The following is a 72089-nucleotide window of genomic DNA, read 5'->3' as shown; positions in this document are numbered from 1 at the left end:
TATACGAAGCGCCTAAATATGAGAGAAAAATCCTGTGGTGTGTGTGGGCTTAACATGGAAGAACAGGAAGTGAGCATATCATGGATTAGGGAAGAAACAAAGGTTGAAGATATTGCAGTGACTATTAAAAGTAAGAAATATAAAGTCATCAGTCTCTCTCTCTCTCTCTCTCTCTCTCTCTCTCTCTGGAAGATACATACATACTCGAGAATGATTTTTTTTTTTTCAATTAAGGCATGCTTGATGTGATACTGGGACTTTAATTTTGAGCATAGTGATACACATCTGGGCCGTGGACGTAATGACATGTGAGAGTAGGGTGAGGTGGTAAATGATGACTACCATGATTGATGGTAGAACGATTGCTCGCTTGTATTTGTTTCTCTCTCGTTTGTTTTTTGTTGTTTTCCTTTTTGCTACCTTTCTTCGTCACCTGACTTTGACTCGCGGCACCAGTCGTCAAGTGTACCAGAGAGAAGATAAAATGGCCACTAAGATACAGCACTGTCGCCATGGCTGCAGAAATGCGTTTGTCACGCAATATAAGCCTCATAACCCAGTGTCCCTCATCCACACTCAGTGATTCACTTTTAGTACTACCTCAAACATTTTATACCTTCGCAATTCTTCCCGTTACCATACTTTCAGCTCTTCCCTGACAATAAAATTAATAGCACCACTATAATTTGGCGATAAGAGCACCATTACTTTTATCAGTAGGTACATGCTATACAATAGCCCTACGAAAACGTACACCATAAACCACCAAACCACTACCCTACCAATAGTTACGGAGGTAATTAGGCTATGTAAGTAACACGTTACCCTACTCTCAACTTTATTTAAAGGATGCCTATCAGTATTAGAAAGAGTATATAACGCCACTACAATTAATGCATGCCTTTCATTCATTATAGTTACGAAGCTACATGAGAGAGAGAGAGAGAGAGAGAGAGAGAGAGAGAGAGAGAGAGAGAGAGAGAGAGAGAGAGAGAGAGAGAGAGGGAGGAGGGGCGATGGAGGAAGAGGAACAAGGTGGGCGGAGCCTCTGGTAGTTGTGTTCGTATCTTTGCCTGACACTGATGACCCCTCTTGGTAAAATTAAGGCAGTGTGAAATCTCACCGATACGATTGTTCGTTACGATATTATTCCCAAAAAACGAGGCCGCACAGCCTCTGAAATCCTTAGTAGTCATGTATAAAACTGATAAGACACATGGGCAGCGAAACTAACAGAGTGGTAGCCATGCAACTAGAGGTCAAGACTGATAGAGGAATAGGTCAACATATGAAATTACAGCATACAAAAGTAGTAATAGGAGGATGGCTTACACTAACAGACAGAGAAATGTAGAGGATATTGGAAAAGGCCTGTGTCTTGCAGTATATATTCTAGAGTAATGGCTGTAAAATAGTAGTAGTAGTAGTAGTAGTGCTGGTAATGATAGTAGTAGTAGTAGTAGTAGTAGTAGTAGTAGTAGTAGTAGCAGTAGAAGTAGTACTGGTAGTAATAATAGTAGTAGTAGTAGTAGAAAAGTTTATCCCTATTCCCTCACTTACTAACTCATATTCAGAAGATAAATTGCCATGATAACCTTCACAGAGACATGAGCACACAACAACACTGAAGCAGGAACAACGCTAAGGCCTGTATAGTTAAGCAACGGTTCAGACGCGTTTTCTACCTGCGAGTGTGAGAAAATGTTACCTTCCCGGGGTGGCTCGGCGTAAAGGTGTGTGCGAGCTCCTGTCCAGACCGGGAGGTTTTAGTGCTCACTGCAGTGTGCATTAACTAGTCAGTGGCTTGTGATTCCTTTTTAAAGTGAAGGAAGGAGAGGCTTGTCACGCAGGAATCAAGAGGGTGTCGACTGCCGAGGAAACAGTATATTTGTCTCCACTGGATATTCCTTTGGCATTGCAGTATATTTTATTATTATTATTATTATTATTATTATTATTATTATTATTATTATTATTATTCAGTCATTACTATTATTATTACTATTATTACTTGTATTTTATTATTATCATCTTTATTATTACTATTATTATTATTATTATTATTATTATTATTATTATTATTATTATTATTATTATTATTATTATCATTATTATTATTATTATTAGTGATAATATTTTACTAGTAGTAGTAGTAGTAGTAGCAGCAGCAGCAGCAGTAGTAGTAGTAGTAGTAGTAGTAGTAGTAGTAGTAGTAGTAGTAGTAGTGGTAGTAGTAGTAGCAGTTGTAGTAGTAGTACTGTAGTAGTATTTTAGTAGTAGTGAGTAGTATATCGTTATGTTATAAGCAACCTGTTTGTCGACATTTGTTTTTCGTGTGTGTGTGTGTGTGTGTGTGTGTGTGTGTGTGTGTGTGTGTGTGTGTGTGTGACGCATCTTGCACGAGGCCCTCCCCTCACCTCCCTCCCCGCCCTAACACACACACACACACACACACACACACACACACACACACACACACACACACACACTGACGCACTTTGAACGACACAGCCGCCCTCCGAGTAACATGTGACGATCAGAAATAAACTGAGAAATAAAAGAAAGGTGTTTTTACGACTGTATTCAGGTGCTGTTGCGTCTTAGTGTTGAGTAAGCCATCGGCGCAGCGGGGACAGATGCCGCCGCCCCAGGCCCCGGCAGCAGGGTGGGAAGGGGGATGATTGTGGTAGGAGGGGAGGAGAGATGTTATAGGGGCAAATATTATCCTTGGGTAAGAGGGGTAGTAGGGGCAGGCAGTATATTTAGGTAAGAGGTCATATGGATAGGGCACGTTCTCAGAGAGGTCGTTGGGGCAGGCAGTATATTTAGGTAAGAGGTCATATGGCTAGGGCACGTTCTCAGAGAGGTCGTTGGGGCAGGCAGTATATTTAGGTAAGAGGTCATATGGTTAGGGCACGTTCTCAGAGAGGTCGTTGGGGCAGGCAGTATATTTAGGTAAGAGGTCATATGATTAGGGCAAGTTCTCAGAGAGGTCGTTGGGGCAGGTAGTATATTTAGGTAAGAGGTCATATGATAGGGCACGTTCTCAGAGAGGTCGTTGGGGCAGGTAGTCCCCTGAGGTAAGCAAAGGTCGTGACTGTATTAGCAAACGACATAATAAGACGAAACGTTATAATATATACTTGCGTATCAATTACTATTTAGTGCAGACGAGTTATTTTAGCAGTTAAATGATATCTAATAAGTATAAGATATGTCATTTTCTCTTTTTTTCTTAATTCTTTATCAAAAACTATTTACCTTCTCGTCCCTTTACTTGATTTTACCTCCCTGACTCATCTCCATCAATCACAACACTTCCTCTCTCATATAGACGACCACACTTCGCCTCGCCTCTCCTCCTAATGCATGAAACCAAAATCGATGTTACCAAGTAATACTACACGAAAAACCCTAAACTGGGTAATTATTAAGCTGGAAATCGTCACTTTGTAACACCATAACCAACAGAGCTAAACCCTGCAATTTGGCTTCAGGATTTACTGTGTTTATAATTCGCAGTTTGAGAGGTTTTTTTTTATTAACCTAATGCTTGCAAAGACCCCGCTGCCCTCATGACCTGCCGCAACTACGCCGCTCACACAAACATGAATTCTAGGCCAGAAAGACTGCCAGGGTGTCGTCGTTTATTGCGCAGATGAGTCTCCCTTCGGAACCGTAAATATTCACTGTAAACGTACGTGGAAACACCGCGTCCTTCGTCCTAGGCCTCGGCTTGGGGTACTCTTTCTGCAGTTGTCAACCCCAAGGTCATCCCTGACATCAATTGCTACTGAGGTGCGCGAAAATGACTGGACCGTTTTTACGATGAGATCTCCCCAGCACCTCAGGCGTGGGGCATCGACGGCCGTCCCGATGCATGAATAATGTGTGTAATAGTGTATGCATCTGGGTTAGCATGGTGGTGGTGATGGGGGTGATGAGACGGATGTGGTGAGGCAGGAGGGGGGGCGTGGCGTGGGGGGGGATGGGTTTGGCGCGTCGAGATGTCAGTATGTTGATGCAGACATTCGTAACTGTCGGCTGAGGATGAATAATGTTCCTCTGAAATACGCACAAACACACCAAAAAAATAATTTGCATGTCAAGTAATTCAGCAAACCATTTGGTATTCTTCACATTTAATCATAATGACCAAGTGGGTTTTTTTTTTAATGAGAATATATGAGCCAACTTAATTCAAAACATTATCCATTTCAACCACTTGTAAACGATTTTGAGAAAATGTCAAGTAATATCCAAATTATCTTCAAGTTTAGCAAGTATTGTGCATCAATCATAAGCAAAAGAATAAATATAACATATCTTTTAAAACAATATATTACTGTGAACGTATAAAGAAGTCTAGGATAATTTTGCGAGGCTATTATTGCCTGACAAACAAACAAGGGGAAGTCCCGCCCGGGGTTGGGGTTTGGGTGTGTGGTGGGGTGAACGAGTATGAGTGCGTGTGTTCCGTGCTATCACACTTTTTTTATACTAAACACTGTGACAACTACACTCAGTACCACAACATCCTACTGCATCTGTCAGTGAGTCATGACCCAACACAAAGGCCGTGGCCAAGGTGACGGAGCAGACCACCGAGGCAGCGAGGACCTCAGCGTGCCTCTCGACTTGATTGTTTTGCTCTTAGATTTCGTTATTAAGCATGGCATGCATCATGATGTCTGCCTGTCGCTGTAGTGGCGGCTGTCGCTTGCTCCCAGCGGGGTGTTGGCGGCCATGTGCAGGTGAGGCTGATGAAGCGGTGCCTCACGCCGCCTCAGGCCGCCCCACGCTACTGCTGGTTCCCTGCTACCGTGCTGTTGCTTGGCCAGCGTCACCCATTCACGGTTTGGATGCAAATGTATTTAAAATTCTGATTCTGGCTTTGTGAAACTCCTGTGTAGCTCCCTCGCCTGCTCTTTCACCCTCGTGGCAGCGGGGACGGTGCGGAATAGAAGTGGCAGCTGTGAGGAGCTTGGCACTGTGGCCTTTCGCTGCCAGGAAGAGCCAGGGACAACGGCCAAGGCAAGTTGGCAGCGTCATAAGCCTCCCCCTAGTGACTGCTCGGGCTGCGTCGCGTGGGAATATTACGACGCGGAGGAGAAATAAATTACTTTTGTGACCTCCTGATGCAACACTCGCTGGACCTTGGGGTGTTTTCATGAAGTTTTGGCGTTAGAAAAGTTAGATTGGCCGTGGCTCGGACGCCGCATGTAAACAGGAGGAAAGAATGGCCCTATTTGTAAACAGAGCGCCACGTGTCGTACCACGCCCCGGCCGTCACGTCTGTTGGCTCTGTTATAAAGTAATTGAGGGGGACCGCTTGTTTACGCACCCCCGCCCCCGCTTGTCCCCCTCCCTGCGTGGGCCAGGGGGCAGCACGAGGCTCGGGAACATGATCCGTAATTAACTAAGAACACAGAGGACATTGGCCGCCAGGGAAGGACGGGCAGGAGTGGGAGGGAAGGGATACAAACACACGGGAGAGGGCGGCGGAGAGGGAGATATGGAGGGAGCTATACCCCCTCCCCTCGCCACCACCACCACCACGACCTTGTCAGTCAAAGTTGCACATACTATTTACGTTAGATGGATGGGATGAGACTTATGGCATATTGCAATACACTTAATGTGGCGTCCATGTAGAGGAACCAATATAGTTTGGCACGCGGGCATACGGTACGGCTGATCTATATAGAAACAAAAACGACTTACACACTTAGATACATATAGTATTTATGTGCGGTGTGTTCCCAGACCAATCCCTGGCAGTTGTTATTGTTTTATGTTTATTGAGGTCAACTGCCTTCATTTGAGGCCATTGATGAGGCGAAGACCAGAGGAAATCAGGCCACTTGAATGGTCAAGACTGAAGACGCCATAAAAATTTAGTAATAAGACCTCAAGAAATCGAGGTAAAGTTTGGGGATAAAAAGAACTGCAGTAGAATTAAATGTATACTTATCTTCAAGGCCAAAAACTAAGGAGACCACTTGACCCCAGTGTTGCGGGTTCAAACGAGGGTATACCATGTGAGGCCAATGGTTAAATGGATAAAATATAGATGGTTCAAGGCCCGCTCCTTCTGCCGAGTGTGATGACAAGTGGCATTGTGGTGCTCGAACCCTGCTTCACTGTGGCCAAAGTAGCGTCTCAAGTCTGTCAGCCACATCTTTTAACTGTTCATAGCATATTTTCCTACACCGTTATCTTGCTAGTTTTCTTTCTGTCTTTCGATCTTCTCATTTAGTAATCATTCTCTTATCGTCCCTTTTCTTCCTTCACTCCTTCTCCTCCCCCCTCTTCCTATGGTCGGTATTCTTAGACATACCTGCCTCTCATATCAACTACTTCCAAAGGCCAATAAGGGTATCAATCGGGTTCTCGTGAGTGTTATCGTAGGTTCTTGGTACAGAGGAAGGGTCAAACTACCACCAGGATTATTAAACTACCCCTGGAAATGCCCTATACTCCTACGAAAACCGTGTCTTATATGTGAGCTTTGGGATCGAAATGTTTAAGAATATGACCCTATCTCCTTCTCCACCTCCTCCTCCCCTCCTCCTCCTCTTCCTCCTTCCCCCGGATAGAACAATTCACCATTATTTCGTTTGTTGTTTGAACCCTCCCGCGCACCCATGACCAGCCCACTTACGTTGATAAAGAGAGAATGAGGTGGGTCAGGGCTGCTGAGGACATACCCAGGACACACACACACACACACACACACACACACACACACACACACACACACACACACACACACACACGCAACGGACTTGGCCTTTTTTTAATATATATTGCTCATTTTGAAGAGTAGTCCAATTATTTATGCTACCGTGTGTGTGTGTGTGTGTGTGTGTGTGTGTGTGTGTGTGTGTGCCCAGCTGCCTTGACCCGCCACACTCCCTTTGTCCCAGCCACCCTCTAGCGGTCTAGCCACTCGGTGCCTCCAGTGAGTCACACGTACACAACATGTTTTATTGGCTCATACTTTCACAGTACGAACACCGGGACCTCTTAACCTCTTAACACATGTTTGAAGAGGTGGTGTTGCATATCAGTGCAATCTTGTATTTCTTTTCATTCGGCAAACAAAGGCAAAACAGTAATGAAAGAAAACCCAAACAATGCTGCTTCCATAAAGATAAAGACCTCCAAAAGCTAACAGTAACCACTTCTGCTCCGAAAGAGGTCGTCTAATACTCCACCTTTGAATGATTCCATTCTTTGCTGCCACGTTACTTAAGTTAAAGAAAAAAGCTGGAGCTGGAGAAAACATTAAAACGGAAGCAGAGTTTTGTTCCGCGAATTTGCGTTAGAAATACTAAATGTGTTCAGTGGTCGATTGTGTAATAGACAAAAAGCTATAAGGGGCGACGATTTTGTATAAAGTAGGCAAAGAAATCAAAACAAAACTAACATAATGCGCATCAAATGAGACTTGCTTGAAGGACTTATTAGAGAATGTGAAATAGTTCCTCACGTTTTCTTCTGATGTTTTGAATAAAGGACGACACCCCGCCGTCAGCCTCGTCCATTACTCTGTCTACATCTGGCAGCTGCATTTAGCTACGTATATTCATGTCTGTGTGTGTGTGTGTGTGTGTGTGTGTGTGTGTGTGTGTGTGTGTGTGTGTGTGTGTGTTTAACAAAGTTTATGCAAGAGGAAGTACGACTGAAACTTTCTAAAGGGTATAAAGAGTACTGATGTGATGCGATGATGACTGAAAAGGTTACATGAACTGACACTCTACAGACTTCTTATATATGTGTTTGTTTCCTTCCAGTATACAGAGGCACCATGGAGGCCGGACAACCCAAGAGACGGGCAGGGGTCATGGCCGCGTGAATGGACCACTATCAGGCACAGGACAGCGGTGCCAACCCTCTCAGGAAGACCAGTGGCGGGGCACGTGGGCGACTGCAAGGCGGGAGGCGGGGGGCGGCAGGCGGGGGGCGGCAGGCGGGCGAGACGGGAAGGCGGACGGTGATACTGAAGAGGCGTTGTCACCACGAGCGTTGTCAAGCAGAGTCAGCAGGAAAGAAGGTAAGAGTCAGGAGAAAGAGAAGCGTAGAAGGGGTGGTATATGAGTTTAGGCTGAGGAGAAAGAGAAGAACCATCGTCTGGGAAAAGAAGTAAGGATTAGGAGAAAGGGAAGAAGTATAGGATGGAAAAAGAGGTTAGGCCAAGGAGCATGGGAAGAAGCAGAGTCAGTAGGAAGGAAGATAAGGGTCAGGAGAAAGGGAAGACGCAGAGGGTGGGAAAAGAGGTAAGGTTAAGGATAGAGAGAAGAAGCATAGTAGGAAAAGAAGATAGGCTAAGGAGAATGGGAAGAAGCATAGCGTGGGAAAAGAAGGCTAAGGAGAGAGGGAAGAGGTATAATCAGTTTTTAGAGAGGTAAGGCTCAGGATAAAGGGAAGGAGCATAGAAGGGGTAGTATAGAAGAGTATGAAAACACCTCTGGAACTAGATTTATCATTTTTATCATTTGTTATTTTTTGTCACCACGAGCGTTGTCAAGCACTATAGGAAATCAGTATATAGGAAGCGAAGTAAGGATCAGGATAAAAAGAAGAAGCATAGAAAAAGTGGTACAGAGGAGCAGTAAGGCATCTCTGGAACAATACTTTTTTATTAATTTTCGTCTTTTTTTGAGAGAGAGAGAGAGAGAGAGAGAGAGAGAGAGAGAGAGAGAGAGAGAGAGAGAGAGAATATTCTATCTTCCTTACTGAACCAGAATATTGCGAGGATTTTCTTTATTTCCTTGTTTTGTGGCTCGACGTTTCTTGTCCCGTAAAAAACAAGTAACTATCGGAAGACAAACATTAAGATTCTGAGAGACTAGAGGGGGGACGGGAGGGCTGGGTGGCGAGGCGGTGGTGGGAGGACGAAGATGGCAAAAATAGAAGTTGTCAGTAAAACGAAGTAAAGTTACGAATGACACGAGCCGAAAACAGGAAGGGGTGATATCATGAACGAGGATGACCATTTGATATATCCATGATGCAGTGCGATGAGGAAGGAACTGAGTAGAAAGAAAAAACTAACAAGGAAGGTAGGATAAAAAAAAAGGCTGAGGTGAATAAGTAAATACGGATAATAGGAGAATAATTAGCGAAACAAAGCGAAGCAGAAGAACCTGGCAAAACTAGTCAGGAGATTTAGGAAGCCACGTGGAACTAAAAAGAAAGAAAGAAAGAAAGAAAGAAAGGAGGAAGGTATAGCAAGGAAAACTAAGTAAATAAATACGAAAAACAGAAGAATAATCAACATGACAAACACGAGTAAAAGAAAGAGCTTGGCAGAACTAGTTAGGAGGTTTGGGGAGTCACGTGGTGTGTGTGTGTGTGTGTGTGTGTGTGTGTGTGTGTGTGTGTGTGTGTGTGTGTGTGTGTGCAAGAGAAAGAGGAAAATCAGTCGAAAAAGGTGCCAGAAAATGCATGTAGAGGAGTTCAAATATAAGTCGATAGATAAAATTATAATACGCAAACGGGAACGAATATTTACTAGAGCGGAACACCCTGCAAAGAAATGGCACAGGAAATCAAGCAAATGAAGCAGCTGAGGGAAGGGAGAAATCATGAAGTTGGAAAGGAGAAGAAGTTATAATCATGAGAAGTGAGACAGGTGGAGAGGAATGAACAGGATAGTGAATGAGTTGTGATGTGAAGGAAGAACAAGTGTGCGGTGTGTGAATATTAAAAAAGATAGAGCAAAGAAAGCGGAGAAAAGTGAGGAGAGGGCAAAGCAATGTCGAGAGAACGAGAAAGAGAAAAAAAAAGAAGGAAGGAAGGAAGAAAGAAAGGAAAAAAGGAGAAAGAAAGAAAGAAAGAGACAGACAGACAAAGAGACGGGCAGAAAGAAAGACAGACAGACAGGCAGAAAGAAAGAAAGAAAGAAAGGAAAAAAGAAAACAAAAGAAAGAAAGAGAGGGGGAAAAGAAAGAAAGAAAAAATCGAAAAAAGAAAGAATAAAGGAAAGGAAAAGAAAGAAAAAATAAAAGAGAAAAAAAGAAGGAAAACGATGAAAAAGAAACTGAAAAAAAAAAAAACTATAGAAACAAAACCGATCAAGAGAATCACAACCTGCAAACATTACCATCTCGCGTTCGTTAATCGTAAAAAGGACAAAAAAAAACTATTACACGAGAGGAGAACCAGTACAGTCATATGTCTCCTTGCCTCACCTGTCCGTCTGTCCGTCCGTCCAACACCTCGTGGCCGCGCACCTGACCACCGGGCGAGGGGAGGTGACCTGCATATATCTTGACACACACAATAACAACGCCTTCCTTTCTCTTTCTTACACTCCAATCCTATACAGTTGTCCTACATTTCATTGTATCATGTATAACCTTCGCCTCACCTCCATCTTCCTTTCTCTGTCCTCTGTTAAACTCTTCGTCTCATGTAATTCTTTTTTCTTTTCTTTTTTCCTTAACTCTCAAGTCCCTTTCTTTTTTCGCTCGCTCACCTCACTTGTTTACACCTTCACCTAACCTCCATATCCCTCTCTGTCTTCTGTTAAACTCTACGTCCTGTATAATTTCTTTTTTTTTTCTTTTACTGTCATTCTTTCATTATCCTGCATCCCTATCGTGTTCCTTATCATCCACTCACTGCACTTTTTTTATATCGAAGATGAGAGTAAAAGTTGTTTGTTTCGAAAGGCATACATCACTTGAATAGGAAGTTAGTGATTGTGTGCGCGGAAAAGTGCGATGTAGCCTTAATTTGCCTACCTATTAACTATCCTCTAAGAAATCCCTCATTGCTCCTTTCCTCTCTTCCTCTCTGTCTCTCTCTCAATCGCCTTGTTTATAATCTCAAACTTTTCACTCTTGATTCATTTGCTACTTATTAACGATCCTCTAAGAAATCCCTCATTGTTCCTTTCTCTCCCTCTCCTCTCTCTCTCTCAGTCCCCTTTTTTATAATCTCAAACATTCCACTCTTGATTCATATACCTTCCCCTTGAATGCATGATTAGTCCTTTCTCTGCAGTCCATTCATGATCTTACTCTTCATTCTTCAAAATAAATCATCCACTAGCTACTATTCTTCCTTATTCTCCACTTCCTCTTCCTCTTCCTCCTACTCCTCTTCCACCTCCACCTCCTCGTCCACGTCAGTCATTCACCTCCAATCCTCTTGTCCTTCCCTCTAATTTATCATCTCCTACGTAGCTCCTCATCCACTTTTTCCTGATCCACCTTCATCCTCCATTCTTCTTCATCCACATGCACCTCTATCTCCACCTCCACCTCCACGTCAGTCATTGAACTCCAACCCTCTCGCCCTTCCCTCTAATCTATCATCACCTCATCCACTTTTCCTGATCCACCTTCATCATCCACCTCCTCCTCCTCTATCTCCACCTACACCTCTACCTCCTCATCTACATTAATCACAACTCCAGCCGTCTCACCCTTCCCTTTAATATACTATCATCTCTTCATCCACTTCTCCTGATCCACCTTCATCATCCACCACCTCCTCCTCTATCTCCACCTACACCTCTACCTCCTCCTCCATTAATCACTCAACTCCAACCGTCTCACTCTTCCCTCTAATATACTATCATCTCTTCATCCACTTTTTTCATGATCCACCTTCATCTTCCACCTTTCCTCATCCACCTCCCCTCGTGCCCGTGCCAAGTCTTCCCACCCACGTGAGTTGGCTTCCTTGAGGGGCAGGTGAGTCACTAGCCAGGTGAGAGTGACTCCACCTCCCGACCTCCACTCTTATCAGCTCTCCACCCACCCTCGCTCCTCCACTCCCTCCCTCTCATCCCACGCACCTCAGTCTTCCTCCCCTCTTCCTCCCTCCTCCTCTCCCCTTGTGTCCCTCCATCCTCTCCTCGGCCCCCTCAGCACACTCAATGATCCATCTCTCAGCTCTGTTTATTTCGCTTTTACCTTAATTCCAACTCTTTTCTCTCTCTCTCTCTCTCTCTCTCTCTCTCTCTCTCTCTCTCTCTCTCTCTCTCTCTCTCTCTCTCTCTCTCTCTCTCTCTCTCTCTCTCTCTCTCTCTCTCTCTCTCTCTCTCTCTCTCTCTCTCTCTCTCTCTCTCTCTCTCTCTCTCTCTCTCTCTCTCTCTCTCTCTCTCTCTCTCTCTCTCTCTCTCTCTCTCTCTCTCTCTCTCTCTCCCCCCACCACCATCCATCTCCCTCCTCCTCCTCCTCCCCTCCTCCTCCTCCTCCTCCTCCCACATCTCCCATCCCTCCTTCCCTCATCTGCCCCCTGCCACCCTCCACATCACAACAGCCACGTTACGACTCCTCATCGCACTAATAAACCCTTCCACCTTGCCATGACTGCTAGGTATACCTTTGCCTAACCCAGCATCGTTATTATTAATCATCTAACCTAACCTTTATATATGACCCTTTAAGCTAACCATAACATTATAATCTTTGCCGCAAAAGGAAACAGCTCAAAGGCAAAAAATTAAGAATAAACAAAAAGGACCGTTAATCCCTGCTTCTTCAAAGGCATACTGGAGGGGCCAAAAGAGAGGTCAGTTTCGGATGGAGAGGCGCCTTGATATTCTATAATTAACTATAACCTGCAAGAACCTGGCAAGACTAGTTGGGATAGGGAAGGATAGGAAGAAAGAGAGGAAGGGGAAGAAGGAAGTTAAAAGTAAATAAAGAAGGGAATTGGAAGGAAGGAGGGTATGTAAGAAGGAAGTAGAAAAGGATGGAAGGAAATGAGGTGATTATTTAGAGAATAGTTAAGTTAAATAGGTGAATTTCAGAGCTGTTATCTGACTTTCTTTTAACACTACTTCAAATTCCACTCTTTCCCTATCCCTAGAAGCCTACGTATATGGCTTCAGACAGACATAGTAGCTACCCGTAAGTTGTGGGGGGTGGGGGGGGGGAAGGTAGAAGTGGGTATAGAGAGAGAGAGGTCGGGAAAGAAAGACAACAGAAGTATCAACACCGTGCCACGTGGAAGGTTTTTTTTTACAACAAAGGAAACCGCTCAAGGGCACAAAAAAAGGAAACAATAATAAAAAAAAGCCCGCTACTCGCTGCTCCTACAAAAAAGAATCAAAAGAGGTGGCCGAAAGAGAGGTCAGTTTCGGAAGACCGCTCGTACACTCTTATATCTGTAAAACTCCTTCCCCTACACTCACCATTGCTGTTTCATGTACACCCACCTCACACTCCTCGACACACCTTTCCGCGTAGCCATCCTCACATTCTGGTCTTTGTACACATCTCTCCTCTGTCGTCCATCGTTGCTCACACCCTGCACGACCCTTAGTTTCACCTTCCCGGCCACTCTGTCACCCCTGGCCCTTTGTACAGCTCTCTCCTTTCCCCTACTGTCTTCCTTCACCGCTCAAACCCTGCCGGCACCCCATCAACACCATCCCTACCACTTAACACCCTGTCCATGTATTCACCCCTCTCCCTTTTATCTTTAAGAACTGCCCCTACCACTTAACATCCTGCCAATCTATCCACCCCTCTCCATTACACCACTGAGCACCACCCTTGCCACCTAACGCCTGCATGCCCGTCTATCCACCCGTCCTCTGTTTTCCCTCTGTGTTCACCTCGCCGGCACCTTAGTAACACCTCCCCTGCCACGCCCTGAGGAGCACCCAACCCTGCCAACACGACGCGCTCTGCCAAGTGCCGCGCGATTGTATGCGAGGCACACGTGAGGCTGAAAGGAGGCTGCATCTGATTAGCCTATCGTCCGTTAATTCGTCAGAGTTTGGAGCACCAGTCTCACCTAATGGCGCTCTCTCTCTCTCTCTCTCTCTCTCTCTCTCTCTCTCTCTCTCTCTCTCTCTCTCTCGCCTGCAGGGGTGATAGTTCATTAGCCGGAGAGAGAGAGAGAGAGAGAGAGAGAGGGGAGGGGGAGCAGACAGAGATAGCAGAAGCAGGGACAGAATCATGGTGTGCACGTGTGTATGTGTGTGTGTGTGTGTGTGTGTGTAGGGAAGACGAGTAGGAAGAGTGTAGTGGTCGGGAGAGAGAGAGAGAGAGAGAGAGAGAGAGAGAGAGAGAGAGAGAGAGAGAGAGAGAGAGAGAGAGAGAGAGAGTAAAAGAAAGCGTATTAAGGGTACGGATATTTTTAAATCTTCTACAGGTGGTTCTTTTTTATTTACCTTCAGCATTTTCTCCCTAACCTTCACCTTATCAATATGCTACCTCGCCTTCATTCCCTTTTCTCCTCTCTTCCTCTCCTTCTTCGTATATCCCAACCATTATCATCCTTCTATATTTTGAACACTCTTTTGGCTATTCTTTACTTTTATCTTTTATGGGAGCGGCGAGTAGCGGGCTTTTTTTTTTTTTTGTACTCCTTTTGTTGCCCTTGAGCCGTGTCCTTTGATGTATAAAAATTATCACCTTTATTCCAACGTACTAAAAAAATTGAGTCTTGTAGCATCATTTACGTTTTATTTCTTGTCTTTGCGTTGAACTTCCACTATTTCTCGTCTTCTCAGCATCCTTTGTGTCAGGTGTTTTCCTCTGCCTTTGTCTCTCTCTACGCCAGAAACACCAAGAGGAAAATAAATGAGTGCCCCCCTTAACAGAGTCTCTCCCCAACATCTGCTTTGCCTGCCTCTGTGTCTTGGTGGTGACCTTTTTCTTCCTGGCAATAATACAAAGACCGAGAAAGAAAGAGACATACATATATACATACATACATACATACAGATAGAGAGACAGACAGACAGACAGATAGACAGACAGACAGACAGACAGACAGACAGAAGGCGTATGTAGTGAGATAAGTGGAGATAGTAAATAATATAAAAAACACGGCAAAAGTATACATTAACAAAGACTGACAGAGACACACAGACAAACAGACAGGCTAAATTTAAGACACTCCGTTGCGTAGTAAGCATCAAACGAGGATGGAACCGGACGGATAGAAACACACACACACACACACACACACACACACACACACACACACACAAGGAGACAGAAAAACAGAGCCATATGTAAATAGATCGATGGAGGAAAAGAGGAAGTCTGGGAGGGGTGAGCTTCTGACCCTGAACATATGAACACAGCTGGAGGTGACGAAGAAGGGCAGAAGGAGAGGAAGAGAGGACTGAGGATTGCAAAGAAAAGGAGGAGGGATTTAACATTAGTGGGATAGGTAAGGATGGAAAGAAAATAGAGAAGGGAGAAAAGAAAGGAAAGAATAACATTTGGAGGAAGATAAGGGATGTAAGAAAGAGGTAGGGATGAGAGGAATGGAAAGAAAGGAGAGAATGGTTAATGAAAAGAAGAAGAAGAAGAAGAAAGGAGAACAATGGACAGAAGGGGAGAAGGGAAGAAGAACAGATAAAATAGAAAAGGAAGCAGGAGGGGAGAAGAAGGGAAAATAGCCAGGAAAAGAAGTTAGATGGAAAATGAAGGACTATACGCAAGAAAGGAAAGGAAAAAATAAAGACATATGATGGGAAGGAAAAATAACAGATTAAACAGAAAGGAAAAAAAGGGAAATATAAAGATGTGAGAAAATATGGCGAAAGGAGGAGAAGGGGGCACTCACCTGGCGGCTGGCGGGCAGGTAATTTTGGCGAGGCAGGTGGTACAGAGAGAGAGAGAGAGAGAGAGAGAGGTCGCCCCCCCCTCCCCCCCTTTCCCCCCACGCACACACATAGACTTCTCCCCACCAATTACTTATCCCTTTTTATATATTTCTGTTGCTCCATCTAAATTTGAAACATAACAAGACCACGAACCCCTTAAAGCACTGCACGCCTCAGAGCTTACTTGGCACCTTTTGTGATTCGTTATCTTACTTATGGTCGTCCTTATTTGTTGCTTCATGGGATTAGTTTGTGTGAGGAGGAATGAACGAAAAGCGCTGTAGGGTGACCAAATCATGTTGTTCACTCTGAAATCGACGGAGTATTTTTTTTTTTTTTTTTGGAGACCTTCAAATTTACGTGAGACAATGAATGGAAAGCAATGGCGAGGGTTTTGTGTGTGAATCCTGCTGAAAAGAATCATCAGGGTCCCTTCTATAAAACACTTCCTGGTATGTGAAAAAAATCCTTATATTATCATGATTTCTTGAAACATGCAATTACTAGAACTACTGCCAACGCCTTTACATTGCTTTGACAATAGAAGGACAGGTGGAACACGAGAAGTTAGAGGAGGAAGAGGAAGAGGAAGAGGAGGAGGAGGAGGAGGACCAAGAGGAACCAAAAGAAACAGTGATATAGATGAAGGTTTCCCTGTAGTGACTTCATTCAACGGGACAACACTCTCTCCCTCACTCGTTCTGTCTCCTTCAGTAATGGCTTAGTTTTCTTTTTAACATTGAAGATTATTTCCCCTCATTTTCGGTAATGTATCAGCTTTAGTTCAGTTTTCTTTCCTTTTCTTCTTCCCTCTCGGTCGCTTTCATCTTTCTTTTCTTCGGTATCAAATTCACTGTAGTTTTCTTTCCTCTTTTTCTTCCCTCTTGGTCGTTTTCATCTTCCCTTTTTTTCCGGTTTCAGATTTACTTTAGTTTTTTTCTCTTTTTCTTGTTTCCTCTCAGCCTTTTTTATCTTCCTTTTCACAACTCTCTCTCTCTCTCATGGCATCTGCTTTTTCGTGGGATCCTGATACACTTTCATCTCTGCCTCTGTGCTTAATTAGTTCTACTCGCTTCGTATCTAATTTCTCTCTCTTTCCTATCCTCTATTCCTTCTCCCATCCTTTTCATCCTCTCTCTTTCCTTCCCTCCCCGGCTTCCCTCCCGTTCCTTCCCCTATCCTCTCTTCCTTCTTCCATCCCTTTCATTCTCCCTCTTTCCTTCCCTCCCCGCCCTCCCTCCCGTTCCTTCCCTCCCCGCCATCCCTCCCCTTTCCCCCGTCACGATTTTTTCTTTATTTCCTCCCTCCCCCAACCACGTGCTCGCAGGCTTTTGTGGCCAAACAACAACACGAGAGACCTACGCATTTCCTACTTCTTGGGACACTTCTAGAAAACAAATTTATACTCTCTCTCTCTCTCTCTCTCTCTCTCTCTCTCTCTCTCTCTCTCTCTCTCTCTCTCTCTCTCTCTCTCTCTCTCTCTCTCTCTCTCTCTCTCTCTCTCTCTCTCTCTCTCTCTCTCTCTCTCTCTCTCTCTCTCTTTGTTTTTTTGTGTTTACTTTATATAAATGCGCATGTATTTACGCATAAGCTTCTGCCAAATTGGGGCCACTGAAAAGAATTATTGATGTATATTATGTAATCAGGTTGTATCTTGTTTACAATTTTCGTTTTCGTTTGTTGTTTATCGTCTGTTGGGCATCATTTATGTAGATGAAACTGCTTTGATATTCGTAACTTTTTGAAAAGCTTTAAAACACACGAGAGATTTTCCGCGAAGTTGGCGTTTCTCAGGAGATAACACGTTCAGGTTTGCCAGCCTTTCCGCGAAGCCCCTGCAGGTTGCGCAAGGAAGGACTCGTCTTCGTGGCCCTTCGCTGAACGTCCTTGCATTTATTTATTTTTTTACAACAAAGGGGACAACTCAAGGGCACAAAAAAAGGAAACAGTAATAAAAGAAAAAGCCCGCTACTCGCTGCTCCTAAAAAGAATCCAAAGAGGTGGCCAAAAGAGGGGTCAATTTCGGGAGGAGATGTATTTTGCCAAGGAGGAGGAGGAGGAACCAATAGAAACAGTGATATAGATGATGGTTTCCCTGTAGTAACTTCATTCAACGGGACAACGCTCTCCCTCACTCGTTCTGTCTCCTTCAGTAATGGCTTCGTTATCTTTTTAACATAGGAGATTATTTCCCCTCATTTTCGGTACTGTATCAGCTTTAGTTCAGTTTTCTTTCCTTTTCTTCCTCCTTCTCGGTCGTTTGTATCTTTCTTTTTTTCGGTATCAAATTCACTGTAGTTTTCTTTCATCTTTTTCTTCGGAGATATCGAAACAGTAATACATATTCCCGGATATATGTAAGTTATGTTCTGGAGTAATAGTTTCGTTGTTTTTAAATCTTAACATGTTTAATATAATCTAAATAATAAGTGAAGTCCCATTAGTTTCGCTTCCAAGTTTTCTCCGTTGCTTGGCTGAAGGAAGCAAAGCGAACCCCTGAACGCACTGCACGCCTCAGAGCTTACTTGGCACCTTTTGTGATTCGTTATCTTATTTATGGTCCACGTTTTAATAATCTGGCTGACATCTCTTTGTTATCCTCCTTTCCTTCCTGACATTGTACACTAATTCCATTTGAAGCTTCAGAGTGGTCTTTGTTTCACTAGGAGATATTTAAAATCAATCAGACTTGACATGGATATCGTCAGCGTCCCTCTTTCTTTATAAACCAAGAGTCCTTCTGGAAGTGACCAAGTGTGTGTGTGTGTGTGTGTGTGTGTGTGTGTGTGTGTGTGTGTGTGTGTGGGTTTATTTACCTAGTTGTAGTTTTACAGGGCCTGGGCTTTACGCTCGTGTGGTCCCGTCTCCGTATCTCCGTGTGTGTGTGTGTGTGTGTGTGTGTGTGTGTGTGTGTGTGTGTGTGTGTGTGTGTGTGTAAGGAGATCTGGAGCGCGGGTATACCTGTGGGTACGACAGTAGATGGGGCAGGGGCAGGGCAAGGTCGGATCAGAGCAAGGAATCTTAAAATCTAGACTCCGCAGGTATGAGAGAGTCTTGGGGCGGGGCGGGGCGTGGTGGTGTGGGGTGGGGTGAGAGGGAGGTGAGAGATACTAGTAATAATTATAATACATGCTCGGTCAGATCATATATCCTCTTTGCCATGATTTTTTTTTCAACAGAGGAGGCAACCAAGGACGGAAAACGAGAACCGCCTGCAAAAAACACCGCTCATAAATAACCGTAGTTTTACCTCTTTTTTTATTATCTTAACGATCTTTATTTTTCCCTGTAGTTCTCTCTTTGACCATTTATCTTTTCACAGCGGGGGTTTTTTTCCTTCTTTTTTTTACTTTTCTTTGTTGTCAGTGAAATGCAATGAAGACTGGAAGTTTGATTGGATATATTTTGGTTTGGTTTGTGTGTCGAGTGCGCCCCTGAGTTCCCGAAGAGCGAGCCATGCTACGTTATCTAGAAGGACTTTTTTCCAGGAAGACGGAAGATTGATATGCCAAGAAGCTTATGTTTTTAGTTCCATTGAATTTCGTGAACCTTTATAATTTTCGTTTCTTTCTCTGAATTATTTTGGGGGGGACTAAACACACACACACACACACACACACACACACACACACACACACACACACACACACACACCTTGTGACTAGCCATTAAATTCGTGCCCCGCCCTAACGCCGCTTAGCGCTGAGTAAATATAGGCAACAAAAAGTTCTTCCTGCCTCCGTCTTCTCCCCTGGCAGGAAAAGGTCTTAAGGTCAGTCTTGTGAAAGGTGGAAATAACCGCAGGAAAGTGTTAAAATTAGAAGAGAGAGAGAAAGAGAAAGAGAGAGAGAGAGAGAGAGAGAGAGAGAGAGAGAGAGAGAGAGAGAGAGAGAGACAGACGGACGGACAGATGCTAATAGATGAAAGTTAAGGTACTTGTTGTAAACATTCTTCCTCGCCTCCTCTCTGCTGCACATTCATTCTCTACTTTTTCACCCCATCGATTCATCCGCTGAAACAATGATTTAGCCATATCCTCTCCTTTCCTTCTCTTCTAATCTGCTCAATTTTCTCATTTGTTCTTCCTCCTTTATTTGTCTCTTCTCAACTTTATTTTACATGTACCTTTCTACCCCTTGTTGCCTTCCTGGTCCTCAGTCCCATTCGTACCCCATCTCTGAGGAGAAAGGAAATCGAGGGCAGGGAGGGGCCATATTTTTGCTGCCCTCCTGCTGGGCCACGTCCGTCTAGTGTTGCTATGCGTCACTTCGGCGGCGTTACCTGAGGTGCCGCCTGCCGGGTCTGGAGGGTCACTGGGTTTGCATGGCGACGCTGTAGCTTAGCCTCGCTGGCAGGGCTCTAACGTGTGATAGGCACTAAGGTGGAGGGACCTCGGCATTGTGTGGGAGACCGTGTCAGGTTGTTTTTATTATGAAGCAGTTCACCAGTGTCTTGGTTGTGTCACTCTCTGACGCGTAACTACTCAACGCCGAAGGACGGCAAGTGACCTCTACAATGTGACTCACCCTCGATGCTGAATGTTTGCCGTTGCTGTGTTTGTTGTTGGTGGTGGAGGTGGCGGTGGTGCTGAGGTGCGTGCCGTCCTTGGCGAGGCATGAGTGATGTGCCTCAGTGTAATGAAGCAAGGCTGTGCCTCACATCCTTGGCAACTTGGAAAAAGACTCATAGCGAGATGTGGTGCATTCCTTGAATTAGCGAATGCTGTCAATGGGAGGGGCGAAGAAAGTGAGTACGAACAGGTGAGAAATGGGTCACCTGGACATCACCGGAGGGAGACAGCCACGCAGGTGTCCTAACAGAGGCGTGCGATGATTTTTCTTCAAAATGTCATTGTCTTGTCACCGTGCCCTCACCTGACCCCTGGCAGGGGAGGTCCGCCACGCACCAACTACGACACCTTCCGTGTTGCGTAGCTCTTTTGTACGCTGCCATCCGGCCTGGCACCTCCACCCCTCCCAACTACGTCTCCACTTCCTCCCTTTCCCCACCTGATCTTCCCTACCTTGCTCTGTCCTTTCCCCCACCTTCCCTACCCCCGGCCTTCCCTGCCTGGCCGGGCTTCCCGTCCCCCCTCTTCATCCGCACTACGGAGTGGGGCGACGCAGGGATGCTGTATAAAAGTGGCGGGGCGGCGTGGCCAACCTCAGACAAGAACAAGTCGCGAGCGTGTAAGTGACCCGCGGCTGCCTGATACATTAAAGTCGCCATGATACGCTAAGACATCACCAGAATTATTTTAAGTGTAAGTTAGACAGACAGAAAAACAGTTGAACGCCACTGAGTGATTCTCCACCTGAGGCCCAGGATAGCCCGCCGCCAGCAGCCACAGCCCAGCGTCCACGCTCGCCAGGTGAGTACCGGCGGCGCCGCCTCCGTCAGGTGGGCCGGCAGGCAGTGGTGCCCTGTGCACACGGACAAAATGCGAGAGAACAATAATTATCCCTATTTTGGATTAAAATACGTCTATTTCTAACTTCATGGATTTCAATGGCGGCTTTTCTTATTCGTGGTGACAAATATTCCGGGTTTGTGGTATAACAAGCAGCTCGCACAAGGAACTCCTCTCTCGGAGCAGTGGCAGTCAGTGCTTTGTGGGAAACACAGCCAGCACGCGAGTTCACAGTGATTCAATCTCTTAATTTTTTATCAAAATCTTTATAAAATATTGGAAGTAATTATAGTTCCCACTGAAAGGAGAATTTGTGTGTGTGTGTGTGTGTGTGTGTGTGTGTGTGTGTGTGTGTGTGTGTGTGTGTGTGTGTGTATATATATATATATATATATATATATATATATATATATATATATATATATATAGAGTATATAAATTATATATATATATATAGAGAGAGAGAGAGAGAGAGAGAGAGAGAGAATGAAGGGTAAAACCAACTTTCCCACAAACTTAGCTTGCGTCATCGCCTCCCTGTCAGCTGATGGCGTAAACAGAGCCACGTGGCGCTGGGCGAGGCGTTGTGACGGCCAGGAATACCCTGCCGGCCAGCCAGGCCTCGCTGCCTCTTCTGAGAGATGTCCCTGAACATGTACACGCATTGACCTTTATATTACTATAAAGATTCATCCGTTAGCGAAAAATTCTAAGTATTAGTTCCATCCCACGGCGGGTCTCTTCAAGCTGGAGGAAGCTACTTTATTATGTAACTATTATAGTGGTTTGCCGGGGGTTCCCCAGGCGACGTCACTTAGTTCCTGGCAACAGAAGCCGCTTTGTTGGTGTGGTTTGTCTCTTGTGTGTGTGTGTGTGTGTGTGTGTGTGTGTGCGTGTGTGTGTGTGTGTGTGTGTGTGTGTTCGTGCGCTTATTGCAAAATAAGGTTTGCGATCCCCTCTGTTATTTAAGGTATACTTATCTCGTGTTCACAAAGTGCATTACAATACTACGCCATTGTCTCCAGTAGAATGTAATGAAACCAGACGGGGAAGTTAAACTATCGAGTCCAGGGAATAAAAAATAAAAAATAAAATTAATGTTTCCCAACAAAGGACATAGTGAAGGCAAGCGCGTGTCCCCGTAGACTGATATTATATTATAAATAGCATTATCGTTTCTACATTATGAAATATGATTGAGGAAGACGCATCCATAATTTCACATTTTGAAACGGAGCTTGACAGAATGTAAACTTTAGTACAAAAATTCATAATCCGAAAACTAGAAAAACGAAGTCACTGGCCACAGCTCGCTCATTTCCGCAGAGTGAACTGAATAGGTAACAAAGGAAACTGAAGGGGAGAGAGGCGGCTAAACTGGGCACCCATCTTAGGAAGGCACGAGTTATTTGTGGCACTGGGACACCCGCCCCTCCCTCCCCTCCACCCCCCCCCCCCCCCCCCAACACTCACGTGGTTCTGGCACCCGCAGCCCCGCCCGTCTCTCATAACAGCGCAGTTATCCCTCGTTGTGCCTCGTGGCCTCGGGGAAGTAAACATTTAGGCGAGACTCAGGCCAGAGAAAACCAAAAGTTTGTGAACATGAGAGGAAGAAGAATGCACAAGGTTGAGGGGATTTGTAAACTTGCAAAACGGAAACAAAGACTGTTAGAGCAACGAAAATATCAATACAGCGTTTTAAAGGAGCTAAATGTAAGACATCAAAACATGGTAAAGTTACAAGTTGGTGCTTCAGTCAGCTAAGTCTGACCCTCACCGTCAGAGGCATTTTTTTCCTCAATATGTATTTTCAAGGTAGACTCAAGGCCAAAACGAGATGAATGAGACTTCCAAATAACTATATTATTATTTTTTTGTGTGTGTGTGTGTGTGTGTTTAGCTTACTCTTGAATGGCTTGCTGCGTGTGGTGAGGAAACTCGCGAGACAGTGCGGCGTCTTTTGTCTGTGTGTGACGCAATCCTCGAGATCGCTGGCCGCCTCCCCGCCACCACGATGCGCTCACTCCACGCGAGCTAAAACAGAGCATGATACTATTTCGGGTGTAAACATTATTTCCTCAGTCGTGAGGCAAATGCACTATAGCTTGTTCGAATTCAGGAAGAGGTAGTTTTTTTTTCCCCCTCTTTTTGATGTGTGTGTCGGCAATGCGTATTGGCAATTGGAATACAGCTTCGAAACACTGACACTCTTTATCGCAAAACATCCCTTGCCCCGTGTTCCCAGTGATGTTGGACAACTTAGACAATCCTGGAACCTCAAAGTCTCAAAGCTTGGCGAGACTATTTGCTGGGATTTGTGACGGAACCAGAAGGTAGTTGACTTTTTTTCATTTGCTTTGTTTACATAACGTTTCATCTGAATCATGACTACACATTGAATGATAAAATGATGCTTTAAGTGATGCAACAAACAAAAGTATACAATATCCGCGTGCAGTAACGGCGACATTTGCTGCCATGACGAGGGGAAAACCCTGCGGGGAAGTTTGGCCCTTCACCAGTTTTCGAGAGGGAAGGAAGGGGAGGGACTGGCACCTCATCCTCCCATCCCCCCGCCCCCCCTGGGTATTTGTGGAGGTTGTTTCCGACGAGTAAAGATACGAGAAGACATCCCGTGTGGGGGGGGAGGGGGGAGAGAGAGAGAGAGAGAGAGAGAGAGAGAGAGAGAGAGAGAGAGAGAGAGAGAGAGAGAGAGAGAGAGAGAGAGAGAGAGAGAGAGAGATTGATTGACTGATTGATAGTTTATTGTTGCATGTGAACAACAAAGAAGAGAGAGAGAGAGAGAGAGAGAGAGAGAGAGAGAGAGAGAGAGAGAGAGAGAGAGAATAATAAGTTCATTACTGATTAATTAGTTAATTAGATTTATCTTGGCTGAAATTTTGAATTCTTCCAGTGATCATTCTTTTTCTTATGTTTTATTTTTTTATTTTTTTTTCCATTCCACCATTCGCCACACAGGATGCCCACGGAAACAATATCCCCCGACATGAGGGAGGAAGCGGACTTGGAGGAGGAGGAGGAGGAGAGAGCAGCGGACGCCTCAGGGACGGAGTCTGAGGGGGAGAGCAGCCGAGACGCGACCAGCGGGAGGAAAGAGCCGCGCGACACATCCATCCAGAGAGAGCTCGCGGACGCCATAGTTCGCTTGGCGCCCATCGAGGAGCTCCGCTTCCTACTGCAGTGTGGCGCCAACGTGAGTCCTGAGTTGTGAGCACAGGCGGGGCAGGGGCGGGGCGGGGGCTGAACAGTAGAGCAGGGCGGGGGCTGAAAAGTGCGCTGCCTAACTCACCCACACACTTAAAAACTTACCTCTAGTGAACAAACTGTGAGGGTGGCTGAGACTCTACACCGCGATCCATGTCAACTTAAAGTAATATGTATGATAATAGAGTTAACATACAGTATACGTGACGCTACCAAGACCCACTGACGACTTTATTTTCAAGTGCCACACCGAAACAGAAGAGGCATGAGCAGTATCCTACACTGGATGACTTGCAAATAAATAAATAAATGTCGACATAATGTACATAAATAAATATAAAGCTCTTGCCTTTCACATGTTAACATTAGTAGCTATTACATGTCAAGTGAACAGCCTGCTCCAGAGCCAGTGCCTGATGTGTGCCTGTGTTCCTGCAGGTGAAGGACCCCGTGACGCAGGGCCTGTCGCCCCTCCACTACGCCGTGTGGCAGCGCTACCCCGAGGCGGCGGAGTTCCTCATCGGCGAAGGTAAGCCGTGGCGAGAAGCTTTGTGTTTTTTTCCTTTATTTGTCAATTTGTGTATTTATGGACTTACTCTGTGTAGTGCTAGAGGGAGTGGGTGCATACTTCTCAGGGGAAATATTACTTAACCTGCTTCTTTTGAGGGAATTTTCTTTAGGTAAGTAAAAAAAAAGCATAGCAATAGCGAATTTTTTTAATCCCATGACCTAATGAAATTAACATACGAAGATGAAGTGCAGGTACACGACGACCTGGATTCGTGAGGGTAGTTCAAAATGGAACGTTAAAGAAGGATTGTTTTTTTTTATGTCGGTAACATTCGTTTGCATAAGTTGGCCGTTGAATCATTAAAGCGTGAAGCAATTAAGAAGTCATATTACATGGTTCTCTCTTGGAGCCTGTATTTCAGTCTTATTCAAGCTCTCATGACTTGTTGCGCAAGAACCCTACTGCTGCTTTGCCTTGCTTAGTTATTTCAAGTTCCGAGTTATAAAATGCCGAGTTGTAAGGGTTTCATTGTATGTTTATTGTCCAAGATGTACTGGTAAAGGTAGTTAATGTACTTAAATCAACAGTTACTATTAAAAAGATATATATGTGTATGATCTACTGGAACCATATTCTCAAACGCTTAGCCGCTTACACACTCACATTTGACAAGGATATCGTAGGGGTTTGGGGCATTTCCAGAGGTACTTTATGATCCTGGTGGTAGTTTGACCCTTCTTCTGTGCTATGAACGTAAAAAAACACTCATGAAAACCCGAATAATCACCTATTCGGCCTCTGGAAATAGTTTAAGTGAGAGGTGGAAGTGTCTGAGAATACCGACCCAGCTCAGTCACACAGCCTGTCTTCTGTCTTGGCAGGGTGTGACATAAACGCTCGGGATGAGATCGGCTACACGGCCTTGCATCTCTCCGCGGAACATGGCTACACGGAGATGATGAAGACGCTCATCAAGCACGGGGCGCAGGTCAACTTCAACATCCCTCCTGAGTTCGAGGATGACTTCCCTACCGATGCCTTCGACGAACCTTTGCGTCTCGCCATCAAGGTAAGCAGCGCATTTCACGTCTCCTTCCACGAGAATGTTTTCCAGTAAGTTCTTATTGGAAAACATCATTGTGGCCTGCTTAGCCTTCCCGTTTCTTCTTTTTTTCTCGTAAAAGGATGAAGGAAATAGGCATAAGTGCTCTACGTGTTTTTTTGTCGTGTCCCCAACAGCACGATCATCACGATGCTGCCAAATTGCTTCTGGAGAACGGAGCAAACCCCAACACTCGGTATTTCTTTGGTTCAGAGATCAACCTCGTCAACCCCCTCAACACGACCCTCCTCAACCTCCTCCTGTCGTACGGCGCCAACGCTAACGCCAGGGACCGCCAGGGCTTCACGCCGCTCATGAAGTGCTGTCGCCTTCAGCAGGTAACTCCCCCATCCTTTCAGTATTTTGCTTTGCAGTCCTTATGTTACTGATAACACTTTCTGCATGTTATGTTCAGATCTTATCAAAGGATATCGAGGGAAGTTATGCACATACCTGAAGCAAGGTTTTTTTTTTTTTTTTTTTTTTTTTTTTCTCATTCTCCTGTTTGCCTTCACAGCATAGTACAAGGGAGTCTCTTATGTAAATTTTGGGCCTGGGAAGCTTATCACTGCCAGGGATTAATGTTCATTTCACATGACAGATTTGTGTCCTCGAATTTGTTATATTTGTCATAGTGAAGTACACCACACTGTTTACATAAACTTTACTGATAATTTGATTGATTGATTCATAGTTTATTGTTGCAAGTAAACAACAAAGGAGAAGGGAGGAACATGCCATCCCAACCCCCAGGCAGTACATTATATTTTTTTACTTGCTGTGTAAGATAACGTGCGCATGAAAAAAAAATCATCAAATGCCGTATGTAACATGTGTAGGCTACTACACACTGAGTTCAGGCTCCTCTAGCTCAGGGAAACAGAATAAACAAATACAGGGGTGGTTTCAGATCATGTACAGTGTCCTACATGTGATCAGGAACTGTTTGTTATGAATGAGAACAGCGTCGTTTATTAATAAGTGCAATACCCTCTGTTTAATCTGATAACCTTGTTGATTACTGATGCAAAATCCTGGATCAGAAACAACCAGGGAATCATCTTATTACCATAATGTGTTTGGTATACACCAATATAACATTTGCACTCAGCACATGCATGTCTGTTTCTGATTATTATATGCTAACTTAAAGCTCACTAAACTTCCCTCACATTTTTATCAAAGACTTAGAACACCATATTCAAAACCGCTCTGCTTTCTTATGAAACCTTTGACCATAATCACTGCACATGGTGCTGCACCCACTCCTGCTAGGAGTATGTCCTCTCAGTACTTCAGTTATGATAAAGGCTACAGAACCACTTATATATGTAGCAATTTTTTCCACTCTTTTCCTAAGGATGCATCAGATGAGATGGAAAACCGTGATATGATCTCAGGTGCTGAGATTCTGCGCCACTTCACTCAGACCCTCAAGGTGAGTGATGCTGCTGGGGACAGACCTGGTTCTTTGGCCTGGCCAAGTTTCATTTATGTCACCTTCATTCTCATCCTTGATCCTTCATGTATCCCTCAAGATGTAACAATGCCTCCAAACTACACATGTTTACACTGTACCATAGCTTAAAAATGTTGCTAAAATAATATATATATATATATATATATATATATATATATATATATATATATATATATATATATATATATATATATATATATATATATATATATATATATATATATATATATATATATATATTAATTAGCTATTTTAGATCTGATTAAGGGTTTCTTATTTTTAAGAAGGGAAGTATTAGTTATTTGTGGGAAATTTGACATGAAAGTGCATCACATGAAGTGAGAGGTGCACTTTAAACTGTGGTTGTGCCATCTTGATTGTTATCATTTTCTCTATTCAGCAATATAATTTTAACTAGATTGTTTATGTTAATGCCATGGCTGTTAAAGTGAGCCTACAGAGAGCATGCCATGATGGCATCATAGTTCCCAGCAGTCACCTTCACCAGTGTCAGTTCTTCCCTGTCAGCTGAACATGTCACCAACCACTCAACACTGTACACTTCATGCTTTCATGATGTTGCTGATGTGTTATTTCTCTCTACCTCTGTTTATTTGTTTCTTTACTTATTTATTCGTTTATTCATTATTTGTGTTGCTCACCCTAGCATGGATACTAACAATATGCTCTGTCTCAGAAGGTTTCATTTTATCATTTTATCATTTTATCATTTTATCATTTTATTTTCAGCATACTACTTGGTTTATCCAAATTATTAACTACATGCTATTATTATTTCTTCCCTTTTTTCTTTATTTAATAAGTTCTTAATAACATTAATAAACTTTTTATTTATTTATTTATCTAAACGGAGATCAACATAACCTATATGCACACATTTTTTGTTTATCATGGCCCAGTGCTGGACTAATGCTGAAAAGATACATTTTCACTCATTGGTGTGAAGGCAAGGAACCAGGTCTTGAAATATGAGCCTCCAGGTCACTTGACACACCCAAGCTTATGGTCAGCCCACCAGTAGCCATATAGTTTTTGTAAGACATTAAATCCCTTTTAGGTGAAATATTTTGCCATTTGCCTTACATTGTGATACACTGATTAAGTAATTTTTCAGTAGAACTACTTTTTGTGATGTAGCAGTCACAATTGTTGGCTTTATAGAATGGGAGGTGGGAGATATTGCGTTTATGTAAGGTGGCTTTAAAGTGTATCATCATTAAAGTGTAAACACAGGATATAGATTGCTATGTGTCCTGGGCAGAGACTGGGTGTGTTGGTGCTGGTAGGGGCTTCTGTCCTTTGGTCCCCTAGTGCCGGCAGTGACTTTTATTTCCTTGGAACCAGATTAATCATTAGAAACTTTCTGATGTTTACATGCATGAAACTTGTCCTTGTATTGCTTCATGGTTCCTTGTAGTATATGCTATGTTAGACAAACTATTCATTGCCGGCAAGCAGCTTCACTCATAGGTCCAATACATTAAGTTGCCCTTGGAAAAGTTACTTAGTAATTTCATTGCTTTCAAGTAATATTCTCTTTCATGATTTAAAAGAATGTTGGAAATTGTAGGATTCTTACGGCAACTTCAATGTAGTTTCTTAATGCCTATTGATTCTTTATTTTCAGTACTACAAACGGGTACAGCAAATTCTTCTGAAATAGCCATGAAAATTATCAACCTGCATAGAAATATCAAATATACCAAATAACAAGAGAGAGAGAGAGTTACATAGATAACCAGACCACACAGGCCCTAAGAGACAGCGAGAGAGAGAGAGAGAGAGAGTCTTCATTTATTCATATCTTTATCTGCCACTGTACCTACATTTGATATTGCAGTAAAACATGAAAATTGTAGCATAAACATATTTTTTAGGGTGCTTTACAATAACTATATGTTTCTGCATTCCCACTGGTCTAGTACATACAGTGTAAAAGTTCTTTTTGATTTAGGAGAACATCAAGTAACTCATTGATATATGTGCACTCTCTCGCAGTGTGTTGAAGTAGGAATGTGATGTGTTTCATGTAGCATGCACTGGAGTTCAAAGGCATTGCAGTGTTGAGCTTGTCTGGTCTTATTGATCATATTTACTTGTTAATTTTGTGCTTTACTTTTCAAGTGAGTCTTAATGCACAATTATTACACATACTTACTATATAGGTACAGTGTGATTCTTGCAATAAAAATAGTGTTGGTTTTTGTTCTGCCTCTTCAGCCCTGATACTCATTCTTTCTTTATGATACTCTCTGATTAGCCAGTTTTCTAAATGAGGACTGATTGTTCAGCAGTGGTAGCTACACTTAATACTATAAGAAAAAAAATAGTGCATGCATGAATAGTGCAGCTAACAAGTGCAATTCAAACCATTTCTTTTTTCATTCATATTTACCTCACCTAGTGTTTTATGGCATACCTCCAAATCATGAGACATTGTTGTGTGAGGGACTGAGGTGCTTCACTGAGTGGTCATGGAAGGTGGTTTGTCCCACAGGGCCTTGAGGCAGTGCTGCTCCTCATCTCCTTTGGGGCCAACGTCAATGCTACTTTTGAGGCTAAATCATGACTACAGGTTTGAATTTTTTCCACTTGCTGCTTGCAATAACTAAGTTTCATTCAGTGGTTTTCCTTTGTACTTGATTACACTTAAATCAAATTACTATAACAACTTCCACTGCATTGATGAGGATATATTTTCATTATGAGCTTTATATCAGAAGTAATCCTGCTTTATAGTATGAATGTAAGTAGCTCTTTTTTTTGCTAGTTTTATGCATTCTTAGTTTCATAGTAACACACATGATATTTATAATATTCATACCGTATTCATCCCCACATGTAATCAACAACATTCCATATAAGATTACAAAGCATGAATGCAAAATTAATTTGCATTGCGTATCACCGAGACTACCTTGCTACATAAATGTACATGAAAAGCCATCTTCATGTGCCCAATTCATTGTGCATTTATCTCCTAATATTAATGGTAATAGTGTATGAAATGAGTTCAAATGCAAGAGCAAATTCAGCATCAGTTTTGTGAAGATAGATGCACTTGAATGCTTTTCTTGTAATTGAGCATCGCAAGAAAGATTCATAATTTTGCTACAAACTGAAGTTCAAAATTTCACAGTTACTTTCTTTCATCTCATTTCACATGATGGATTTATGTGTCTTCCACTCTCCCTCAACAGGACAGTCCTACACTACGCTGTGCTCTCAGGTTCTGTGCCCATCGTCAACTTGCTCCTGAAGCAGGGCGCACGCGTCGTCTTTGAGTCAACGTACAACAAGCCCACACCACTGGATTTGGCCATCCTCAAAGGTGACGTGGAGATGGTGCGCCTCATGCTGGACCACAGTAAGTACCCTTGTTTTATGTATTTGTTTGTTCATCCCTCTCAGCCATTCTAATTTTTCAACCATAATTCTGGGCAAACCAATCAGTTACTCTTTTGTACTTTTTTCTTTAGGAGTCAGTCTTGCTAATTATCAAAAGCATTAATATTGTGAATAATTAAGCAAGTCTGGTAGGGGTGAGAGAATTAATCACATGCTGGCAAGGCAATGAAATAAAACATATTGCAGAGGCTTGGTCGTTTTAATAAAATGTAGAAAAGTACAATAAAAGAAATATCTAAGCAGGAAAAAGGTAGACATAGTAAATCTTAATGAACCTCTTTAAAATGTGAGGAAAGTGTTTTAGAATAGAAATAATGCAACCAGGCCCCTCAGGAAAGCCTACCAGCACCATAAGCTGGCACGTAAAAAAGATGACCGATGTAAATGATAGAACAAATATTTTTCTCTGCTGTGGCTGTCCCTTTACACGAACTCCCAGGATCAGTTATAAGAATGCATAGATACCTCAGGAGTCTGGTCCATTTTATATTTAGTCTAAATTTGACCTTTGCATCGGATACCTAATTTAAGTTTTGCTTTATCCTCGCTCAGATGCCAATCTGGATGCTAGTTCCCCCATCATTGGCTCTCCACTGCACATGGCTTGTAGTGAGGGGATTCCCAACCGCCTGGAGATTCTCAAACTTCTGTTAGAGCGAGGTGCCAACCCAAACCTTGTGATTGTGGGTGAGGATAACTCTCCAATCAAGCCAGCCCTTGGGGAGTACCTGGCCTCCAATGAAAACCCAGAAGTGGAAGTGGTGAACCTTTTCCTGAAGCATGGTGCTGAGGTGAGGAATGTCTGAACTGACATATGAACTTATACTGACTGTCAGTGTTCTGTGACTCAGACAGTTTGCTCTGCTTTTATACACAGAGTGAACAAACTTAAATATGAGGATTCTTCTCTAGGCAATCCATCCTTCAGGTGCCAATTAAGTTACTGTCTTTGTCAGATTATTATATTACCAAGCTGCTGATTCACAATGTTGTCTTATCCTTTACTGTTTCATTATTTTTTGTGTGTTTAAACATATTTAGGGCTTCCTTAATATTTTCCCAAGTGTAAAAATAATGTTTATATGTATTGTAATTTGTGATGAAAATATTTGTCATAACATTATGATATTTAGAGATAAAATTCAATGTTGAAGATAATAATTATGAGTATGTTTGTGAGTCATTTGATTATAATTACTGAAGGACATAATCCCCTTCCCACTTCAGGTGGTCATGCAGAGCCAGAGCAGAGACCCTCGTGGCCTCCTCAACTGCTTGCCCAACCTCACGAAGAGACCCGACGTCCTCATCCCCCTCCTGGAGGCAGCTCAGCGCTTCGACCTGACCATCATAAAGCACTCCTCTCTGATAGACAATGACCAGAGAAAATTATATCTAAAGGTAAAGAATACATTTTGGGTTGTGATGCACAAGAGTGGGTAGTAATTTCAAATACGTATAAGTTCTACACCTATCCAAAGAAAATATGCACTTTCATCATGACAATACCAAATTATTTTTTAATACTTTAAATGCTTGTATTTATATTTCAAAGGCAGTGTAATGTACAAGTTCTGTATATACCTAGTAAAAAAATATTATTGATCCTCTTGTCCTGCTTATATTTTTTTTACTCAGTCATATTCTTTTCTTTATTTCTTCCATGTGTTATCCCAAGACATTACCCATTATTGGTAAAAAATGCTTTCCAGACATTACTTGATGTCATATCCTTTCACTGAACAGGTGGGCCAGTCTCCGCTCCCCTTGAAGCACCTCACCCGGGTGTTCTTGCGCCAGGAGCTTGGCGACAAGCTTCCCTGCAGGATTGACGAGCTGGACCTTCCTATGATCATGAAGAAATACCTGCTGTATGAAATTAGCTAACTGGCCAGCCCTTGCTAGGTTAAGGTAGGCTTAAGCAGCTCAGCATGTACAGATCCAGCTTTTGATACTCATGTGTATATAATTTGTGTATATAAACATAGTTTTTCTCAACACAGCCATGAGGCTTCCTGGGTTGAGAGATTTATCATGAACTTTATAATACATATTTTTCTTAAAAATATATATAAGGTACGGAGAAGCTCAGCATAGACACACCTTGCATGTGTCTGCTGGAGAACTCTTCCGGGTAAACTAGTTGCTTTGCATCTCATTATTGTGATATTTTTATTCAAAACCTCAGTGGTGGTAGTGTTGTAGTGCCCTTGAGCTACATGTCTCTCTTTGCACATCCACATCCATAATATGTACCAAAAAGATTTCCCTCAATAAGTGAAATAATATTAATAGAAATATCTTCAGGTCATAGAATATGAAATAGAACAAATACTAATGAGTGAGACACTCGATGCTGAAAAAACATTTTTGAAAGTATTTTTCTTTATCATGTGATATTATGAGGCCACTTATCAGTATTTTTTTTACTTTTAACTAACAAAAGAAAGACTTTGATACAATGATGTTCATATGCATAAAGAAATAATTATAGTGCAAGATAAAAACAAAATATCTCCAGGAACCTTTAGTTCTCTGAGCAGCAAATGTTTCTCTTGATTTTTACAAAAATAAATTTGATGAAAAGGCTGCCCTTTATGCAGCAAACACTGAATGGTCTTTCTTAGTAAGGTCATTATGCATATTATAACACCGGACTGCATTACTTGCAGCCTTTCCGTATAAGCACTGTGCTGGTAAAGGCCAGTACTCTATTGGTACATGGAAATGGTGGTAGTTTTCTTTGGTAGTAATGTTCAGTGTTCACTAAGTATATATATATTTTATGTTCACTTTTTATTTGATACATTTTATTCACCATTTGCCCTCGTATGACATTTTGCATACACTTTGTTTGCAGGTATTACTCTGCATTTTATTCATCATTATCATTACCATCTTCTTTACCCATTTCTAGTCAAGTGCAGGACAAAGCTAGGCCTTACCCTTCCTCTACCTCTTTCTGTCTGATGCAATCCAGCGTGCTCTGGAAAAGGCTTTGATTTCATCTCTGCTTAATCCTCTGTTTGCCTCGACTTCTACAATACCTGGGTTGCTACTCTGTTGTTTGGGTTGTCCATCACTTATCAGTTTTATGTATGATATAACCTTCTCAAGTCCTTATCTTATTCCTAATCGTCATTGAAATATCTTCAACCTTTGTCTGTTCCCTAATCAGAAATTCTTGCTCACTGTCTCTCCATGTTATGCTCACCTTTTATCTTTCCATTCCTCTTTGTGGAATTTTTTACTTTCTCTCTAAAACTTTTGTGATACACCAAGTTTCTGAACTGTTTGTTAGGGCTGGCATAATACAATAATTGTGCACTTTTGTCTTCAGTGAGTGCCAAGCTGCTATTCATGATATTACTGTTTCCTAAAATTAATCCATCTCATCCTATTTCATCTCTGATTTTTTTTTCTTTTCCTGAGCTGGGTTTACACTAATTGTTTTGTTTTTGGTCATTATTAGCTGTCCTGCTGACTGATTGTTAAACATAGCTTCATTTTCTTTATATTCATCTTCAAACCTACTTTCAGACTCTTTCTATGGAGTTGATTAAGTAAGAATGTCATCTTTGAATTTAAGGTTGTTTAGATAATCACCGTCTATCTTGATTCCTTTATATTATCCTGCTCTAATTTCATGGATATGTTAACTAGACCTGAATCATTACTCCATGAATAAAGAAATCAGAGTCATACATTAGACGCACATGAGCTCTTTTGCTCTGTTTGTGATTTCTGTGGAGCCGAGGTGAATTTTTTTAGATTTGTTGTTTTTTGTGCATTTTTAGTGGCCACATTTGTATGCCACCAAACCCTTTTGTGGAATTAAGATTTTGTGAGGTAAACTTGAACCATGCATTATTTGTTTAAAAGGAGAAGCTATATAGTGATGCTGTTAGACTGATCTTTATTTTAGCAAGCTCTACAGCAGACAGGCTTTTCTATACACCTGTACAGACTGTCCAAGGAGAATACAGGCACACTGACCAGACATGCATGCTTCTGGGTTTAGTTAAAAAAATCTTGTACAGTTGCATAAAATCATCTTTACATATCATCATTAGCTATATGTATATAGTTGTGGATTTTGTAACAACATTTATGCAGTATTTTTGTAATACATATGTACTTTATTAATTTTTCTACTGTTTTATATTTATCTATGTAGATTAATTAGTCTTGTTTTAAGATTTTAAGATACTTAACTTTTAGCCAAAGTGCATTGAGAGATTTCACAAGGAAAATTTTAAATTTGTGGTCAAAAATTTTAACTGTTTTTGCAGTAAAATAAGTTTACTTCCCAGGAAGAGAAGAAGTTTTGGCTTTGTACAAAATGAAAAGGTTAACAATAATGGAATACTTTATGGATACAAGAAAACTTGTTTCATGGGGAAAAGTTTTCATAGAGAAAGGCAGTATATCAGTATGCATAATTTGCTTGATGCGCACTCCCATTGTTAGCAAAGTTCAATAAACAAATGGCAAGGATGTCCCTTGTGCTGATTTCCTTGAGTATGTTAAGGTTTACCATAATTTACAGATTTTATTTGACACTTTGCATTTTCCAATTTCATATATAATATCAAACCTATTACTGTAGCCTATTGCTACAAAAACAGTCTATGGATACAGACTACAAAGCTAAGTGTACTACCTAAGCAGTGCATGTGCCAGCTACTCTGGCATAGACATTGAAATTTGGAATATATTTGAACAAATATTGGACAGGAAAAAACATCCATGAGGTGAAATATTAATTGGATGGCAGTGAATGGAGACTGGGCGACTCAAGGCTGACATCAGACCCAGTATGATGCACCCTGCTAAACCCAGTCAAGTGAATGGACCAGCACTGAATGGATATGAAGATCGTGAAATATAAAAGTCAAGGTTACTATTCCAAGCATCACAGTGGTCAATGGACTGCTGCTAATATGCCTGTTCAGTGTTTCCTAGACTCAAAATCTGTAGTACATGGCAAGAGGATGATAGAATAAAGCAGGTCCTCTGTATATTGCTTAGCATATGAATGATTTAAAATTAGCCTGTATAGTAAAATTAAATGGAATCATGTTGCAACCTTGACAATATTGCTGCTCCTTGCTGCATGACTCAAGGAGACAATGCCTGGTATTCCACTGTGGAGCTGAGACTGTCCCAGGTTTGCTTTGTATGAGCTGAGGAGGAGCATGTATAGGATATTTAGAACATAGAATGATGAGACATGAAAGTCTCTGACATTTAGGTGTGTAAACAAATTAAAGAAATAAATTACTATACCCAATTACTCTTCCAGTAGCCTCTTTTATGAACCAGGTAGAATCTTACTAACCACTTTTTTACTTTATTTCTTGCTCAAAGTCTGTATCGTTAGACTGGACAAGATTGAGTGGTTAGGCAACCTGCTATTTACTGTCTGGTAAATGAGTTAGACATTTGGAAGGAATCCAGTGCTTTTCTATCACTTAAAGAATCAAACCCATTATAATGCTTTCATATGAAGGAAAAAAAAAAGACAAAGGATTATTAATTTTGCATCTTCGGAATTAACTCAAATGGTCACAGCCTTTCTACCAATAGCTTGATTCAAGGTGATATTGAATGCTGTTATGGCCATTAGAGAGATGAGTCCATATTATTATACTACAAATTAAGCCATACCACAAGATCCTTGGTAAGGTAAATGTGTTAATCATTTCTTTTGAACTCTACTTAATAAGGAAAGGCTGTGGTGGATAACTCACTGTAGTTAAAAGCCAAGGAGTGAAATAACTTAAATACAAAAATATATTCTATATGGTTCATGCCTTTGATTCTTCATTTCTCGTTCAACCACATGCTGCTTAGAGACAGAAGAAATGAAACTATAGTAAAGTGGGAAACATTAATGTTGGGCCACTCAACTGTGTCCATGAGACTCGACCACTATTGAACTTGGATACCTCCAAGCTGTAAAGGAGTGCATTGGAAAACACTCAAGGTCAAGCAGCAATTTTGCCCTACTGGAGATGCTGGATAACACAGAAATGTTCTGCCAGACTTGCTCGAAACTTGAACCAATATAGGCCTCTGCCATGTAGCTCAGTTCTCTTGAGAAAGGAGAGCTTTGTCAATGAGTCTCACTGATGATGTCAAGGAACATCTAACTGCCTACTACTGAGCCCTGAAAAAGCTCTACTTCATTGCTGCCTCTTGGATAAATGCTTTCTGAACATCAGCTTCTTGCCTTGTCTCAGACATTGATAGGCAGAGGGTTTGTTGGGCTGTAGACTGTAGCCCCAAACTGCTGGGCTATATACAGTGAATACTGATCTACCCACTGATACCCTTCCCCTGCCCCCATCTCTTGAGGAAGTCAGAGAGGCTGTAACATATCAGAGGTGTTTAAGTCTGGAGGTGTGGCCATGATTTATGGGTTGCATGCATTCTTGACTGCTGCATGACAATGTGGTGCCATATACTAGTGATGTTTGAGGATGTACAGTGTGCTCTGAAGAAATAGAAATAAGAAAAGAATTGCTTGAATAACTGTAGCCATGAAGAAAAAGTAAGATAAATTGAAAAAAAGCAGTTCTTTTTTTATTTTATTAGGTGCTGTCTATAGCAATGGTAGCCTTTCTTGTGGGGTCGACTCCAGTCCATTAGCAGCTGCCAAGATATATGACTCTTGCTTGGGCCGTGCTACCCCCCAGTGCTCCACTTGACCGAAGTCACTGAGATTAGGGTTGATTGAAGATCTGGGCAGCATGTGGGTAATCTTCTGCCACTCGGCAATGGTTGAAAATTGTCAGCATGCATCAGTGGCACTCAAACCTAGATTCAAGGGCTCACCACTCCCGCATGCTGACCACTCGGCCACCACCCAACTGTGCATAACTTATTACGAGGTATGAATGCTGAAATAATGTTGAACAGAATCAATACTGTCATGAGACTCGATCCCACCACACACCCACATTGACCACAGTTACTACAAGGCTCTGGGCTGGCTACCAGTTGCCAAAAGAGTATCACAGCTAAAGCTCAACCAGGTTCACCAAATTGTAAATGGTATCTCCTCAGCATACTTATTCAACCATTTTACTAAAATAAGCTGATGTCACAATGTAGGCACCAGATCTAGCCAGGCATCACTCCAGATTCCAAGGTTCAACACCACACTAGGAGAGTCCAGTTTTAAATACACGGGTTATCGAAAGGAACAGGCTGTCCACCTTGATCTCTGCAAAATACTACTGCTTGATAGTTTTAAGTCAACAAAGTCACAGCTCGTGTATACGGTCTTCCAAGAAAGTAATCAAGTTTATGTAAAACTCTAGAATATAAGCTTTGCACATGCATGTAATTTTCACAATGAATTATATCCTCTGTAATTATTTTGTAAGCAAATATATTCTTATACATTGTAACATCACCTTTAGGGTTAAATTTACCCCTTAGATTGTATTAGCAGGACCGCAATGAAATGAGTCATGTATAACTTCCAAACAATCGATCAATTAAGTGGTAGCCTAAAACGAATTTCCCGCCGCCGTGTTCCCCCGACGTAAACAAATGACGCAACCACCAGCCAGCTGAGTCACGGCGGCGATCAGCTGGCGGCCGCGGGCAGGAGAGGCGCCGCTCCGAGATGAGGCCGCTACACCAACTGCTGCTCTGCGCCAAGCTCCTCTTCGTGACGTGCTTAGCCTACAGGCCGGTGTTCATCATCCATGGCGTCTGGGACCTGAGATTCAGCCTCGACTTTCTGGCCGAGCATATAAGACAGGTGGACAAACGTGCCTTGAAGAGTTGCAGCCTCACGAGTGTCTCAGGAGGCAGGTGGTGTGGCAGGTTATCTCAGGAGGCAGGTGGTGTGGCAGGTTATCTCAGGAGGCAGGTGGTGTGGCAGGTTATCTCAGGGGGCAGGTGGTGTGGCAGGTTATCTCAGGAGGCAGGTGGTGTGGCAGGTTATCTCAGGGGGCAGGTGGTGTGGCAGGTTATCTCAGGAGGCAGGTGGTGTGGTAGGTTATCTCAGGAGGCAGGTGGTGTGGCAGGTTATCTCAGGGGGCAGGTGGTGTGGCAGGTTATCTCAGGAGGCAGGTGGTGTGGCAGGTTATCTCAGGAAGCAGGTGGTGTGGCAGGTTATCTCAGGAGGCAGGTGGTGTGGCAGGTTATCTCAGGAGGCAGGTGGTGTGGCAGGTTATCTCAGGAAGCAGGTGGTGTGGTAGGTTATCTCAGGAAGCAGGTGGTGTGGCAGGTTATCTCAGGAGGCAGGTGGTGTGGCAGGTTATCTCAGGAGGCAGGTGGTGTGGCAGGTTATCTCACGGGGCAGGTGGTGTGGTAGGTTATCTCAGGAGGCAGGTGGTGTGGCAGGTTATCTCAGGAGGCAGGTGGTGTGGTAGGTTATCTCAGGGGGCAGGTGGTGTGGCAGGTTATCGTTTTTTGGCACTTAACTATTGCAAAAAGTCACCAATAATTAACCATTTCAACGATAACTGTAAGGCATAGGCATAGGTGAAACATTGCCATAGGTGAAGTATAGGCATAAGCATAAGTGAAACATAGGCATAGGTGAAGCATAGCCATAGGTGAAGTAGGTATAGGTTAAGGTGAAGCATAGGCAGGATTGCAATATCTACCGGGGTAATACGCTGCTCTGCTCTCTTCAACATTTGTATGGACTGTGCATTAGGCAGAGTTATGGACCAAAGTCATTGTTGGGTTAATGTTCGCTGCTGTTGGGCTGCTGTTTGTTTGGGTCACTGACTTTTTAATTCAGGACATGATAAATTTACTTTTTCTATCATTGTTACTATATCAAAACTTGCCGCACTTATTTATACTTTTGTGATCACGGGTGCTCTCTGTCTCTTGACTTTTTCATCTTTAAGTCATAAGTTTGCTTGTCTTTACATATCATACTTTTAACATTTTCTGTTAATTTTGTGATTTTCTCCGTAATGTAGGGCAGGAAAAAGGAGCATACAGCATAATTCCTATGCCCAACAGTTAGGTGTTGGCAATGTGTATAGTAGCCTTAGAGGTGCAGCTAGTTCCCAACAATGGTCAGCTCCACTCAGTGTCAATCCTTAACCAAAATAAAACTCGGCCTCATTGGTTTTGCTATTATCACTTTATAAAGGTATACATAAGCATACAACATAAAAATGTTTTGCATTAATTTTATCTGCATATCTTCTATTCTGCTGTGATAAGAGAATGTCCCTAAACTCAGGTTTTTATTTCCAGTATCACATTGGGACTGAGGTTCATGTAATCGACATACTGCATGGATGGCGTTCCCTTGCCCCTCTGTGGTACCAGGTGAAGACCTACCATGCCCACATGCTGCCCATCATGCGGGAGGCTACCGATGGCGTCATACTCATAGGTAAGCAACACAGGCATAGAAAGCCATGACATTACTGATTATATTTTGTTAAGTAGTCAGGTTGATGTCACAACTATTTCATTTTTCTTTCATGCCTTAAACTATTTTTATATGAGCAGAGGGTAAAGGTAATGTTACGGGCATAGACTTTAGCTGCACGTGGCCTCTGTTCTCATGACAGCAGAGGGCAACATCATATATCTCTTCTAGCTACTTCCATCACACTGTCTGTTAAGTTTTGATTGATTCTTTGCTATGCTCAGACATATGATGTAGAATGTATAAAATCTTAGATTGTCATTAGAAAGTTATATAAGATTGGTTTTTAGTCTAAAGTTTATCAAAAACAAAACTAAAACAGACATTTTATATTATCATTTTTGGAGCACTGTTTATCAAAGCTTCTATTGCAGGTTACTCACAAGGTGGCATCATAAGCAGAGGTATTGTGGAAACTACAGACCACAACATCACTACCTTCATCTCCCTCTCGTCTCCTCAAGCTGGACAGTATGGAGGTTAGCTGAAAATGATTTAACTTTTTATCATTTTCTGTGATCTCATTTTCTTGTAGAACATAACTTGCAACAGTAGAGCCTCATAAATACCTTTTCTTTTTCAGATGGATTTCTTCGTCTGATATTTCCACAGTATATAAAAGAAACTGTATATGAGGTGTTTTACTCCCGAGTTGGCCAGAGGATATCTGTCGCAAACTACTGGAATGATCCCCACCACCAAAAGTTATATTACAAGTTTGTATATTTTCCCTTGTTCTGTACTTGATGGTGATATGTGTCCTTATTGGTTATAATTGGAGTTTCATATTATTTATTAATCACAGGGAATTCTTCTTTAACAGGTGAAATATGTATCAGGAGGTTGAAGCTAGAATAAAGACATGCAGCCAGGGCCCAAACATTAAGGATATATGGAACATGTTTTGCAGGGCGCAGCAGGCTTGGGGGTCATTGGGTGAGACTTAGTAACAAAAGAATATGTTTTGGAGTGTACATTTAAGAATAAAATACTTTGGGATTAGGGACTGAAAGAGAATTTGGCAGATATGGAAGTTTGGGTTCATACTCAGATTCCAAGTATCCAACAGATCCCTGGGGCCTGTCTGCAGTAAAAGAGAAGCATCTGATGTTTGTTTGTTTGTTTGTTTTTAATTGTGGAAAAAAGGAAGGAAAAAACCCTAGCATTAGAGGTAGTCTCTCTGCCAACTGGCAATTTACTACCACAAAATCACTGGACTGAATCGTGTATCGTTTTGCTATATTATACAGTAGTATCTGCGACATAAGATTTTTCCATGTACTGATAATTCATTTAGTATTTACATTCTTGGCTAAGTGTCTTCCATTGAAATATATTTTCCACTGTCAATCTTTGTGACAGGTTCAACAACTACCTCCCATACATAAACAACGAAATCAACAGTTCCTACCAAGAGGATTACCGACAAAATTATTTAAAGCTGAAGAACCTTGTTTTGATTGGAGGCCCAGATGATGGTGTCATTACTCCCTGGCAGTCCAGGTAAGGAAAGCAGGGTGTTCAGTTTGAAGCACTTCAGTTATCTTGTTTACATGTATCTTGCTTGTCCGTTTAGGTGTATCTTGCTTTGTCTTTGCTTGTCTTTCTTTACATTTAGAATATTTTCAATGTTCCAGCTATTTTAAACACACTAAGGATGTGCAATAGGGGCAAGTACCTTCGTCTTTCAGTTGGCAGTTTTGGAACAATTTTCCTCGTTTTCCTTGCCATGAAAACACTAGTTATATGTAGAAACTATGAGCAACTATGAACCATCTATCATATGTTTACCATTTTTTTCAGCCACTATAGCTTTTATGACAGTCAAGAAAATATAGTTGAAATGAAGGACCAGACTTTCTACAAACAAGATTTGTTTGGACTTCATACTCTGGACAAAGCTGGGAAGGTCAAGATCTATGAGGTGCCAGGAGTGTATCACACAGAGTGGCATCACAATGTTTCAGTCATCAAGAACTGTATCCTGCCATGGTTGGACTAGACTTCATATTCCCATTTTCAAGTTTTTGCGTATCTGTGTACAAATGTTTCATATTCAGTGTAAATAATCAGCAACTTCAGGGAAAAATGCACTTGACTGAGTGCAGAGAATTCAAGTTGTAGCCGTACTCATATTTCCTGAGTTAAAAAGTTTGTTTCCTACTTACGAAAGTTTACTAATAGGGTAATGAATCTGCATTGCGATCTTGAATAATTTCAAGTATACAAACATCACTGTACGTGTCATCACCTGAAGACATGCAGTGCTAAACTGTGGATATAGTTTTAAGCGCTAACACTTTGGATCTGAGTATCGGTGATCACATTCAAATACGGGTGTCTTGGAATGCTTCAGCTGTGATTTAGACCAAACTTTCATTTATAAGTCACTACATGAAGTCTTTATAGCCAGGCTAAAACTTGTAAAAATTCCTGATGCTTAATTCATATTCCAGCCTGGCTCACCTCACACTACTAATATTATTTTGTATTAATAACTCTGGGTGGTTTAGGTGTTTTTATTAGTAAACAGGAGCTGCTGAAGCATACATTTTTAAAAACAAGTTTTGATGCTTTATTCCTCATGCTTTGAGCATAAGCAAAAAAATAATGATGCAGATTTTTCTTGGATTTAAAAACTGAAAACACACAGGCAGAGAGAAAACTAGAGTCTGCTGCTGTGGCCACCCACTCAAGGGACGGTCCCTGAGGAAACATGGTATCAGAAAAAACTTCCCAGGTTTTACTTATTCCAGGCAATTAACAATCCTAGAATCATAGACACAAACAAAGTTTGAAAGCCTATGAACGCTTACCAGTCTTTTAATTCAGAGGAATCATTTGCGATTATCACTGTTAGAGAAGAAACAAAATTTGGCTGAACATGAATAAAGTATTGATAATATGATATATACATTATAAACAAGCAAAATTTGAAAAGTACACAATGAAATGGAAGAATATGTAAGAAGAAAATATTAGACAGTGCCTTTTTTATTTGTTGCAGAGGGAAATATCAAAGCTTGAGGTAACAGTGGAAAATCCCTCCCCCATTTGTGGCAATCAGGACAATGTGTGTGTGGGTGTATATGGGGTTGAAAGTAGTCAGTTTAGTTTTACTAGTGTCTGTATGTCTGATGGCTGTGATTCCTCTATTGTATGATTTGCAAAATTATCTGACAATATATAGTCATGCCAGATAAACTTTAATATGAGCTTAGAAACAGTATCTACAAGGAGATTCATATTTATACTAGTTTTAAAATTGAGAGATTAATACTTTCCACTTTCATGGTACTCATTTTGCAGCCTATTTTTATCTATATCTGATGCCCTGTACCCTGATGTTAACTTCCTTCAGATGGGTGGCCACAGCAGAAACCTCTCCAACTCTCCTTGTTACAGTACTCATTCTCAGCACATCCTGTCCTTTGCTTGCCAACTCCCTCTCTCCAATTCTACTGATCCATTTCACTTGTGGTCTGCCCCTGACACACTCCCTCAACCCTATCCTCATTCATGCTTCACAAAGTTATGATCATTCACTCTCACTCCCTTTGCTGTTATATCTATACCAAAACTCTAACATATTTTCATTACTATCTTCATCCTTTCTCAAAATACCGCATGCATGTTTTATGTAACGCATTTACATTGAAGAGCAGAATTAACAGAAAGCTAAAACACCTCACGAAAGAGTATGAACTGTCCTCATGTAAAAGGTTAATAAAAGCTGTTTGTAAGACAGGTGCTTGTGGTGGCTACAGAGTTAAGCAAGAATATGACACAGTGATATACAGAGACTACATGAAGCTAGTCAGGTTAGATGTGAAAGTTTCTGTGAACTAGTTATCATGAAAGAAACAATTTACGTATTCTGATTAGTGGTACAGCAGTTGGTTTGTGCTGAGTAAGACTTGCTGTTTTAACCACTTGTTTGTTCTTTCAGTAGGAAATATATAATTTTAATTGTAACCTAAGGATCCTGCTAATTTGTGTCTAGTGTTTTGGGCTGTGCTCAAAGATGGCCAGTTACTATTTGTTCCTTTGAATCAGTCATGTGTTGTGTCAAAAAACTATCAGTCTGTTCCCCTCAAGATTCCCCATCATGGTCAGTACTTCATATTTGTTTGGTTTGGGTTGTATCCACCTGACTCAAGTCATCTTTATTGGTGGTGGAATTATCCCTGATATGGATCTGAGGTGGGTATATGGATACTTAGCTAGTCAATAGTTTAAGTTCTTGACACACCATAGCCTCCATATAGTTTTATGATAACCCTTCATATTTTTCAGCCGAATAAAAAAAAAACATTAAGAGGGTATGTGCAGTCTTACAAGGATAACTAATGGATTCTTATGTCAGCTTTTTTATATAAGAAATCTTTGGTGGAGCTCCCTTTATAAAAGGAAAGCAATGGTATTCATAACAAATACATTATCTAGCTATTATCATTAAGATTTTATTCCACATTTGTGGCAAAATGTTTATTTTATAATTCCCATGCCTACGTTTCTTCCATTCCCAAGGAAACACAGCAACAAGTACACTTTAACACGGGAAGGGTGTGAAGGCTTGCTAGTTCAAATTCTAGTCTCAGTGTTTGTTCCACATCAACAAAAGACACTCAACAAGTATTCTGGCTTTAGGACTTGAAATATAAGCAGTAAAGCAGAAAAAATGAGTGAGCAATAATATGAAGGAAGAAAGAATTCTTGTGAAAGGTTAAGTATTGCCACAATATCTGAAGTGCGCCTTTGAATACAGCTGTTTTTTTCCTTGTCACTTCATGAAAACCAAGTTGGCTGAGAATCACTTGTTAAGAAAAAAAGTTCCATGAATATTGAATTTTTATTGGATTGTGCTTTTGTATAAGTCGTTAGTGACCAAATATTGTGATACACACCTCTTTGTACAATTTAGTAATTTCATACAGTTCAATAGGGTAAGATAGAAACTAAGTAGGTAAATAGGCAATTATAATATATAGGTTTTGTGCAATATATACATAATACTCAGTTAGCATACATTTTTTCACTTTCATACCTTTTAATATCAATGTTATCTGAACTGTCATGCTGCTGATCAGGAATTCTCTCTTATTTAGGGTATTGCTAATTCACAAAAAGATTAGTACTCCTTTGTCTAGTCAGCTTTTTAAGAACTGAAGATGCAGAACAGTATTAACATAAGTAGTATTACCTGTGCCCTGACAACCTTAGGAGGGGTGAGTGAGGATGCGTATTAGTGCAGCAGCAACTGACAGCATAAGATTAGAGTGGTTAGTTGACTTAGAGTGCAGGGTAACAATTTTATCAATCAGTTCATGTTTTTTCCCTTTTTTTAACAATGCTGCAGTATTTTAATTCCTTATGTCCATTAATCGTAATATGATGCTCCAGATGTGGTCTGTCTGTTCCCCAGTTCTAAAGTGTTTTCTTCACTATAATGTTTATGTATTCTGAGTTTTCATGAAAAAATAAATTTAAAGGTAGAAATCAAACAATCCCAAACCATCTTTTGAGTGTATAGAAGTCAAACAATCCCAAACCAACTTTTGAGTGTATTGTGTTAAATATATGCATCATTAGGGTGAATGTGCTAATGTCTGTAGTGAACTGAGTTATGCTGCAAGTTGACTATTGGTATTGTTGGGCTCATGACTACAAACAAATTTATTTTGCTACCTTTTTGCATTGCTTAGTTTTGTAAATGATAGTAAGTACGGTATTCTCTTATGTACAATTGAAATTCATCATTTAAAGCTTTTGGAAAATTTGAACTTTGGGAGAATTAATCTGCAAAACTGGGAAAAAAATAACATTGTAGCCTTCCAAGATTGATACACTTGTTTTTAATAGTTTCTCAGCTTGTTCCAAATGTAACGAATGTAAGCATGGAAAGACAGTACGATGTAATGGTCACATGACATCTTTCAAGCTTCTGAAATTCTAGAAAAAATCAAAATATACTCTCACCTCTAAGCAAAGATACTAGAAATGAATAGGTGGGTGTGACGTACCAGTAATGGTGACTAAGTAGGTTAGGAAAGGTTTAGTTAGAAATTGATCCATCCATTCAGATATTGAAGACATTATAGACTGCCATATTAAGTGTGAATATGTGAGAGACTGCTGTATGCCAAGTTTTAATCCAGTTTGTCAGTGCTCATTTATACTTCCAGTAACTACTATTACTTTTTTTTTTAAGTAAGCTCAATTTTAATACAATAAAATACATGTATCACTTATAATTCTAATGATATCTGATAATAAAAGTTATATACTATTTCATCTTTTAATTATAAAGTTATGCAGGGCCGTTAGTGTACTACAGATGTTTGGACACTGGTAGTGGAATTGTTTGATAAGCTTCCAGTCTTGCAGGTCATCAAAACTGGCATCTTTAGTCTGTGAGGGTCTGTTACTTAAGCAATACTTGCCTCAGATAACTCCTATGTCATACCCCACTAATTTTGTACCACTCTCTTCCTATCCTTCTCATTTCATGTTCTCTCTCTCTCTCTCAAGGAGGTGAAAGATGCAAAGTCAGAAATGAGAGAGAGAGAGAGAGAGAGAGAGAGAGAGAGAGAGAGAGAGAGAGAGAGAGAGAGAGAGAGAGAGAGAGAGAGAGAGAGAGAGAGAGAGAGAGAGAGAGAGAGAGAGAGAGAGAAGCACACAGTTCTTCGGTTAAATTTCAAGGTAATAACTAAATGAACAGTCGCAGCTTGACTGAAATATGGGACTCCAAAATTTCTCGACCACAGAGTTATATACAACTTATATATAACTCTGTGCTTTCGACCCTCCCTTTGCTAAGGAGACAAGGGAATTTTCCCTATATTTGGGATTTTTTTAGGGATATTTTGAAGGCCCATTGTTCAATTTGATTCCCCCCAGAACCCCGATTCCCCACAGGTCCCCAATTAAGCTTGTCTTGGGGGGTAGGGGGTCTGGAGTGGCGGAAGGGGAGGCGGACCTCTTGTAAAGAATTACCGTCATCTTCAACAAATTATATCAACACACCCATCATCGCCATCAACACACCCATCATCGTCATCAATACACCCATCATTGTCATCAACACACCCAACATCGTCATCAACACACCCAACATCGTCATCAACACACCCATCATCGTCAACACACCCATCATCGTCATCAGCACACCCAACATCGTCATCAACACACCCATCATCGTCATCAACACACCCATCATCGTCAACACACCCATCATCGTCATCAGCACACCCATCATCGTCATCAATACACCCATCATTGTCATCAACACACCCAACATCGTCATCAACACACCCAACATCGTCATCAACACACCCATCATCGTCAACACACCCATCATCGTCATCAGCACACCCAACATCGTCATCAACACACCCAACATCGTCATCAACACACCCATCATCGTCAACACACCCAGCATCGTCATCAGCACACCCAACATCGTCATTAACACACCCATCATCGTCATCAACACACCCAACATCGTCATCAACACACCCAACATCGTCATCAACACACCCATCATCGTTATCAACACACCCAACATCGTCATCAACACACCCATCATCGTCATCAGCACACCCAACATCATCATCAACACGCCCATCGTCATCATATCAACACACCCATCATCGTCATCAACACTCCCAACATCGTCATCAACACACCCATCATCGTCATCAACACACCCAACATCGTCATCAACACACCCATCATCGTCATCAACACACCCAACATCGTCATCAACACACCCATCATCGTCATCAACACACCCAACATCGTCATCAACACACCCATCATCGTCATCAACACACCCAACATCGTCATCAACACACCCATCATCGTCATCAACACACCCAACATCGTCATCAACACACCCAACATCGTCATCAACACACCCATCATCGTCATCAACACACCCAACATCGTCATCAACACACCCATCATCGTCATCAACACACCCAACATCGTCATCAACACACCCAACATCATCATCAACACACCCATCATCGTCATCAACACACCCAACATCGTCATCAACACACCCATCACCGTCATCAACACACCCAACATCGTCATCAACACACCCAACATCGTCATCAACACACCCAACATCATCATCAACACACCCATCATCGTCATCAACACACCCATCATCGTCATCACCTCCCGTGCCGTTGCCAAGGAGGAGTGTCCGCCGCCGCAGCACAGCCATCATCGTCATCATCAGAGCAAGATGGCCGAGGAGCGGGGCTTGACAGATCTGGAAAACCGAGTAAAACTGCTCGAGGAGAAGATATTCGGCCCCCTGCCCAAGGAGGACGAGTACCCCGAGGTGAGGAGGACCCCCCCGGCCCCTGCACGCCCGGGGGGGATGGTGGGGTCAAGCTCCAGGGGTCTTTTAATTTTCTGGACGGTCTTTTTTTTTTTTTTTTGGTCTCCTGGTCCTCTTTGTAGTCATCTCGGTAGTTTTTAGTCTCCCGGGTGTGACCAGGGGGGGAGGGGGGGATCTATGGTCGTATTTTTATTCATTTAATTTCATTTAATTTCTTGGGGACCCGCAGAGGGATATGCGGGGGATTCAAGGGTCCAGGACAGGATTAGGATAAGGGTTAGGATGAGGAAAGGTATTGGGATATGGTAAAGGGCCGGGATTAGGGAGATAATGATTGGTGATCCGATTCCTAAATGTGTCAAGAGTGGGACTATTAACTACATGAGATGGGAGATGATTCCACTCTTGGATGCTGCGGGGAAAGATTGAATATTTGAATTGTTAGTCTGGTAAGTGTGGTATTTGAGGTTGTGGCTGCCTCTAGTGGATTGTGTAGTTGTCGGGTGTAAATAAGTGTCTTTGTTTATGTCTACTTGATTGTTTGTGATTTTATATAGCATTTGAAGTCGAAGGCACCCCCGGCAGTGTCCAGTCTTCATTCAGCTTGTAGCACACTGTCTGAGTCAGTAACTTGGGACTGTGCCACATATCATGAGTCCTGACAGTGTAGTAATGCCTTCGAACTCCTTGTTGTGCTCTGATTTCTTCCAGTTTCAGGTTATGGCCCCTGCTGGTTGCTTGATTGTTTTGCGTTAAGTGTACAGTGACTGCTGGATCATAGATCTTGAACGTCTTGAAAGTCCCAATCATGTCTCCTCGGGCATGGCGACAGGTTAAAGTTGGCAAATCCAGTTTCCTCAAGCTTCCTTTATAACTGAGATTTTATCGAAGGAACAATTTTTGTAGCTCTTTTATTAACGTTTTCAAGTGCTGTCATGTTCCGTAACTTATACCTATGGATTCCATACTGGGTGTCCATAGCTATCCAGTCACTCCGGTCTCTAGTAACTCCGGCCCTGGCGTCACTCCAGCCTCCAACCTTGGTCACTCCGGCCTCCCACCCTGGTCACTCCAGCCTCCCAGTATTCACATAGTACTGTAAAACGAATCCTTGGTGTTTCAATCTTGATTATAGTTCATTATACCTGTACCACAGACATGTTCAAAACCTTAAAATGAAAAACGACATGGTAAAATTTACAGTTTTTTTTTCCTGTGTTATAAAGCGTCTTAACTCAGTGAACAATGTGGTGAAACTTGGTTAGAATGCAAACACCTGTTCCATAATTATTAAACAGCCTTGGTGTTGTCTGCCACCGAGAAAATTAGCAGGATTTATATTAACAAAACAGACGTTTGGGACATTACTAATGATTTTTAACTCAAAATCAACTATAATTGATGGTATTTGTTATTGTTGCCTGCATATTATTGACTCTGACAACTGTTTCCTATGTGTAGGCTATGATATATTATCCACGTGGGACAACAGGTTGCCAGTGCACATTAATGCACTCCTCAGACTTAGGTGAACCAACTATAAAACTCCCTTGGCCTCTCATTCTATTTTCTTATTTTTTTTTAGCAGTTTTAATTTTTTTTTTTTTTTTTTTGAGCTGCCTTCTTTGCTGTAAAAAAAATGCATTACCTAACATTATTTTTGGCCATTTCTGTTTACCATTATACTAAATATTTTTAAGTATGATTGCCCTTTGTTGTAGCAGTTTTACAAATGGTATCAGTGAGGTGAATGCCATGGTCTGCCAGTATGAGAGATGCTTAGAGAGCCAACCTGTACCTCTTGCTAACTGAGATGTTTTCACAGGTTGTGTCAACACTGGCCTCTCTTGGGGGGCGCCTGGGGAGTGCTCTGGGCACCAGGGACCGCATGATGATGGTGATGAAGAGACGTGAGTGTTTCTCTTGATCTTTTGGGGTGCCTTCAATACGAGGGAGCTCCGGTAAGCATATTAAACTCAATCTAAAACTTTCATTCATATTTACATTAACAACATCCTCCAGAGTCAATTCACTCTATCCACAAGTCCATTATTTTTATTCAGCCCCTGTCTGTATTAAAAATCTATATATCTCACTTCAAACCTATATTCTTTCTGTTTGTAGTTTGCAATTAAATCCAGAGACCTTGAATTCAGAGGCCATGTTATATTATTTTTAGGGAATAACCGTTTAACACAGCATTGGATGAAGATGGTCATTTGGTTGAGCATATTTCAGACCTTGCCCCATTTTCATCAATATGCTTTATTAACTTGGCTTTTTTTTTTTTTTTTTATACAACAAAGGAAGCAGCTCAAGGGCAACAAAAAGAAAATGTAGAAAAAAACCCCCCCTGCTTATCACTGCTCCTGTAACTGATGAAGTAAAGAGTGGTGGCCAAGGAGGTCAATTTCAGGTGGAGAGGTGTCTTGATGCAGTCCTCTTGAATTTATAAGACACGTAATGATAAAATCCAGCAGATGAAGAGCTTCCTGATGCAAGCCTAGCAGGTGTTGGTGTGGAGATGGCATTGTGTGCATGAGATATGGCGTAGTTGTCAGCGAGATGTCGGGCCCATGACATATTAACTTGTGGTAAAAGTGAGTTCAATGCCCTGCCTCAAATTTTTTTTTACTCATTTAATTTTTTCATTACCATTATCAGAAAAGTTAAAATAACCTTGATTTAGCTCTCCAGTCACTGAATCAGCCTTTCAGCCGAGAGACTCAGCCGAAACACTGTGTTCACACCTGGAGAGCTCGGAATCTAATGCTGAAACCAGTATAAAATATTGGCCTCCTTGTATATGTACGCTACACCATCTCCACAACAACATTTGCCAGCCACACATCAAAAAAACTTCATGACATTTTTTTTTTTTCATTATGTATATGTATTATGAATGCTTCATTGATCCACATCTGGTTAATTAATCATATTGATGAAAATAGGGCAGGGTCTGTAACACGCTCTGCCAAATTATCCTCCTTATTCACTGCATTAAGTTATTCCCAATAAAAGATAAAACACAACCTATGAAACCCATAGTAGGCTGCCTTGGTGGATTGGGAAGGTGACTTGAGGCAGCTATCTTCCATTCATTTTAAATAACTGTCGTTTTCCCATTGTAGCTTAGCCTTATCAGTTCTCTTCCCTCTCAAATCTGATTGGCATAGGCTTTTCTGAGCCTATAAATTTCTTTTCCTCAACTACCTCCTTACCAGTCTTACTGACTTTGAGCACCTCAGTCACTTCTCTTTTCATTTCTTGGCTGGGTTACATCCTTTCCTATTCTCTAATTTAGGTTTTCCTTACTTCTGATTTTTTCATATCCTGGTTTTCCTCTTGTTTCTTCGCCAGAATATCATTCTCTTGGAGTAGCCTCTTCATTTTATTTCATTCCTCATCCAGCATGTTAATTTCTTGATCTACACTCTAATTTTTCTATGACGCATTAGTACTTCTCAGGTCTGTAACATTGCGTGTACAAATGTATGTGTGTGTGCATATAACATGTTCTATTCAAGGGAGTGATATTTTTTCCCATGTTGAAATGATTTTGTTTTAATGCAAAACACCCCACCATCAAAGTAAGGTAAAGGTGGGTGCATACGCAATAGATGAGCATGGCTGCGGTGCTCATCTCCGATCCGCTGGCCCTCTGAGCCCATGGTAGGTAACAACCAGTTACCCCGGGACACAGGCCAATGTGAAATCCGGGATTGCCACATTTACCTTCCCAGGTTCTCATTTATCAACCAGCCTGAAAGGGAGAATGAATAGCTGGGTGAGCTGCACGCCGGCTGCCCAGGCCAGGATTCAAACCAGGGCCCGTGGAATGGTAGCAAGGCAACCTGACCATTAGACCATGGAGGTTAGTAGTTGTGGGGAATTTATCTTACTGCTCATTGTACTGTGGAGATGTAATAATAATGTGTACTCCACAGTGGATGAACTGGAGCGCTACCTCGATCCTGGGTATGGCGAGGGGCTGGAGGTGTGTGACAGTGTGAAGCTGGACTTGGTGCTTGGCCGTGAGGAACAGCTGCATTCCTACCACAGCCACCTGACTACCCTCAACTCACTCAAGCATGTCCTCGACTCACAGCACATCAAAGGTCAGCATGGTCTTCTTCAGCTTCATTTCTTACTAAACAAAACAAGTTATATAATCAGAGATGATGCATAGCAATAGTAAAATATCCAAATATCATACCTCATTGGTAGAGGAGGATACTTATAACACATTCTTGACTTAGTGGTATTTAGTGAAAGACTTCACACCAAGTTACAGGTTGAAATAATTGAAGGTTATAATTCACTGTCATTTTTAAGTTTTATTATGCTAGATAGGTAGCTATATAATCTTGATAAAGTAAAACTCGGGTTTAATCAACTCCACTATGGTCAACTCTGCCCATAGCATGCATTCAATTTGAGCCTCTCTGAGAATCTAATACTTAGTCTGTTAGGGAAACTCAGGAGGCTGGATATAGTCATGCTTTTTCAAGCTTTAGAGGCCCTTCAGTGCCAATAATATCAATAGTGGATATGTCTGAAATTATAGCTGTCTCAGGAGTAGGTATATGCCAATCTAACAAACTGTACCAGGGATTGCACCACATGACAAGAAAAGGAAATATGTCAAACTCCATTTATTTTTTCTATGCATTTATATTACAATAATTCAAAGTAGCACATTATCCATTACATATATTTATCATCATTTACATGAATAACATGACCCTACTTAGGTGTACACTACTTTTTTCACCGAGATGTATGGCACCATGACTGTTGTTTGTGTCCTCTGTCTCATGTTTGCTGTGGGACATTGCCATAATGTTTCCAGTGCCTGCTCCAATATCATGTTTATTGTGCTATTGTACTATTCTTTGAGAAAGCAAGCAAGCCAACAATAATGTGAACCTTCCTGCCCCTAAGCTTAAGTCAATACACTTTGAGTAAAAAAATTGGTTTGGCCACATTACAATTGAGGCAAAATCATGGCCTCCATAAAATACTCAATGCAGCTGTTTGGCAGATGATGTCCTTTCAATTCACAATTATCACAGTTCTCTCTTTTCTGCTACCTACTTTACCAGGATCCTATTTTTTAGTACCTTGAGCACAACCTTTTTTCATCTCTTGCTGGGTTTCTTTCTGCTGGTATTCTATAATCTCTTACGTTTACTTGAAATTCCACATGAATATTTACTTTCAATTCTTCTGGTCTTTTTTTTATCAAGGTAATTGTTTCCCTCATGCCTTCATGCTCTCATATCATTTTCTTCAAGTTGCTGTTTCATCTTGCCTGGGTTCTCCTCCAGCCCTTTACTCTTGATCTGCCTGATTTAATTATTGTCAGTCTATGTGAGAGCCATGTGTTGTTCACCATGGTCTGTCTGATTGCACATTGGACTTGTGATTGCCAGCCAGTACCCTCCCCAAATGAGCTTGGAGCTTGTGTGACAAATATTTGGGTACAGCTAAAACCTCACATCGCACCCACACACAGACAGTAACCAGGACACAACTCCTGACAGACCCCTAGTACCCTTTCACTGCTGGGTGGACATGGGGCATGGATTAAAGGAAGCTACCTGTCTGTCTCCACTCAGCATGAGAATTGAACCTGGGACCTCTTGGTTGTGAAACGAGCATGCTAACCACTCCACTATGGAGCTCTGTAGTGTAGAGGTATGCAGGCTCACCTCCACCAATAAGTCCTGAGTTTGATTCCTGGGCAGAGTGAAGAAAGATAGGCTGTTTCCTTTAATCCATGCCCCATGTCTGCCCAGCAGTGAATGGGTACCAGGGGTTAGTCAGCCATTGTGTCCAACCTCCGGCATGTGGGTGCCATTTAAAGCTTTAGCTCAACCGAAGCTTGAAGCTAAGAAGCATGAATTATTGTCTTGTTTCTTTCAGATTGTGCAAACCTAGAGGAAGAGTTAATGGCTGTAGCCGGTCATCAGAGGGAAACAGAAGAACAAACTACACAGCAGAGTACACAAATCAAGAACATGCTGAATCAGTACAATGATATTGTATCCTTTTAACTGACCATGCATAAAGTAGATGGAGTAAGGCACATAATCTGATGCACAAAAGATTAGCATTAGTATAGTTTCTTGCAAATTTTGCTTTACCCTCTGCCTCTCTCTGGCAGGGAGACAGTCAGTAAAGTTGCTTGCATTGTATGGAATTAATACATGGAGAGGTAGGAGGGGGCCCAATCTGTGTCTAGATTATAGAGGTAAATGATAAGACTAGCAGATACCCCATCTCTTAATCCTCCCTTTACCCCTCATGATTTTCACAAGTGACCCTAAATTTTCCCTCTGTACCTCTCACTTTTAGCCTTAGACCCCACTCCCCCACTCTGGCTTTCATTTCTCTCATACAACCATCCATGTACACATTAAAAAGACATAGTGACATAGCACACCCCTGTCTCACACCCACACCAACACCAAAACTCACCATTTACGTGTACAGAGACACTCGCATCCTTATAGAGGGATCTGATTCCCTCCAGCAGATGCCCTCCCACACCATATATCCTTTGAGCATCCCATAAACCCTTCCTGTCAACCCTGTCATATACCATCTCTAGGTCCATGAAAGCAACAAACAGCTTCCTATCCTTCTCTAGGTATTTTTCAACTAACATTTTTGCTGCAAATATTTGGTCTACACAACCCCTCCCTTTCCTAAAACCCCTTTGTTCATTGCCTACACTTTTCTCAGTTATTTTCTTCATCCTCTCATTTAAAACCCTTCCATACACTTTTCTTGCCACACTGAGTAAACTTGTTCCCCTGTAACTGGCCGCAGCAGAAGTGTCTCCATCTCTCCCTGTTCTGGCACTCCCTCTCAGCACATTCAATCCTGCTACTTCCAACTCTCACACTCAAATACTCACTCACCCTATTGATCCACTTCACAGGTGGTCTTCCTTTGACATCCCCTCCCTCAATCCTTCCCTCATACGCTCTCTTCACGAATTCATTCTCCCCCATTCTCATCACGTGTCCAAATCACCTTAATGCACCACACTTCACCCACTCCACTCCACACTCCACTCCTTTCGCTGTCGCACCCATACCAAACCACTCATACACGCTGTCATTACTTTCTCCATCCCATCCTGACACATCACATGCCCCTAAGCTCAGATAAACTTATAATCAGGAGAGAAAGGATTCCTGACCAATAAGACATATGTCCACTCCCCACACAAACTACAAGAATACTAAGGGTGAGTGTTGGCTCAGATTGTGTTTCACTGTAACGGTTGAGGGTCAGCATAATACATTGGCACAAAAAAGAAAAGGTGTGGTATTGCTGTCATCACCAACATGTCCCAGGTCATGTACCCGGCTTATATTTCTGCCAACCATGTTGTCGCTCATTGCTGAGAGAGCTAACCATGCATGTACATTACTACTTTGGGAAACATTCTCATGCTCCAGTACTTCACCAGTAGTTAGTCCAATGATGATCCATGGCCTCAGCAACACAGCAGACTTTGTTCAGGGAATCTGCTGGCCAACAAGTATATTACAGTGTTGCTGCAAGACTTCACGGGTGACCTGCTAAGAAAATAAAATTGAATTTGCAGTTTTAGCTGATGGACTTCATGCAAAATGTTAAAATTTAAATTAATCTCAATTTACTACAAGCAATATCTAACACCAAATCAATTTGACAAAGGGTCAGAATGAGGTTCTTTACTCTGTCTATTTGTAGCTTGCAACTGGAACCTAGGCTACTTTTGTAAACTCTTAACTGATTGGACAGTGGCCTGAGGCAGCTTTCTCATATGCATCGTAGAAACAGACCTCCCCACACTTCAAGCTTTACTTTTATGCTCTGTAGCCCACTCATGTCACATAATACATACTGGGTTTCTTCATCACTGGACAGTAGATAGATTGCAGATTACAACTGTGTAAAAAACAACTTAGATTGACAAAAAATAAGGGAAATAAAGCGAGTTGAAGTCCAAGACGGGGTCATAAATGTTCATACCGCTTTTTATTCCATGCTGATTTTTTCATAGAATTATTAAGCTATTAAAAACTAAGAATGCCACCTGATAAAGAAAAGGTTGCTGAAGGTGATAGTGTCAACAGATTATTGATAAGTTAGAGAGGAATGGAGGTAAGCAAGTTTTATACAAAGTTGTAGGCAACTTGCTTACCTCCCTTCCTTTCTAACATATTGATAATCTGTTGACACCATCATCTTCAGGAGCATTTTCTTCATCAGATGGTATTGTTTGTTTTACAGTAGCCTAAAAATTCCAAGAAAAAATCAGCAAGGAATTAAAGCCCGTTTAAATTTTTATAACCCTGGCTTTGGCTTCAACTTGCATTATCTCTTTTTTATATATATTTAGTCAATTGATGTGGTTTATAACACTGTCGTAATCTGCAATCTTTCTACTATCCAGTGATGACGAAACCAAATATTTATTATGTGAGTGGGCTACACAGCATAAAAGAAAAACTTGCACTTGCAATGTGGCGAGGTCTGTTTCTAGGATGTGTGGGAAAAGGCTGCCTCAGGCCACTGTCCAATCTACTACAAGCTTACAAAAGCAGCATAGGATCCAGTTGCAAGCTACAAATAGACAGTATAGTATCATTAGTTTTGCTTACACTCTTATGCCATGGCAAGAAGTCTGATTTGCAGTTTCAAGACTCACGGCTTTGTTACCAGTATATGATGTTTGGAAGGGCAAATCAGGTTGCACTATTTAAATGTGTGTTGCACCGAGATGATGGTTCCTACATACAGACAATAGGAGCCACAGGAACCAATGGTTAACTGCCAAGGTCTTCTTAGTAGTTGGCTGAGTTGTGCTGACTGCAGATATATTTAGTTAGTATAACAATTATCTTGAGTTGTAAGCTGGTATCTGAAAACGTAAACAAAAATAACCTCAGCTTGCACTTGTATCCCCACTAGCATATTCTTCATAACTTGCACTGGCATGCCTCTTTTCAGCCATACAATTTTTCACTTCTGCATCTCTCTCAAAATGGTTTATCCAGCAGCTTTGTGTTGCTTCAGATGTTATTGTCACACAGTTCGTTTTCCCTTTCATGTACTCCACGGCTTTATTCTGTACTCTATTTTAAAAATGCTCTCATTTCTATTGTATGCCACTTCTTTACTACGTTACAACTCTAAAGAGTTTTTTTCTGCACAACAGTTTTAGTAATATGAGGACTTGAAAGTGTTTAAAGCATAATATTCATACTCCTTTATATATGCATACCATTTCAGTACATCGTGATACATCCACTCCACTGACCTTTTTTTTCCCCAGGAACTACTCAATTTTTTTCCCTTAATGACAATTCAGATAAACACCCTGACGGAGACCTTCATTAAGATGGATGAAATTGTAACCAAGGCAGAGATTGCAGCAATACCAAAGAAGGCAGAAGACTAGAGGCTCCCTTGTTATGCCTTGGAAAGGTTCTCAAAACATTAAACCATAAGGCCTTTACAGATCTAAATACCAATTGTGCACCTTAGTTATCGACATTTAATGTTAATGTAACTTCACCAAAGGTCTGTTATGTTATATTTAATAAGTCATTAAATAAATGGCACAACATGTCTTACTTAATTTCCTTCTAGAACATAAGGGCATCATGGTAGTATCAATTTAAGAGGGTTAATATCCTCTACTTCATACAGCTTTTTGCCATTCTTCTTTGCCCATTTGGTTTAGGTTAGTGGCACTATTCTGGCTGTGGGAGTCTATCCTCTCAGGGGGTTCTGTGTCCTGGCCACAGCTAACAGTCAGTCCAATCGTTGATCTGAGTTGGTTGGGGTGGGGTCTGCAACTGCTCCCTTAATCATCCCTCGGTCAAAAACTACAGGAATGAAGTAGATCTGGCTCAACATAGACTAAAATAGCAACAGAAGGTGGAAGACATCAACTCTTCTCAATATGAGGCTTTTAACCTGGAAGCAGTGACGGGCCAAATTTGTGGCTTTACCGTGTACCAGCAACGAGCCAAATTTTTGCTATGATGTAAACCCTCCAAAATAGATGATGCATAAACTGATCACAAATGCATTAATATATATTATGAAATGGTTTGCATGAGTGATGATTTTTTTCATTTTTCTCCCTTAGAGGGGCCTTTGAGAAACATGATCCTACAGTTACCAGGTTAAACTAGCGAAGAACACACATTTTCCATTGCACTAGCATCTTATTGCTAAAAAAATAACTGCAAAAGAAGCATTAAAAAAATAAATAAATAAATAAAAATAAAAAGTACTATAGTCTGACATCTAAAGTGGCGTCTTTGACGTAGACAGCCCTTTGTACACTGTTGCCACGTCTCCAACTGACCTCACGTACCATGCCCTTCATACTCTCTCTCTGTGTCTCTCTGTGTGTGTGTGAAATATAGTTTCAAGAAACACAACAGTCGAAAGTCCAAAGGCGGCGACGAGAGAATTTTGTTGGTCTGTGCTCCGCCTACCGGAGTGTGTGGCAGATGACAGACACACCAAAATATAGTAGAAATGCCATAATTAAGGCAGGCAGCGCAAGTGTGAAGTGGTGGGTTGGGAAGAGCATGACCCTGACATGAGGTGACAATGCTGTGGAGGCAACAGTGCCAAGTGTTGTACAAATTTCTTTGTATTCACTCACAAATAGAGAATCATTCATAAAAAAACATATCTTTTTTTGTACGAGAGAGAGAGAGGGTGTGAGGGGTGCGGTTCGGGAGGTGAGTTGGAGACGTGACACCACTGTATGGGGAACTACCTACATCAGAGGCGCCACTTTAGATGTGTCAGACATTAGTTGTGTTGCATAATAGAAAAAACAGTATGGTGGAACATTAAAAACTACTAGGATATTAAATTTACTCAAAAGTGTTATATCAAAGAAAGTAAATCTACCCTACTTGTTAATCATCACTACCACCATTATCATCAGTAACCCAATTTCCCACAAAGGCTGAGGGATACAACCATAATTAAGACATGTGGCCACTTTCAAAAGCATTTGAGGCAAGAGAGGTGAGGGACCCCAATACCAACCTCCTGTATGGTCTAGTTTCTTAAGCTCAACAATGAAATACAGACATACTCTCTTGATCTGCATAGGGATACAAAACACTACCAGGTTGTTGGGTGTGGGATTCTGATCCACAACAAGACTTATGCACAGCCTGACAGTTGTAAATCGAACTGCTCACCCATCTTGTATTTGTTGAACACTGCAGTGAATATTTATGAAAAATCAAAAAATTTAAAATAAAATCTTACCAAGGTAAATGGGTAGTCCACTGCAACTGAGCGGTGAGTCAGGTGCAGGATGTCTCTATAAAGATGCAATCTGTTTGGTGATCCAAAGATATCCAGTCTCCCACCAATTTTAAGAAAATGTACTGAAAATAAAGATCAATTTATATCATAACTGCATGTTGTCATTATAAATTCATAATTATGATTACCTTTACATTAGTTACGAGGAATCTCATTTCTCACAGAGGTTCTTTGGGGATAAAGCCCCAGAGAAGAAAGGAAGGTCAAACTTTGAAGTAAGAAAAAAATATAAGAGGAACAAAGACTACAGACATGAGCTACACTACACCTTCACCGGTCTTGTCATCATACCCCAACACAGGCTATGGCTGTGTCACACACTGAACAACGCCCTACAGTCCATCAGTCTGAGAAAGTGATTTTCAAGTTAAGGGATTTCATAACATAGAGAATCATTTTTATTTGGTAATGAATTGGCACTGTAAAAAGTATTACTAAATCAAACTTATACAATGGTGACATTTATTTATATCAATGGTTCCCAAAGTGGGCACTATTGCCTACCTGGGGGCAATGGAGAGGTCAGGAGGAGGGGGTAAGGGTGGCAGGGTGGCATTAAGAGTACTTAATAACTCTTTCTTTTTACAAAATCTGAATGGCAAAAATTTTCACAACCACCAAGGCTAAGCTAAAGGGACATGTATTTTTTTTTTTTTTTTTTTCACGTCTCCGCCTATTGCGCCAGTAGGCTTGCTTGAGGGGCCTGGATAGTATTCGGCCCCAGCCCGTCATGGCGCAGGCAAGTGTTCATAGTGGCGCCATCTTCTCTTGGCTCATGCTGCCCCCCGGAACTCTTTCTTGATTCTTGGATGGTTTCCTCTAGAGTCCGGGTTGATGGGTGGTCTTCAGGACAGCATGATGATAATAATAATAATGTTATGAGCTGTTATTGCGGGATCGTCACACTCTAGTGAGTGCTCCTGTCACTGGCAATGCAGTTTATAAGTGGTATTTGGCATCTCAAGTTACTCTTTGTCAGAAAGTGGTGACGCGTCGATGCGTGCACATCTGTGCAGATTATTTCTTCCATTTCTCTCACTCATTGGGAAGTATTTTGCTGCAATTAATTTGTCGCATTTGACAAATCTTTAGTGAAAATAAAGGAACAAAAGCAGTAAATCATTCGCATTTCTGAAGCCGCATTTAGGTTACCTATTCAAACGTAACTTTTTCATTGACTTTGGCCTTCGCAAGTAAAAATACACGTTAGGCAAAATTGGATTCCATTCGATTCTACTGCATACAGCGAACTCTGGAGCACAATGCTGTGACTCAGGATGATGGCAAGGATCTCAGGCAGTTACATGATGATTTTTATGAGGATGCACCTGATTATGATACTTACATAAACTACCCGATTATGAACAAATATCACACACACACATGTATTTACACACACACACACACACACACACACACACACACACACAGAGAGAGAGAGACTTAAATGACTTAAACTTAAATTCATGAAGGACGACTGACGTTTTCGACACGTTTGAGAAAATCCATGAATATTGAAATATTTCTTAAAAAAATTATATACATGTCAACTGTGCAACAAAATGAACATAAAGAAAGTATCAGATATTTTTTTTATCAGTGAGAAAATGATTCAGGCATTAAAGGGTAAATGTAGGAAAGGAAAAGAAGGGGGCCCAAGACGGTGCCTTGAGGTACCCCAGAAGTTACAGGAGTAGATGAGGATTGACTACCATCAAGAACAACTCGATGTTTGCGGGTAGTTAAAAACGTGGTAACCCAGTCAGAAAGTTGTCCTCGTATGCCATAGAATCCTAATTTAGCTAACAGTCTTTGGTGGGGAACTTTGTCGAAGGCTTTGGCACAGTCAAGTATTATGGCATCAATTTGTCTAATTTTGGGGTTATCAAAGGGACTGCAAAATGTCGTGTGTGTTCACAAGTAATTGAGTCTCGCACGAACATTTGGGCCGAAAGCCGTGCTGACTGTCAGTCAGTATGTTTTGCCTATCAAAGTGGTCCATTATATGTCTATGAATTATACGTTCTAAAATTTTGCACAGAGCTCAGGTTAGCGAAATAGATCTATAATTAGCAGGGAGGGTTCTGTCTCCAGATTTAAAAATTGGTGTCACATTTGCCACAAGCCAGTCAGTCCTGAGGGAGTTCTTCGGTTTGTAAAGTCTGTGAGAATATAACCTGCAGGATAGGTGCAAGAATGCAAGCATTAGCTTTTAGTATCCTGCAGGGTATATTGTCTGGTCCAGTCGCTTTGTCAGTGTCAACCTCAGATAATAGTTTCTCAATTCCTTGGATGTTTAAATAGAGGGGAGGAATTGTTGGGTGTGGTGATGTTGGTATGGCTCGTAAGTTTGCATGTTCTTGTGTAAAAACAGATTGGAATTGTTTGTTAAGTGTGTTGGCTTTATCTTGTGGAAGTGTGGCCAAGGAACCGTTGAATAGTAGTGTTGTAATTCCGGTCGAGTCTTGTCTGCATCCTTTGAAGAAGCTGTAGAATTTCTTGTGGTTTTGTGTGTTGTTTGTGAGACAAGTGGATGTGTATTTAGTTTCTGCTTGTTTAGTTTCTTTTTGTAGTGTTTTCTGTATGTTTTTGTAGTGTTCCCAGTGTTCTATATTGTTGTAACATTTTGCTGTGTTGTATGCCTTTACCTTGTTTTTGTGTAGTCTTTTTAATTGTCTACTCTACCATAGTAATAACCAGTTTTGTGTGATAGTTTTCTTGAGTATGTGTTTGTCCATTGTGTCATGTATAAAGTCTCGTAGTCTGGTCCAATTTGCCTCAACGGAATTGGCCATTGGGTCTGTGTCAAGGAAAAAGTCTCTAAAATCAACTAAGTCTTGAGTTATGGCACCCATATCGGCTCTGTTGTATAAATAAATGTTCCTGGGTAGTTGTTTTTGTGTTGTTGGTCTAATGTTTATATCAATGAGTACCATGTCATGGTCACTAAGACCTGGTGGTACTACTCGTGTACGTGTGATTAAAGAAGTGTTGTTTATGAGGAACATTAAGTCTAGTGTGTTGGATGTGAACCGATGTCTTATGTTAGGATTGTGTTTTCCTACACTGACCTGTGTGCGTGTTGGTTCATGTACTGTTTGTGTGAGTGTGTGTTGATTATGTTAATAAAGTGTTCATGTAAGTTTCTCCTATCAGTCTGTGGTAGTATGTATACTGCCTTCGTGGGTGGGGTTGCCCAGTGTCGCCTGTGTTGTCCAATCAATGTCAGGGAGATTGAAGTCGCCAGCCAACCATATGTTTTTGGAGGGGTCAATTTTGGATAATGATTCATCAAAGGTCTGCAGATATTCTAAATTTGAATTTGGGGGACGATAAAAAGATCCAATGAAGAGAGTTCTACAGCCCTGAAGTTGTACTTTAATCCAAATAATTTCAGAGTCCACATTTAGTTCTATGGCTGGAGTCACTACTAGTTCCGGCTTTGTCACAATGAGGACTCCACCGTGGTTATTGTCCATTCTGTCTTTTCTGTGTAGGGTCATATTATAGGGACTGTCCGTCGGGAAGACTTCACTGTCTTTTATGTCAGGAGTGAGCTAAGTTTCTGTCCCTATAACAATGTCTGGGTCATAAGTCAGGAGGGTTTGATGAAAGGCGGCTCTTTTGTTATTGATGCTACATAAGTTGATAATGAGGGCATAGAGAGAAGATGACCCCTTGGTGGTGGAGTCATGTGTGGAGGTGGTAGTGGTGGATGAGGGGGAGTTGAGGATAGAGGATCTATTGGGGACAGTGATGGGAATTATGGATAGGGAACAGGATCTATTGTGGGAATGATTGGGTGTGGAATGGTTTGGGTGAATAGCGGGAGTGGATGATGTCTGGGGATTGTCTGCTGTCAAGTCTTCATGTCGGTTTTGAGTGGGGGAGGAATTGTCCAAACTGTCTCTACCTAACAGTCGGGTGATCCTATCTAACAATGATGTGGTGTCTAAGGAGCTGAATTTATTGTTATTAAGTAAAGGTGAGTGGAAAAGAGAGGAAGTAAAATTGGATGCCCCAAAGTCCCAGCAGATTCATGAGATCCTGACACCCTGCATTCCCAACGGTCTCCAAGCTTATTTTAAGGAAGAGGAGGGAGTATGGGCAAACACTATAATTTAACCAAATCTAGGAAGGCAACCCCTGCTGAAGCCCTCCTGAACATAGTGTTCGGGTTCTAGGAGTGTGTAAGGCCGCCACAGCGGGTCAGAACCCAGACATGTTGGAAGGAGATGACTGTTTCCAACCACCAAAGAAAGCCTTGTTAGCACAAGTTGTTCAAAGAGTTTGCTGATGTCGGAAAGAAGACTGATAGAGCGGCAGGAGGAGGCCAAGGTGGGGTCTTTCCCTGGCTTTGGCCCTTGAGATTGGAAGCATGATGGCGTGACGCCACTGGTGAGGGAAGGTGCCTCAGAGCCAGCTGGGGTTAAAGATCTACCTAGCAGGTTGGGTGAAACCGTAAACTGTCCGACCAGGTCGCGTTTTGAATGTCGTCACCCTCAGCAGATTTACTCACCGGCGGTGCAGCTACGGCGACTGTAAGCTGCGTGTTCAGTTCAGCAGCTGACAGTTCAGTTGAAGTTCAGTTGACGGTCGGGGAGACAGCCTTTGCAACGGCCTCCCCTTACACCAACAAAAAATTACGTGATGCGGGGACTTCAAGAAGCTGCAAGTTTTCTTTTATTTCATTCAAGATTTTCCATTATTTTATTTGCCAACGTAATTACTCCTCCAGCGGTCTGCGGATACAAATGAGGGAGAGGCTCGTTTTCCTGCCGCTTTCATTTTCTTTCTGCACGAAGTCGGTGTAGATAAAAAAGAAAAAAAAAGGAATGGGTGTAAGAGGCAAGGAGCTTTCCCAGTAGCTGGTATCAAATCCTTTTTCCTCTTCTCGGCGTAGCTCGCTTATCCCTTCATCTCACAGTCCTTCAACATCCTTTACCTGCCTGTCTTCTATTGTACTTTTTACTTTTATTTATATCCATATCTCATTTTTTTCCGTTCATGCAATCTTCATCTTCACTTTCTTCTCCCCTGAGTGGCAACGCGACGGGCCGACCCGAAGTCCGAACCCGGGTGAACCGAGAACCGAATATACTGAATGTGTCATGTGCTTAATTCATCCACGCTGGGGGATATCCTGAATTACATGGTGAAAGGAAAAAACAGGAAGGGCATAAATAACTGACAACAATACTGGGACTGACGGGAGATAAATAAATAAATGACAATTAAAACTCCGAGTCACATTAACAGACCTGATTGAAGGGTGGAATACAAGAGACCAAATAATATAACAAAAAAAAATGGCATCGAACACTTAAGAAAGACGAAAAAAGGAAAAATACCAGTGCCAACAAGGAGAATAAAGACACGGAAAACAAATGGTCTGTGTTGTACCGAATGTGGTTGCCTCCTGTACTCTGTGTTGCCTCAGAGGTGCTGGGTTCCAAGACCTTGTGGGAGCCATGCAGGCGGACCCTGAGTGAGCTGTGACCAATGCCGTGGAGGTGCCGGTGTGGTGTGCCAGGAGGGAGGTGCCGGTGTGGTGTGCCAGGAGGGAGGTGCCGGTGTGGTGTGCCAGGAGGGTGCCATGCCCAGCCCAGCAGCAAGGTGAGGAGACTGTTGCTTCAGTGTTCATTTATTTCATTTAATTTCTAGGAGACCCGCAGAGGGCCACTTTCGGGTGGCATGATATGCGGGGGATTCAAGTGGCCAGGACAGGATTAGGATAAGGGTTAGGATGAGGAAAGGTATTGGGATATGGTAAAGGGCCGGGATTAGGGAGATAATGATTGGTGATCCTATTCCTAAATGTGTCAAGAGTGGGACTATTAACTACATGAGGTGGGAGATGATTCCACTCTTGAATGCTGCAGGGAAAGATTGAATATTTGAATATACTAGTGTTAGTGTTAGTTTTATCATTGTACTCAGAGGCATGGCACAAGTGTACGCTCTTCATTATTAGTTCTGTAAGATGTAAGTGAAGGGGAAATGTCCTAAACTATACTTGGTTTCTGACGAATCGGTTTACGCACACACCCATAAGAACATAAGAACATAGGGAGACTGCAAGAGGCCGAGTGGCCTACACAGGGCAGCTCCAGAATCCCCCCCACTACTCACAATGGGTGAGATGTAGTTTCAGGGATTACAGGTAGAGGCTAGATCCTCGTTTACCTTCAATATGAACATACACTCCAGTACCCTGTTACCTTACTGTACCCACACCTCACTCATCAGTCATCTTATCCAATGAATCCTTTGATAGCCTTTCTGAATTTTGCTTCGACTCTCATTCGACCGGCTTAGTCGCCACACTACACTACCACCTGTCATCCTCGTCCATGTAGCTATGAAGTCTATTCTTAAAACAAGCTATTGTCCCTGCACTAACTATGTGATTGCTTAGTCTATTCCATTCCCCTTCCACCCTATTACTAAACCAATGCCTGCCTATTTCCCTCCTAAATCTATACTTTTCTAATTTAAATCCATTACTGCGTGTTTTATCCTGCTGGCTAATTCTCAGTACTTTACTTATATTGCCTTTGTTGTAACCCTTGACCCATTTGAATACAGTCACCTCTCGATTAACACGAGTTTAACCCGCGACCGTCGGCAGACCCTTTTCAGGGCTTTCATGAGTCGTGGCTGTGGTACGGTGGACCCTAAAAAGGGCTCGCCATAAAACACCTAATTTGAGCTAATTGTAAGTGGTGGTGGCATAATGCAACCCACCATGAATGCCCTAGGTCATTGTGGTGGGTGAGTGATCTTGAGGTGGGCTTTTTCGTCATAGGTGGTGCTGTAAGGTCATACTGAATTAGCTATCCATACAGTAATCACTTGTCAAATTCTCTATGGTAGACAACAAGCGACTCTCGGCTAGATGCCACGTGTCACGATACTTTTTATTTTGTAAAAAACACCTCCCAAAAAGAAGAGTTTGAGTTAAAGTAAATATTTTCAATGGCTTTATGATTATAAGAGGAGTACTCTGATGTACGTTCCATGCTCTTTTCTTAGTCTCAAAATGCAGTGTAATTTTGTCGTTTCTCGGCCACTTCTCAGCCACTTCTCGGCTTTCCCATAGCCGAAGCCCACGGGTTAAATAACGCGTTTTTGATTTAACATATTTAAGGAGATACGTTTAACAAACGCGATATGTTCGATTTAACATGAGTTGATATTTAAGGAGATACATTTAACAAATGCGATATGTTCAATTTAACATGAGTCTCATCGATGACATCACGCTCGATGACGTCACCGCGCGGAGACACTGTCTTTCTCCTCAGTCTGAAGCAGTGCTACCAGCGCTTGAAAATTTTTTCAAGATCTTGAAATATTTACCCTATCCTTGAAAGCTTGACAAAAAAAAAGTTAAAATTCCTAAAATCTTGAAAAATCTACAGTGACTACATAAAAGTCGCATAAAATGAGAGAGAGAGAGAGAGAGAGAGAGAGAGAGAGAGAGAGAGAGAGAGAGAGAGAGAGAGAGAGAGAGGATCAGCTGATGTCCAGCTGATGCGTACAATACACGTCCCACAGGCCACAGTGGCAGACACGCATTGACAGACTAGTCCTTCAGTATTTTCGCAGTTAAATTTGATTAAGACAAAACAAACAAACAGTTTGAAAATTCGAAGTGTAGCAGGAAGGCTTCTAGCCAAACAAGCCATTACACGACAAAATTCTGTATGTTTCACATGGAATCCTCCAACATCTGTAGTGCAAGATGTAAAAAATGGAAGCTGCTACAGGAGATATACGCAGTCATTGTCAAAGCAGTCCACAGTAACACTTTCTTTTGATTCTGACTGCGAAGATAACGTGTAAGATATGTTTGTATTATTTTTTTTAAAGAAAGGCTCAAGGCACACAATATTGTTCACGGAAAAAAAAATTATTTTATTTCATATTAATGTACTTCGAGGAGTAGTATCTACAATAAAGATTTTCTTTATTTTACCGTTTATTTGCAATACCCGCTTTTCATTCTGTAATAAAGCAGCATTATACTGTATAGTCAGTTGTACTGTTAACATATTATGTTATTTCAATATAAATATGAAGATTTAGTAGATAATAATACATTATGGTCAACCTTGAAAAAAAAATACCGATCTTGAAAGATTTCTACGACCTATCTTGAAAGATTTTTTCCCAACCGCTGGCAGCACTGGTCTGAAGCTAACCGGCACTGTGAGTGGAAAGTTTCTCTGGAATATGTACACTGCATTTTGACCTCTACTATGGCACCCAAGCATCCTTCTACCTCCTCACAGGAGGTGGAAGGACGGGGTGAGGAGGGAGAAGGGAGAGCGGAGTGAGGATTCGGCAGACGATGACGACGACAAGTGACGCATCAACAAAGTGATGGGGAGTGTGAGGATGTGTTTTTGTTGTGTCAGTGACTTACAAATGTAATGTAGCAATCTTTCTTTAGAAAACTTTAACTTAAAGGAGTTATCTTTGTCACCAACAGCATGGGTAGTCAAAGGAAGAGGAAGGAGGCAAGTGAGGCGGAGTGGCGGAGATGAAGGGAGTGGCCATGGTGACGGGAGCGTGGGGTGAGGAGGGACGGTGGCCGACGCAGATGAAGAACAAATTTAAATAAAATGAGAACGTGTGTTTTTGTTGCTTCCGTGACCTACTAATATATTAACAATGTTTTTTATAAGGTTAGAGTAACAAAATCCCCAAAATAGGCAGATTTTCCCAGTGTCCAGGAACGTGACCCCCCCCTATTACCATTGTTTCCTATGGGGAAATTATGTTGAAATAACGTGATTTTAATAACGCGACATCTCCAGGAACGTAACCCTCGCGTTAATCGAGAGGTGACTGTACTTCTAACAAATCTCCCCGCACTCTTCGCCTTTCTAGTGAATGTAAGTTGAGATGTTTCAGGCTATCTTGATATGGGAGGTTCCTCATTCCCTGAATCATCGTGGTCATCCTCCTCTGAACTGATTATAGCAAGTTGATGTCCATTCTGTAGTGTGGGCACCAAAACTGGACAGCATAATCTAAGTGTGGCCTAACTAATGCTAAATAGAGTCTGAGGATGACCTCTGCACTTTTGTTGGTTACCGTCCTGTTAATAAAGCCTAATACCCTGTTAGCCCTATTCCTCGCACTAATACATTGCTTCCTTAGTTTTAAGTCAGAGCTCAATAACACTCACAGATCCCTTTCACACTCTGATCTGCCTATCGCTGTGGAGTCTAAACTATACCCGTGTAATGGGTTGCGTGTTCCTACACTTAGTATGCTACACTTGGTGACGTTAAAATTCATCTGCCATTTCTCTGACCAAGCTGACAGTTTGTTGAGATCCTCCTGCAGTGCTCTAGCATCCTCCCTTGTCCTAATAGTGCGTCCTATTTTGGTGTCATCTGCAAATTTACCTATGTCACTAGTTATCCCATTGTCTATGTCATTGATGTAGATAGTGAATAAAAGTGGGCCTAAAACTGAACCTTGAAGAACCCCACTGGTAACATTACCCCATTCGGATTTTTAATCGTTAATGGTAACCCTCTGTTTCCTGTCGCTAATCCACACCCTAATCCAATCATAAACCTTCCCTCCTATTCCACGAGCCCTGACTTTATTTAACAGTCTCTGGTAAGGTACCTTATTGAAGGCTTTACTAAAATCAAGATAAACTACATTGTAACTCCCATCATTGTCAGCTGCCTCGTATACTCTGTTGTAAAAGAATAAAAGATTAGTAAGGCACGACTTTCCTTTAATAAACCCATGCGGTGAGTCGTGAATTAAATTATGTCTTAATACGATCCCTAATGCTATCTGCTGTTATTGACTCAAGCATTTTACCTATAACTGATGTCAAACTGATCGGCCTATAGTTTTGCATAGATTTGTCTCCGTTCTTAAATATTGGAATAACGTGTGCCTGCCTCCATGAAACAGGCACCACCCCTGTGTCTAACAACTTCCTAAAAACTTCTCTTGGCTGCCCACTGATTTCAGATTTACATTGTTTTAATACCCTGGGGTAATTTTCATCTGGCCCTGGCACCTTAGTAACTTTGAGTCTATCTATCTGTCTAATCACGACCTCCCTAATTACGTTGATGTCGGTTAATCCTTCTACCTCTTCTCCCCTGTAGATCTGTTTTCCCTGAGGTATATCATCTAATCTATTTTTGGTAAATACAGTTAAGAAATATTTGTTTAACGCCTCACTCATTTATTTAACGCCTCACTCATTTCACACACACACACACACACACACACACACACACACACACACACACACACACACACACACACACACAGCAGTACCCCAAAATCCATCATCTGATCTCCAAGCTCTTGTCCGGGTCCACTAGCTGATGACCTCGAGTCCAGCACTGACAACCGTGAGGTCCGTGGTTCTAATCCCGGCCGGAGTGGAGACAAAAGAAAAAATAGATTACAAATTAAAAACTTTATTTTTTTGAAGTCCTCAGTTACAAATTCACTACAAATCAATACATCAGTTCATAGGGTCATACCTATGCCTGTGGGGAAGTTGAGCACTGAGGTCACATATTCGGTTAATCTTAGGGAGCACCACTCCAAACCAGTATTTGTAGTAATTTAGCACGTGAAAGAATTATTATTATAATGCATTTTCGTATACGTTTTACCTTGGGGAGGGGCCAGATGGCTCCTCTAACCATTTGGCCAAAGAGGTACCCCACTCACTGAGTGAGTTTGGGAGGCTTACTGCATCAGGCAGGTCAGTGTACCTTTACCTGGGGTTGTTGTTGTTGTTTAATTTTCGCCAGCACAATGGCTGACTGGGCTATGATAGAGCCCTATAGGTGGTTTTTCGATTGTCTGAAGGGGACTATAATGAGCCTGTCAGAGGGGGTTGTGCTGACAGACCGACTCAGTCGACTGACGTCACTTGAGTCGCCCAAGTCGGCTTGTCGACGAGGACTGGCGTTCTCCTGATTTACCTGGGGGTGCATCGGCTCAGCCACCTTGTGACGCCAACCCTGGAGATCCTTATGAGCAAGTCGTCATGCAGGCCTCCTTGCCATCCTAATACCTCATGGCAGGATCTATTGACTTGCTCACTGACTGTGCTGGAAATAGGTCTTGGCAATTTGGCACTCATTCCAGTCATATCTCATTTTTCTGTGCAGACACTACCAAAAGCATCATTTCATCTCCCCAAGTTACTATTCAGTGTCCATGCCTCACAGCCATAGAGTAAGCCAGGGGGCACAAGTGACTTGAAGATCCGTATATTTGTCCTTTTGTACAGGTATCAAGAACTCAGTATAACTTGTGCTGAACAAGGCCATAAAACTGTGGCAAGCCAATTCACTGTAAGACTTCTTGATGTGACTTGCAGTTGTTCTGCATTAAGCTTCTAAGTTGTGTGAAATTTTCCAAGGTCTTGTCATTACCACATATTTGAATATATTGTACTGTTTCAACCAGTAAACCTCCAAACATCTGTACCTTGTCTTGGCTCAGGACACCTGAAGTACCATTGGCTTTGCCTCCTTGTGCAGTGTCTTCAGAGCCATCACCAGAACCTGCAGTGACTTGGTAACGAACACTGCATCATTGGCTAAAACAAAGTCGGTGACCCTGGTACTGGTAATGGATGCTCTACAATGACTGTGGTCCACAATTCTGTTTATGATCTAGTCCTTACAAGTGTTTGAAAGTGACGGGGCAAGGACACGGCTCTGTCTCACTCATGTGTTCACAAGAAATGAGTTTGATAATGACCCTCCCACAAATCACAGTATTCTGCCCCAGAATGCAGGCCAGTCTATAGACCAGCAATCCTTACAGGAATCCCACAGAATTGCGGGAGATTTCAGGGTGCCTCAGTGCATTGAACTGAACGTCTTCTTGAGGTCATCTTGGGCTGCAAACACTTCTTGTCATTGTCGAAACTCCACTGACACCACTGGTACATGAAGTGCTAGGGTATGGTCAGTTGCCGACTAACAAGGCGTGAAACTTGAGTCCTTAGGCCTCTGCAGCTTCAGCAGCCGACTGCAAATATGCATTAGCAATAGATGGGCAAGCACCTTGCATGGCACACTGAGCAGTGTTATACTGTGATACTTGTTACAGTCCTGATGGCCCCCTTTCCCTTTCCAGATAAAGACTAGTTCCCTCTTCTGGTCAAGAG

General features: G+C 41.8%; 2 protein-coding genes, 1 long non-coding RNA gene and 1 pseudogene across 4 annotated transcripts; 3 read left to right on the top strand and 1 right to left on the bottom strand.

Moving 5' to 3' along the window:
- The first annotated feature begins 20753 nt into the window (after nt 1–20753).
- On the top strand, nt 20754–36045 carry LOC127003809 (ankyrin-1-like; annotated as a pseudogene). The gene is made up of 10 exons (XR_007757409.1): nt 20754–20966; nt 23985–24219; nt 24669–24759; nt 25623–25810; nt 25981–26181; nt 29842–29919; nt 30545–30711; nt 31305–31543; nt 31980–32153; nt 32499–36045. The product of XR_007757409.1 is annotated as an ankyrin-1-like (transcript).
- Nucleotides 36046–38327: 2282 nt separating this feature from the next.
- Nucleotides 38328–46462, top strand: LOC127003807 (lysosomal thioesterase PPT2-A-like). Its single transcript, XM_050870859.1, has 6 exons — nt 38328–38529; nt 39993–40134; nt 40548–40652; nt 40757–40889; nt 41536–41676; nt 41977–46462. The coding sequence occupies exons 1-6, from the start codon at nt 38392–38394 to the stop codon at nt 42173–42175; spliced, it is 858 nt and encodes a 285-aa protein (XP_050726816.1). The 5' UTR covers nt 38328–38391; the 3' UTR covers nt 42176–46462.
- Nucleotides 46463–48264: 1802 nt separating this feature from the next.
- LOC127003805 (uncharacterized) lies at nt 48265–58166 on the top strand. The gene is made up of 5 exons (XM_050870858.1): nt 48265–48529; nt 50355–50439; nt 52477–52647; nt 54458–54576; nt 57906–58166. Exons 1-5 carry the CDS (start codon nt 48431–48433, stop codon nt 57993–57995), a joined length of 564 nt encoding a protein of 187 aa, XP_050726815.1. The 5' UTR covers nt 48265–48430; the 3' UTR covers nt 57996–58166.
- LOC127003806 (uncharacterized) lies at nt 54587–64603 on the bottom strand. Its single transcript, XR_007757408.1, has 3 exons — nt 64422–64603; nt 59843–59964; nt 54587–57455 (listed from the first exon to the last, which is right to left on the bottom strand). It is a non-coding gene; the product is annotated as an uncharacterized LOC127003806 (long non-coding RNA).
- Between the last annotated feature and the right edge of the window lie 7486 nt (nt 64604–72089).

The sequence above is a fragment of the Eriocheir sinensis genome, chromosome 26 (genome assembly GCF_024679095.1).
Source record: "Eriocheir sinensis breed Jianghai 21 chromosome 26, ASM2467909v1, whole genome shotgun sequence".
NCBI lineage: Eukaryota > Metazoa > Arthropoda > Malacostraca > Decapoda > Varunidae > Eriocheir > Eriocheir sinensis.
The sequence above is the reverse complement of the archived record's forward strand: the minus strand, read 5'-3'. Positions and strand labels throughout refer to the sequence as shown.

Excerpts from the sequence above, each read along its gene's own strand:
- LOC127003807 (XM_050870859.1), top strand. The coding sequence starts at position 38,392 with ATGAGGCCGCTACACCAACTGCTGCTCTGCGCCAAGCTCCTCTTCGTG. Across the intron at positions 38,530-39,992 it reads TGGCCGAGCATATAAGACAG|TATCACATTGGGACTGAGGT; the intron begins GTGGACAAACGT and ends TTTTATTTCCAG. Across the intron at positions 41,677-41,976 it reads ATTACTCCCTGGCAGTCCAG|CCACTATAGCTTTTATGACA; the intron begins GTAAGGAAAGCA and ends CATTTTTTTCAG.
- LOC127003805 (XM_050870858.1), top strand. The coding sequence starts at position 48,431 with ATGGCCGAGGAGCGGGGCTTGACAGATCTGGAAAACCGAGTAAAACTG. Across the intron at positions 48,530-50,354 it reads AGGAGGACGAGTACCCCGAG|GTTGTGTCAACACTGGCCTC; the intron begins GTGAGGAGGACC and ends ATGTTTTCACAG. Across the intron at positions 50,440-52,476 it reads GATGATGGTGATGAAGAGAC|TGGATGAACTGGAGCGCTAC; the intron begins GTGAGTGTTTCT and ends TGTACTCCACAG.